Here is a 72,089-nt window from a genome sequence, read left to right on the forward strand (position 1 = left end):
AATGAAACATAGTCCCAAAGTAGGCAAATAGTTACACGCCCAGGAGTGTTACTCGTTATTCTATGGTTCCAGTACAATTCGTTTGTGGAACTAAATGAGTAAAACCTCAAATCCAGCCGAAAAGTTGTGATTTTATATCGAATTCTAGATTTATCAACTATCTAATTGATTAAATTGATACAATAATTTTTATCTTTATTTGATGAAATTGATACAATTTATGTTTTGAACACAAATATTTTACCTTAACATTATTGAAAAATAAGAAATAATTATGACCAAAAACACGTGCTCTTAACACGCCATTATTCCCGAAGTTCTATGCTCAATGGTCGTCTGTTTGCGGCCTTATTGTCAATCACATTTTAAGGCGAATGCTATATCCCTATTTTGATTAATCTTTTTAACGAATTGGTGTACATTATGAATACCAAAAAATATGCTTTAGATAAATTGAAGGTTTTCCTATCGTTTCGCTTGAGTAGAATACAAATAAAAAATAAATTACTCAATAAAAAATATTTTTTACAATTGAAATGTATGAACGCGCAAAGCAAAAAAAAAATCAGTAATGTAGCTAAGATTATCTGTGGCAGTTTCACTTGATTAATTTTAATGCTTTCTTATAAAATTATTTACAAAATAAATAAAAAATATATTTTTGTGCTTGAAATCGAACGTATCTAGACTTCGTTTGTCAAGCGATTTTAATGCCTATTACATACAATATAAGGTAGGTATACCAAAAATATACGCACTTTTGGCTTGTAGCTTCCTCTAAAAGATATGTGTCCGAAAAATACTTACGATTAAAACTTCATCAGAAAACGACACGACATCAAAAATATTTCTGGAAGATAGGTATATTTTGAAAAAAAAAAAAGATTTGTGAAATTTAATTGACATTCTCGTACTTTACAATGCATGGTTGTATGAACGAACCAATGTTATTCAGTCGGATGTATTAAATATTATTTTATAACATTGGCGGTCATTTTGTGTTGCTTATTTTTCACAGTAAAGAACCAACTAATAATTTGTTTCTATTCTAAAGAAAATTATGTTCCTTCGGTATGTGTAATTATATTAAATCATATTATTATGTAAATAGGTAATATTTAAGTGACCGATTCAACCGTAAATACCTTGGTAGTTATAAACAATAATATCATTAACACCCAGCGTTGCGCGAGTTACAAACATTCAACATTACCTAGGATACACGGTTGTACGGTGGACGATGAGTAATGTTGTATAATGTTGTAGGATGATTTTATAGGAACACATTTGTTACACAGGCTGTCCGGGGGTTAAGGTGCGCTAACTTCAGGGGGTTATTCTATATGATTTAAAAAAAAAAACTTTTTGTAATTTCCAATGCTTTAAGGTAGTTTTTAGGTTTAATACTTGTATAACCCAGCAATATTAGCACTCTGGTTGATTCCTGACGTCATTCGTATCTTATCGAAAAGCATTTCCTTAAGAGATTGACATCTAGATGACGTCAACTAATGTGAATTGCCTTGGCACCACTTAACCGTTGAAATTGTCGTGCTTTTCTGTCTTTTTACTACGTAGGTACAAGATACTTGTATGTAGGTAAATGCTTTTAAACTTTAACCAAAGTTGGGCTGCCTGGTGAATCATGTTTGTACGCAGAGTAGATGAAATCGATTAAAGTAGTTTCCATCTTACCTTTTGTAGTTTTGGAAGCGTTATTAGTTTCAAACTCATTTGTTGTAATATTGTTGTATGTCGAACAATAAGTCTTGATCAAATTTGTTTGAATCAGTTGTTAGACAACAATGCTACCTCAAAACTATTGATAATGGAAAACTATTGGAAAATTGCACTTTTAAAATTTAAAATCATTTTTTAATATGAAGAAGAATAGGAAATGATTTGTTATGGTACTACCGTTAAGAACTTCATTGCAATCTCTCTTTCTGTTACGCTTGTTGTTATGAGGAAGCGGGAGATGTTACAGCGGAGTTATCAGCGGTTTGTTTTTATTTACTAGTATGTTTCATGTTGATTGAATTAAAGATGGTTATAAAATGTTTCACAGAATCTATTGTTTATTAAATTTATTGTAACATTATTAACACAACACTAAGTCAGAAGATACATAAGCGGATCGCGTTCGCAAGCAGCTAGCCGAACCAGTTCCCAACAGTGAATGGTGGGCGCTCAGAAGGTAAGTAGAACGCTGCTTTCGTTGGGGATACCATACGGGAAAAATAATATTGTGGGTACAAAATGCGCGCGTGGTGTCTATGGATTATTATATAATTTATTATTAAGATACGACGTTGCAGATACGTATTTAGGAAGTATTTTTAAATGAGTCAAATACTTATGTATTGTAAAATGAGGCGTATGTGATGATTGAAGAAAGGAATGCACGGCGAATCTTTGACATGGAATAGAGTGATAGGCGAAGCCGATTATCCTCGAGGAAGACATGGTACTATCAGAATCAAAACTTATGTATGCTAAAATGAGACGTATGTACAGGGCTGTTTTGAAATGGAAAAGATTAATAAAGACACAGATAATTACTGTAAAAAGGAGCGGACAAACGAAGCAAGGGGCGTAATGAGAATATATGACATCTACGTGAATACTTAAGAAAGGCAGGGACGCCCGAGGAAGACATGGTATGATCAAGTGAATCCAATACTTTTTAATTCTTAATAAAACCAACGAAGGTTAAACGTGAATTACGTTATAATCTACACTTTCATAGATGGCGATAATTTATTTACTTTATGAAAATTTACTTTTTGTAAGTTATACTTAAAATATTGAAAGAATTATTTGCGTGGGCCCGTACATACGCAATGTGAATACGAACACATAGATAAAAAAACACAATTATTTCAAGAAAGGCGTACACATATAATATTGTATCAGTTATTCAAACCAATAATGTATTTGTATGCCTCTTAAAACAACATAGAATTCACAAACTCACAATCTTACTCCAAATCATCCATAACCTGAGCAATACCGGGTACACGTCAGCTAGTCAACGATTTAAAATAACGTTTTTGTTTGGGAAATAATTGAACCAATTTGACTTAAATGGCGAAAAACAGTATGTGATCTCCAAAGAAACTCGAGTGCAAGTCTTTTTCCAGATTTTATATTTTTTCATGAACTTATTCAATCTCAAACATTGAGAAGATTTCTACCGTCGGCCTAAGGGCAAAGTCCACTAAGTCACTAAAACACAATCCTGAGATAATCGCATTTTAATATTTAGCGATTTTGGAAAGGCTATAAGTGGATGAATATCTCTAAAATATATATTTTATAATATTTTATTATTTAGATTGGACCCTAAAGTACCTTATAAATACACAACATTAGTTGAAAGCAATAACAGCAACATTTAATTAAAGATTTACAAAAAAATAAGCCGGACTTGTTTTGTTTTGTGGTTTTTACCGGTTGATAAAAATTGGGGGTGATCCTTTTTGAATAAAAACTGGTTTTCTTGACACAACTTTACATTTATTTCAAACTATTGAAACAAGTATAATATTTATAAAGAACTGTGCGAATAACACTGCTACGATCGCTCTGACTTATGAGCTTGTTTATTATCGAGTTATTGTTGAGAAAGGAACGAAAAAACACGTAATGCGAGCCTTTTTAACCCATTTACGCCCAAGACTAAAGTAATCGTAGAAAAAAGAATAAATGCATTTTATGTAGTAAAAAATAGAGTTTTTTAACAAAAATAAAAATAAAATATTTAAATTTTTTTTATTTACTAGAAAAAAAAGTGCCGTGCTCAAATGGGGACACTGGGCACATTCAGTATGGTATTTCTCAAAGCATGGTTTTTCAATACACAAAGTTTTTTTGCATTTTTTGCACTCCCAACGTGCCTTACTATGGCAAATAGTGCATCGCAACTGTTTTGTCAACTTCTCCAGAAAGTGGCCAAAACCATCAAACTGTAAATTGAGCACTTCAGAGGCTGATGGGTGAAATTGTAGCTGGTCCATCTTCACGTCGTAACTAAGTATGTGTAGACGCCAGGCATTGCTAATGCATAGATCGAACATGTATGTAAATAACACCCACAACTACTTCTTGCCTCGTATTGAAGTTCGTTACGTTGAAATCGACTGATCGGCTTGATCGACACCGTCCATGCCTCTGTTGTAATTCATAAATACTTGAGGAATATTTTCATCGGTTTTCTTCTTTTCGATTGAGCTCGGAAGAAAATTATCGTTGTTTGTTCCCATTGTACAAACGCTGTTATCCAGCCAGCGAAAAAACAATATTTTATTGACCGTGTCGAACCGGTAGTCAAAGTCAGCACTACTTTTCTTTTTCATCTCCTTGACGGGTGTGAGAAGACATTTGCTGGTACTACCCTCACGTACAGTTCCTGTAGCCAGATTCCCATAAATCCCGCAGCAATGCATAGCTAGTGAAAAAATTATCGAAGAACACAACATGGTCTCTAGGATCTGTGTTTAGCTTGTTGAACAGGTTTTTCACAACCCGTGTACTCAACGGCTCATTGGTGGGTATTTGCGACTTGCCGCAATAAATATCAAAATTGTAGCAGTAGCCATCAGCACTAGCGAGCATCCAATTTTTATAACCGAAGCGTACAGGCTTACCTCGAATAAATTGTTTCGATGGATGACGTCCAAAATATTTCACCATGGATTCATCTATTGACAGATTTGTGTGAAACACTCCCCATTGCATAAATTTCTTCATGAAAACCTCAGCAAGGGTTCGCATCTTGAACATTTTATCTGATGTTTCAGCAGCTACAGTATTATCACAAAAATGTAGGTACTTTTTGATATCTAAAAATCTGTTTCTCGTCATTGCCTTAGAAACAACAGGTACATTACAGTCCTCGTCTAAAGACCAAAATAGACGTTCGCGAGGCAAAGTGTGATAACCAGATCGAGATAGAATGCCCAAAAATGTTTTCAACTCACCAACGGTAATATTGATATCATGTTTATTGTTTTGTGATGCATACAAATCAGAATATTGAAGAATCATATCGATTACTTCCTGATCAAAAATCTTCTCAAAAGTTGAAACAGGATTTTTAACTTTGAGATCAGTAATTAGGTTTTTGCATCGTTGTTGTACATTATTCTCTTCAAAAGGCATGTGATCGTAGCTAAGCTCGCATTTACGCCAACGGGGCCCAACATTGCATCGTTGCCTTCTAGCGGAATTTGACGAAGGCTCTTCATCAGAACTTTCCCAATATTCTTCGTTTCTGTTTACAAAAACTTCGATATTTCCAGGAATATCTCTTGGCATGTCATTGGTAACAATATTGTCTTCATCGCCTTCTTCTTCATCAGTGAGGATACTTGTTTCTGGGGAAGAGCAACGATATCAAATTCAACATCTGAGTCCTCTTCTGCCATAATAGCATCAAGGGCCTCCTGGAGTCCTTGATAGTTATCGCTTACTTCAAATTGCCGTTTTGACATATTTATGTGCAGTCAAAACTCTGTAAAAAAAAAGAATATATTACTCTTTATGTGCCCACTGTCCCTATTTGGGGACACCAACAAAAAAAAGTAGTTCACAGTTCAGTTAATTATATATTTTACCTTATCAAATTTTTATTCCAAAGTAAACAAAGTTTTCAGTAAGATTATGTAGAAAAATTAAGAATTTACGAACGTAAACATATAAAAAAAAATACTTACATTTGGTAATCACCGCGACTCTGAGATTCACTTTATTTATGACACTAAAATACTTTTTATAAATGGTGTTATCCAAAATGTTTGATATAAAATGTAAGACACATCAATCAACTCGACAATAATGCACTGTTAGCAAAACTTACCACATTAATAACAAAATGGTGGGTAGATTTGAAGGCGTCCTCGTTTGGGCACGGCAGGCGTAAATGGGTTAAAGACTTCAAAAACCACCACATGTAAATAAACCACTTGTCATCGTGATGTCTAGCAGTAAAAATGAAACCTGCTATACCGCCCAAATTGACAATATTTTCTAAGCAAGGACTCACACCATTTTGGTTAAACGTAGTAACTTCAAATTTCTAGACTACAGATGTCGGTAGCCTGCAAAATTGAACATATTGCCAGGGGGCGGGATTCAAAAATTGCACTAAATTTTTGAATGATAATCTATTTAAAAATAAACTATAAAACAAACAGAATAAACTAAAAAATTCTTAATCTAAATATACCACAAAAATACTAACAAAATAATTCAAAATAGCAGAAATTAACAAAATAAAACCCCCTTTTTTTTATGCCCTACTGGTAAACTTATAAATTTAACTGTATAAATGCTGTTGAATTACTCTATTAATTAACTAAAAATAACTAGAAAATTATTAATCCTATTAAATAACCAAAAAAAAATTCAAAAATGACTAAATTACACACGTCTGCATACTAATTTTTACATATTTAAATAGTTCAATAACACAAATAATATAGTTCACACTGAACACAACACAATTATTGTTCCTTTTTTTTCTTCTTTCTTCTCAGGTCTTCTGCTTGATCCATCCAAGGTGGAGTCGAGAAGATAAGCATCATAGTGTAATGTACATAATCAATCCTTGGTAAGGTCCGGGACGTCAATTACAGGTTTAGTGTCTGAATCCAGGGGCATCAGACATATCTTTGTGATGGGCCTCACAAAGACTCCTTGAGGTGTTTTTAGGGTAACAACTCGTATTACTCCATCCGCTCCAGGGTGTGTATGCAGAATTCGGGCCATTTTCCATAAAGGTGGAGGTAAATGATCTTCCTTTAAAATCACCAGATCGTCTTTTTGCAGTGCCCGTTGAGTGCTGGTCTGCCATTTAGTCCTCTTTTGTAGTTCCATCAGGTAATCTTGCTTCCATCTAGACCAAAAAGATTGGATTAGCGAACTGATCCTCTGATATTGAGTTAGTCTGTTGTCCGGTATCGCCCGGACGTCTCTCTCAGGAATGATACAGGATTCAGTGCCTATAAGGAAATGGTTTGGGGTAAGAGGTTGGTAATCATGGATGTCGTCGGATAAGGAAGTTAATGGACGGGAGTTCAAACAGGCCTCAATCTGACAAATTAAGGTATACAAGAGTTCAAATGTTAATGAAGAATTGCTAGTGATTCTGTACAAATGGAACTTTGCTGATTTTACTGCTGCTTCCCACAAACCTCCCTGATTAGGGGCTCGAGGGGTTATGAACTTCCACTCAATACCTCTGTTCACTAAATAATTTTGAATATTGTCGTTGTTTTCCCTCAAGCTGGTGTACAGCTCTTTGAGCCTGCTGCTAGCTCCTTTAAAATTACTAGCATTGTCGGAAAAGATCTTTTCAGGTTGTCCCCTGCGGGATATAAACCTTTTTAAACTGTTCAAAAAAGCATTGCTAGATAAATCCGAAACTAATTCCAAGTGAACAGCCTTGGTTGAGAAGCAAATAAAGATACATAAATACGATTTTACGAGGGAAGCCTTCCTCAGCGTCCCACTTTTAATTAGAATTGGTCCGGCGTAATCTATTCCGGTGATAGCGAAAGGACGACTCGGCGTAATTCTTTCGGGTGGCAAATTTCCCATGATTTGATGACCGGTTCGAGGACGACATCTAAAACATACAATACATTTATGTAATATCTTTTTAATAGTATTTTTACCAAAGATGGGCCAAAATTTTAATCGTATTTCAGCTAACAAAGCTTGAGGTCCTGCGTGTAGGTTTACATAATGGTAGTGACGTATTATCAATTCAGTTAGCTTATGTTTAGCCGGCAAGATAATTGGGTGTTTTTGTTGGTAAGATAAATGTGTAGCCAAATTCAACCTACCGCCTACATATATTAGACCATCATGTAAGAAGGGATTAAGAGATTTTAAATTACTTTTCTTGTTGACGATGCCATGGTTTTTTAATTCTTTCAATTCCCTTTGAAAGGCGTGTATTTGAGCTGATCTCAATAGACATTTCAAGCCTGATTCCAATTCAGCCACACTTAAATTGTCTGAAATTTTACCCTTAACACTTCTGCAGTTATTGACAAATCGCAATACATACGCAGTAACTCTTTTCAATTTAATAAATGATGAGAATTTTTCAAATATCTCCCATTCTTAAATATCTGTGGATAATAGAATATTTTTGCCTTTGAGTTCCGGAGGGTTTGAACACGAAATATTTGATATAGGCCAAGCGTTGACTCCCTCGGTCAACCAACTTGGTCCATTCCACCATATTGCAGAATTTATCAATTTATCTGTAGTGGTTCCTCTTGAAAGTATATCTGCTGCATTGTCGGCTGATGATACATGTCTCCATAGATCTGGATCACTAAATTCTTGTATTTCAGCTACTCGGTTTGCAACGAAAGTAGCCCATCTCGTAGGTTGACCTTTCAGCCAGCACAACGTTATCATGGAGTCACACCAATAATGTGTGTCGATCTCCACTATATTTAGCGCTTGTTTTACATTTTTAATTAATTTCGCCAGTAGCACAGCACTACAAAGCTCCAACTTGGGCAGGGAAATACACTTCAATGGCGCCACTCTTGATTTGGACGTTATTAAATGTGAATGCCGCTTACCGACATGGTCCACTGACACCATGTAAACGCAGGCTCCGTAAGCTTTCTCAGATGAGTCGCAAAAACCGTGTAGTTGTAGATATGTAGATTGCCTGCAAATAATTTTTCTTGGTATTTTCAACACATTTAGTTGAATTAATTCTTGAAGGTAGGACCTCCAGGGTGCTAATATTTCATTAGGCAATGGATCATCCCACGCTGCTTTAGACTGCCATAACTTCTGCATTATCAATTTGGCTACAACTATAATCGGTCCTAGAAGACCTAATGGATCGAAGGTTGATGCGATGCAAGATAATATCTGTCTTTTACTCTCGGTTCGACTTGATGGTTTCATTATTACATAAGAAAAATAATCAGATTCATTATTCCATATTAATCCTAATATTTTCTCAGTCTTTGGATTGTCAGTAATAATTTTTTCAGAATTGCCTGATTCGGCAATCTTAGCTTGGCCCGACTCGGCTGACAACTCCAAGACATTGGACCTCCATTTCCTCAAGGTCATCCCCGCAGACAAAAAGAGGTTGATTAATTGCTCTTTTAACTCTCTACAGGATTCCATGTCATCTCCTCCGGTTAACAAGTCATCCATATAGAAGTCATTTTCTATGACCTGACTAGCTCTAGGAAAATTTATATTGTTATCCATACCAATTTGCCGTAGACTTCTAGTGGCTAAGAAAGAGGAAGGCCCCAGACCATATGTGACTGTCTTCAGACGGTAATGCTTGAGCACCTCCTGCGGCGACTCGCGCCACACTATCTTCTGCAGGTCACGGTCCGCTTCACACACGTTAATCTGGCGGTACATCTTCTCGATGTCAGCCGTCAGTACTACTTGATGTTTCCTGAAATGCAATAGTTGGGTGTATAAGTCCTTTTGTATAACAGGTCCTGTCATCAAGGCGTCATTGAGAGAAATTCCATTTGAAGTTTTGGCGGAGCCGTCAAAAACGACCCTCACTTTAGTAGTAGTGCTTGATTCTTTTATTACAGCGTGATGAGGTAAAAAATAGGATTCACGATCCCCCTTTGACTGGTCACACACCTCCATATGACCTAATTCCTCATATTCACGCATGAATTGTATATATTGTGTCTTCAATTCGGGATTTGACACAAATTTTCTTTCTAAATTTTTAAATCTTTTTTCAGCAGTGAGCAATGAACTTCCCAGCTGATCAATGCATGCTCGACGCGGTAAACTTACTACGTATCTACCGTCGTCTTGTCTAGTATGAGTACTAGCAAAACTGGCTTCACAAGCCTTTTCTTCATGATTTAGAATCTTAGTGGGATTAATCTCCTCCAATTTCCAAAATTTTTCTATTTGATGACTTATTTTATTTATAGATAAATTACAACAATCTGATACAGGCCTTTGCTTTGGGTACATGTGGATTGGTCCTGATATGATCCATCCCAGTTGCGTACGTTGAAGTGTTGGTCCCGATTCGAGTTTCAATCTATCGTTGGTTAGGATTTCCCAAAAGCTCTCCGCGCGCAACAGGATGTCGATGGGTGCAGCTATATTGAAGTTCGGGTCAGCTAGCTCCAATCCTCGTGGTAACTTGAAGTCTTTTTTCGCCATTGTCACTTGTGGTAAATTTGTTGTAATCTCCTGTAAAATCAGACATGATATTTCACTTTTATAATCAGTATGAAGCGAATTCATCTCCACTGAAATTCTCTTTTTTATGTGAGTGATGTTATTATGGATCCCAGAAACGGGTTTGTTTATCAATTCACATGGTAAATTTAATTTATTAGCAAATTCTGCTCTCATAAAATTTGACTGGGCCCCTGAATCAATCAGAATGCGGGCTTTAAAAATTTTATTGTTACTACCCACAACTCCTATGTTGGCAGTTGACAATAATATTATTTTTTCTGCTTTATCCGATGCAGAAAAATTCGATACTGAAACCTCGTTATCAGCATCCATATTGGAGGCCTCCCGCAGAGGTACCTCATTGTGTAGCAAAGTGTTGTGATTATCTTTGCCACAACGCCTGCAAGAAAAGGTTGCCTTGCAACTCTGTGCCTGGTGACCCACCTTTAAACATTTAAAACAAGCTTGGATTGATTTCGTAGCATCAATCCTCTCATGTAATTTTAATTTCAGAAATTTTTTACAATAATAAATATGGTGACCTTTCTCGTTACAATAAATGCAGTTGTTAGCCTTTACCGCTAAAAATACTGATGAATCTTTTTTGCAATTATTGTTGCCTAGTTGTGTTTTATGTAAGCTAGAAAATTTTTTCTCAGAAGCGTTCATCAGTTCCAATACTTGGGCTCTAGCAGATAAACATTTTAAGAATTCCTTTAACGTAGGTAATTCGTCTTGTAATGTATATTGTTCCCAATTTTTTCGGGTAGCTGCGTCTAATTTATTTGATATTATATAAATAACCAATGGATCCCATTGATCTACCTTGACCCCGATATTTTGTAATGCCTTTAAACTAACGTTTGTTTCATCAATTAGATACCTCAATGCTACAGGCTCTTCTTGTTTCATGTCTTTTAATGAAAATAGAGCTTGGATGTGTTTATGAACGGTAGTTCTTAAATTTGCATAACGTTCATTTAATAATTCCCAAGCGGAAATGTAATTTAATTCAGAAATTTCTAGATTAGCAATTATCTTTAATGCGTTTCCCTTTAAAGTTGATTGCAAATAAAAGAATTTTTGTACGTTGCTTAAAGTACTATTGTTATGGACTAAAGTCTTGAAGGTTTCGACGAAATTAACCCAATTTTTCTGATCGCCATGAAATTCCCGTAATTGGAGGTTGGGTAGTTTAATTTCCACCTTACTTTGATCGACGGATTCGATCGCACCTTTGGCCGTTGCCAAAACTGAGAAATATTGGTTTTCGAAAGCTTCTCGTTGACTATAATTTTCAATTTCGTCTGAATCCGGTAACATTTCAATTTTCTGTTGAACTGCTTCGAATTCATCTAACAATGATTTCACCCGCTCATATCTTAATTTAATTTCATTTACCGACAATGCATTTAAGGAATCCGCGAATCGGGTTAGTTTTCCTTTGATTACGCCGCGTTTGTTTATTAATGACTTCATATTTTCCATTTTTAATTATATTTTGTTAATATCGGTTGACAATTATTTTATTTTAGCAAACACCCGTTTGAAAGAATACCACGACAACCTTGACAATACTATTTGAGAACACTATTCAATAATATTATATTCTTATTTTCAAGTGGGTAGTGATTTTATTTATAATATTGACTCTATTTAAGATTAATCTCGTTTAAATTACATGAGACCTGAATAAACATAAAATGGATGATAGGAAGGAAAGCACTGAATACTTATCTCAGATTTGCGATGTGGTCCACTTTCCTTAATGATTTCCAGTTTCAATCAATTTTGTATCCTTTTGGCTGCTGGTTCTTTGTTTTTTTTTACATACAATCTCCTGATCGTAATCCGGTTGAAGGATCAAATGATAAAAATTGGGGGTGATCCTTTTTGAATAAAAACTGGTTTTCTTGACAAAACTTTACATTTATTTCAAACTATTGAAACAGGTATAATATTTATAAAGAACTGTGCGAATAACACTGCTACGATCGCTCTGACTTATGAGCTTGTTTATTATCGAGTTATTGTTGAGAAAGGAACTAAAAACACGTAATGCGAGCCTTTTTAAAGACTTCAAAAACCACCACATGTAAATAAACCACTTGTCATCGTGATGTCTAGCAGTAAAAATGAAACCTGCTATACCGCCCAAATTGACAATATTTTCTAAGCAAGGACTCACACCATTTTGGTTAAACGTAGTAACTTCAAATTTCTAGACTACAGATGTCGGTAGCCTGCAAAATTGAACACCGGTCAATAATGACTTAGTGTTCTTTGCTTGTTAAGATTATTGTCAAATTGTTGACTGTAATGCCGCAAAATAGCTTTAAGATTATTTTAATTATAATAATATTTAATTATTAAATACCAATTATTATTTCTTATAATAATTTCAAAATAAGACAAAAGTTTTTTTTAGGTAGTTTTTTCATTAAAATAATAATAATTTTAAATTATTGTTGGTACCTACTGAAACACAGATATTCAGAGCTACAAAAGAAATATTTTTGATAATAATAATCACATAAAAGATATTATGACGAATATCAGAAATAAACAATGTGAGTGTTAAGATGAAATAAAAAAGATTATAAAAACATTAATCAACGTAAAAATAAGCAATGTTTGTAAAATTTAGTAGAAATAAATATGAAAACCAAGAATGCAATACAAATTTTAATATTTTTTATTACAAATAAAAATTGTAATAATTATTACCAATCATTATTGGTGTTTACTGAAAGACACATTCATAATATTTTATAATAATAAAAAGGCTTTTAAGGGATGCGTATACGTGTAGACATGTAGGTACGGTACACTCTACTCATCTTCAGGATTGGAATCAGAAAAGATGGGCTCGGGAGCTACATTTTTGATGCTACTTACATGGTGTATTTTCATACCAGTTATGTGAGGCTTGTGGAATAATATTGGTCTTACATAGTAGTTTTAACAGGTCATTCTTTTTTGCGACTGATATTGGAATGGGCTTTGTATTTTAGTCGGACGTAGTCGGAGGAATGACTGTGACCATAAACAAGGTGACAGTTGGTTTAGTGTTGTTTGGCATATTTTTTTTATTGTACAAAAGAATATTTTTTCCAATTACAGTAAAATTTTACAAACGTTAGCATTTAGCAAGGTAGCTATTCAATAATAATTGTTTTAAGTCATTTAGAGAACAGTCACTTACATCCAAATTCATTGCAAGTTTATTTAATATCATAGCATCCCAAGAGAAATGAGCTATCTTGCTTGCTTTCCGCCTATATATTGGCAGTTGGTACCACTCGTGTGGAACGACTCGCAAATTGTGCTGAATATGAAATGTTCTAAAAAATCATTATTCTTAGTTAAGATCGTTCTTAATAATAACCGTTCTTATTAATTACCGTGATTAATTATCATATGATGAATATGTATGTTAACAATATGTATGTGTTCAAAAGTCACATGGTGAAAATGTTTTTTCTTTGAGTTATCTGGTCGCCATGAAAATTATAATAATTGTCTATGACTTCATTCTTGTCTATGCATAACCTATAAATATTTTTGACAAGTGCTAACTAGTGCTTTCTTCTCCGACAGCCGTTTCTTCCTGTTAAACTTACTATCCCATGCCTTTGATGGTTATTGGAAAAGTAAGTACTCATTCTTATATTCATCGCTTTTTATTTAGTAGCTGCCGTTATTCCTGTTTAGTTAGGGAATCATTGGGCGTTTTGTCACACTAGAATGTTTAAACTGTCAATTTGACGTCTACCAATTATTAGATTAGTATCTAGAAGGCATTTATTACAATTACACAACAAAAAACATATTGTTAACAGATATTTTGTTAAAAGCGGAATGGCGGTAAACAATGTGAATATATAAATATAGTTTTTCCACGATAAACAACGTTTCTCTTAACCGTTATCATATCCAGTTTCCATTTTCTCCTGGACCCCATGATCTGGTCTAAAAACGTGGCCTTCAACGAATGGTCAGTGGTCATTTCGTGGGCCACTACCCAAAACCAAGATGGCCGACAGCAACACCCCCGAAAACCAACATTAGTGGAATCTACCAAAACGTCAGAAGTTTAAATAATAAAATTTTAGATTTTATGACCAATGGAATGTGTCAGAAACCACTTCTGGTTGCTCTTTCTGAAACGTGGCTAACTTCGGGCACGAATTCCGCCGAGCTATTCGGAAATCTATACCACGTAAACAGGAAAGATAGAGGCAGTCGCGGAGGAGGGACACTCCTGGCCCTCCGAGCTGACAGCCACTCACACGCTGAAAGACTGGAATACATGGAAACCCAAGGTGAAGACTTGTGGGTGAAAGTATCACACAGAAATGTCTTCATATATATATGTGTAGTATACTTTCCTCCAAATACAAAAATCGGAATAATAAAAATTATTTTACGGGAAAATCATTAGTGAAAGTGCAAACCTACAATCTAAAAATATTATTATCTTCGGTGATTTTATCTTTTCGTCAGGGAAGAACCCGAGTAATGTTTACGAGGATTGCTCAATAATATTTTTGACGTATGCTTAAAGAAAGGATCCACACGTATGCTCGGAGATGATGAACAATATCCAAAATGGTTTACTGGAGAGACCATTCATCACATACGAGAGAAAAATAAAATGCACCATCTTTGGAAAAAAACTAAATCCGAACATGCCTTAACAAACTTCAAAAAAAAATCACGAAAATTAATCAAGCAGTTAATTGGTAAGGCCTACACTGACTTTACACGTGAAGCAGAGAATAGTATTGTAACAGACCCCACTCGATTTTGGTCTTACACGAACGATAAACGCCGCGGCTGTGACAAACTTAATCACATGACCTTTAATGAACATCAATACAATGAATATTCTGAAATCGCAGAAGGTTTCGCAGATTATTTTCAATCAGTAATCAGCGACAATATTCCCAAACTTGACATTTCCTCTATAGCTTCTTCGTCACACAATGCTCTTTACCAGTTCAAATTCACGAAATTAACGATGATTATATTGTTGCCGCTTTTCACAAGCTAAAACCTAAATACTCTGTCGGTCCAGATTTTATACCACCCATCATACTCAAAAGATACTCAAAATATTAAATTCAACCTCTAAAGCACATTTTTAACGTTTGACTTCGTAATAATACCTTCCCTGAAATGTGGAAACTAACAAAAGTCAGGCCTATACACAAAGAAGGCAAAAATCGGCAATCGATAATTGCAGACCTGTAGCTGTCTTATCAGCACCCGCAAAACTTTTAGACACCATAATTTATCCTCACAGATATATAATCAAACAAAACATACACTCACCGAGAATCAGCATGGATTTCGCCCCGCTCTATCACCCTCAACAAACCTTATGAATCTCACAACCTATATAAATAAATCGTTTGAAAATTTTTTACATGTCGATGTGATTTATACAGACTTCGAAAAAGCATTTGATAAATTCGACCATGATATTTTACTAATAAAATTGAGTGAAATCGGATTCTCTCAGGATTTTTTCTCTTTCGTAGCTAGCTACTTACACAATTGTCGTCAGTATGTCAGTTACGGACACCAGTTCTCTCACGAATACAAAACTAACTCCGGGATTCCCCAGGGATCGAATCTAGGACCCCTCCTCTTTCTTTTATTCATTAATGATATAGGCAAGACCATTAACCGCTCAAAATATCTCCTCTTTGCTGACGATATCAAACTTTTCAGAGCTATCAAAAGTTGTATCGATTCCATTCTTCTGCAGAATGATCTTGATTCTCTTGTCAAATGGTCGGAATTAAATAAATTACCATTCAGCATCCAGAAATGCAGTGTAATTACATTTACAAGATCCAAAGATACATTTCTATTCCCATATCACATTAATAAAAATTTATTAAAACGCAAAAACGATATTCGTGACCTTGGGGTGATCTTCGAAGCAAATCTCTCTTTCAAATCCCACATATCTGACATTGTCTCCCTCGCCAACAAAATGCTTGTATTTGTTCTTCGTAATGCGATATCATTTACTAATGGAATTGCAATACGGAGAACATATGAAACACTTGTCCGCAGCATCCTGGAATACAGCTCCATTATTTGGGCCCCTTCTGAACAAAACCATATCTTAGGAATAGAAAAAGTACAAAAAAGGTTTATGCTTTACCTGTATATGAGGGAATATACATAGGTACTATCCATTCCTTTATTCATCCTTGTTCTTAACAGGAATGCTCGATTTCAATACATCAGAAGCCCGCAGAAAAATATTTTTAGGCAAACACTTTTTTAAGTTAATCTCTGGTACAATACACAATCCGCCTATGCTGAAAGAGGTTAACTTTTATGTCCCTAACAATTATACACGAGGGAGATCCCATGCACTCTTATATGCTCCGAAAGCGAGGACTTCTGCCTATCAGAACGCGCCAATAAACAGAGCGACTCAACTGCTTAACGATTCTGCATTAGCCATCGACATTTTCAATGTCACCTACAGACAATTCAGTAACTATCTTTTAACACATGTCACAAAATAGTAAAACTGCCTCTGTAAACTTTTTACTTTGTAATCTTCTCCATGACATATTGGTGTATAACCGTTTTATAGAGAACACGAAAAAATAAATAAATATGCAGATTTCAATCAAGTAGTTTAAATGTGAATGTACGAGGCTATAATTTAGACATTTTTTAATTTTATTTGGTAACAGATATTATATCCGGCTAAATACGCTTATTAAAGGGTTGATTTTATCATTAATATCTTGAATATGCTGTTTTAAAGTTAGGTGTTTATCAATGCACAGCCCAAGATATTTCTCCCGTATCTGGATTTGCAGGTTGTTATATTCAATTTTTAAGGGAACGTAAGGAGGAATGATTTAACGAGTTAAACTAAAAATCATGTGTCCTGTTTTAATTTAACTTGTAAATTTTATCATTTTATTTTATTTTAACAATGTTCTGTTTCAGATATATTTTTTGGCGTTAAACAAATAACCAAACTCTACCAAAGCAGACCATGGATCTACTGAAGCCAGATACTACATCCATCAAGACGGAACCAGGGCTCCAGGAAGAAGATGGAGGTGAAATTGCATTTTCTGATTTAGATTTTGACCACTCAGCTGTAACGAAAGAATGCTCGCAATATGCGGAGAGTACTCAGACAGCCAGTTTGTTGTATTGCACACGTGTAAAATATAGAACTTTAAATTCCGATGTCCGGAATCAATGTCTCTTTTGAAATGTCGTGCAAACAGGACAAACACTTGTGCACAACATCCTCTCTTATACAACATGAGGTGTATTGGGTATTTACCTTAATATGCGTCCTTGCCGGAAAGTACCAAAATACAGCACTCATACAATAACTTGTCGGTTCCTCGATTTTCACTTAATTTTATTTGAGATATGAAGTGAATTAAACGTATTATAAGTTAAAAAAACAAATATTGATTTGAGAAATATTATCCCATTGACTGAAAACAACCAGACTCTCTACTGCAGGTGCTCTAGAGAAATGTTTTTCCTTCTTGAAGAATTGGTCCCTGAAGCGAACATCTGAGGTCATTTTTTATCTAACATTGACCTTGTTGATCAATGATATTTATTTGTAAAAGAATATTTTATTGTTTTTCAATTAAAAAAAAATCTCGTTTATATCAATTTGACGAAGATACAGTGCTGGCCCTATGCGGGAGCAATTGGTGCAGTTCGCTCCGGGCGTCGAATACTTAACCTAACACATCGCCCTTGATATTATTTTTGATAAATACCGCTCTACAAATAACACAAATAATCATTTTAATGATTACAGTGATATCCTGCCTCGGCGTGTACTAATTTAGACTGTTATGGCAGCCAAAATTAAACTCGCGCCTGGCGCCGTTTGGTTCGGGGGTGGCCATGCAAAGATTCATTCTATTAACTGTCCTTTTTTTTATTCCAGGAAACATTAATGTGAAGACAGTCACCATAAACGCGGATCTTGGACCCCGACAAGAAAGTGAAGTGGCGCTTACTTATATGAAAATTGACATAGACCTGCCGGATGTAAAAGAGGAATGCTTAGAACGCTTTGGAAGAATTACCAAGGAAGCAGGTAAAACCAATTTCTCACTGTAAACATGAACGATTCGGACTCTCCTATTTTTTTTAACCTTTCTACGAACTTACTTCGCTTATTAACTCTATGTTTAGGAAACAAGTTTAACTGAGTCTTTTTCACCCATGTTATTTTTCAAATTTGTCGACAGATCTTCAGACGCATTTTGTGGAAAACGGATTCACTCCTCCCCATCACAACTACTCCTCCTCTCCTAAGTCAAATTTTGCAATAAACGTACGCAACCATGTAAGAGAAAAAACTTTTTCATGTTCCTTGTGCAACTATGCGTGTTGTCGAAAGGGTCAGCTGAAGAGGCACATGCTGATTCACAGTAGAGAAAAACCTTTTTCATGTTTGGAGTGCAACTATGCAAGTTATCATCAGGGTAACCTGAAGACACACTTGCTGACTCACAGTGGAGAAAAACAATTTTCATGTTCCGTGTGCAATTATGCATATTATGGAAAACGTCAGCTGAAAAGGCACATGTTGATTCACAGTGGAGAAAAACCTTTTTCATGTTCGGTGTGCAACTATGCGAGTTATCAACAGGGTCACCTGAAGACACACTTGCTGACTCACAGTGGAGAAAAATCATTTTCATGTTCCGTGTGCAACTATGCGTGTTGTGGAAAGGGTCAGCTGAAGAGGCACATGATGATTCACAGTGGAGAAAAGCCTTTTTCATGTTCCATGTGCAACTATGCGTGTTATCGAAAGGATCTGCTGAAGAGGCACATGCTGATTCACAGTGGAGAAAAACCTTTTTCATGTTCGGAGTGCAACTATGCAAGTTATCAACAGGGTAACCTGAAGACACACTTGCTGACTCACAGTGGAGAAAAATTATTTTCATGTTCCGTGTGCAACTATGCATGCTATCGAAAGAGTCAACTATTGAGCCATATGCTGACTCACAGTGGAGAAAAACCTTTTTCATGTTCCGTGTGCAACTATGCATGTAATCATAAGAGTCATTTAAAGAGCCACATGCTGACTCACAGTGGAGAAAAACCTTTTTCATGTTCCATCTGCAAATATACGTGTTGTCGAAAGGGTCAGCTGAAGAGGCACATGCTGATTCACAGTGGAGAAAAACCTTTTCCATGTTCCGTGTGCAACTATGCATGTAATTATAAGGGTCTTTTAAAGAGCCACATGCTGACTCACAGTGGAGAAAAACCTTTTTCATGTTCCATGTGCAAATATACGTGTTGTCGAAAGGGTCAGCTGAAGAGGCACATGCTGATTCACAGTGGAGAAAAACCTTTTCCATGTTCCGTGTGCAACTATGCATGTAATTATAAGGGTCTTTTAAAGAGCCACATGCTGACTCACACTGGAGAAAAATCTTTTTCATGTTCCGTGTGCAACTATGCAAGTTATCAAGAGGGTAACCTGAAGACACACCTGCTGACTCACAGTGGAGAAAAACCTTTTTTATGTTCCGTATGCAATTATGCATGTAATCGAAGGGGTCAACTGATTAGCCACATCCTTACTCACACAGGTTAAAAACCCTTTACATGTTCTGAGTGCTATTATTTATTTTCTCGAAAGGTCACTTTAAATAGCCACATGCTGACTCACAGTGAAAAAAAACATTTTTCTTGTACCGAGTGCTTCCATTCATCTTCTCTAAAGAGAGATTTGAAGAAACATATGCTGATTCACACTGGAAAAAAACCTTTTTCATGTTCTCAGTGACATTTTTCATTTACTCAAAAGAGCAATTTAAAGAGCCACATGCTGACTCACACAGGAAAAAAACCCTTTGCATGTTTAAAGAAGAAAAATTATGTCAATCAATAAAAGATTTCAATTTAACCTGCCCTGAAAAAGGATTTAGCCTATTTCATGTAAACATTAGAAAAATAGAAAAAAACATAGATGAATTAATAATATAATTAAAAGATTTAAATTATTTTTCAGGATGCATAGTGTTAACAGAAACGCATTCAGCCGGGGAATTGAATTATACTATTCCGGGGTATTCATATTATACAACAATAACAAAATTAAACAAAAACTCTGGTGTCGGAATATTCATTTCCAACCAGTACAATGTACTCAATATTTATGAGATTAACAGTGTTAGAAATGTTAAAATTTTGAATATTGAATTTAAGGACATAAATAAACATTATAACATTATTGCTATTTATCGTACGCATATGTCGATAAGATCACAATTTATAGATGAATTAAAAAATATTTTATTCAATTTTAGAAACAAAAATAATGTTATTGTTGGGGATATCAATTAAGATTACGCAAACGACTACTCTAGTATGGATAAAGATAAATACCTCAACATGTTAGCGGAACTCAACTATTTATCGTGCGCAAATTCATATACTAGGAACGTTCCAGGTCAACGACCTTCATGTTTAGATCATATTTTTACAAATATTCCTGATAACCACATCATAAAATCAGCTGTCATTCATACTAATATTACTGATCATTACTCATTTATGTTTATCCATAAATTTAGCAATCCAATATTGCCATCATTTAAACAAAATAATACCTCAAAAAAAGTACTCGAAATGGATACATTAAAAAATAAATTAGAATCGGAAAATTGTATAGAATTATTTCAATTTAATGATGTCAATGTTTGTTGTAAAATATTTGAAGAAAAAATTCCCAAATACATAAATGACTCATCAAATAATATAATACCGAAAATCCAAACTATATTTAAACCTATAAAACCATGGATTACTCACGGTTTAAAACCCATTACCTCCATGATTTTATTTTTATTTTTATAAACTTGAATCATCATTATAACCCGATAGTATAGACTTAAAGACGAGCCCAAAATCAGTTTTAGAATTTTCCCTCATCCCACCCTCTCGCCAGAGCGTCTAGAAAATTGATGCCTAAACGCAACTCTTGGAGGTAACCCCCCTCAGCAAAATTTATGTCAGCTATGGGTAAAATGCAGTCAACTATTTGAATTATATTGACAATATACTATTCAATATTCAATACTCGCTCCGCATCGAAGGAGTACAGTCGCGAAATTTTGTAACAAGTTAATCAAAAAATATAGTTTACATTAATAACTCGCCCACCTGGGCGCTCCATTCCATCCAATATGGAAACTCAAGAAATTATTAAAAACATTAAAGATTTAATAAACAAGATCACTTCAGTGAAGGACTCTAAAATAAAATTAACACTGGAACAGAACATTATATCACTGGAAGAAAAAATTCAACATGAACTAATAAACCTTCAAAAAAAGATTATAGAATTACAAGAAACTAATATTAAAAACAATCATCACTACGCACAGAAACTAGAAGAAATTCATAATAATAACAAAAAGACATATGCAAATGCATTAGGTGACAATAAAAACTTCGTGAATACAGGTGCACACATCCCAGAACAGAAGCACGCCATCATAATTACATCTAAAAATACCTTGAAGGCCGAAGATATAAAAATAAAAATTAAAAAAAACATTCATTTAACTAAAATAAAAGTTGGAGTAAATGGAGTAAAAAAAATCGGAGAGCAAAAATTACTGATTTCATGTCAAAAAAAAGAAGATGCAGAAAAGTTAACCGAAGAAATTAATAAGGTAATTGGAAAAGAAATATTGGCCGAAGAAATTAAAAAAAAGAAACCGTGTTTAATGTTGAAAAGACTGCAATGCCAATTGACTGAAGAGGAAATAATATATGGGATTGTACAACAAAATGAAGGATTAACCCTGGAAGACAAAAACAACATCAAGCTTATCAAAGAATTAAAAAACAAGTACAATGAAGGAAAAGAAAACGACACCACTAACTACATTATTGAAACAACCGGTAAATTAAGAAAAACGCTACTAGAAAAAAACAAAATAAACATCAAATTCCAAAGAGTATACATAGAAGACTGTAACCCGCTTACTCAATGCTACCACTGCCTTAAGTTCGGCCACACAGCGCAAAGATGTCTCGCCAGGACGCAGCCCCCCATTTGCCCTCACTGCACAAAGGAGCACATTCTGTCTAAATGTGAAAATAAAGAACAACCTCCAACATGCAACAATTGCTGTGTTCAAAACAAGAGATTTAATATGAATTATTCTACAGAACACAGAGTTGATAGCATGAAATGTCTCTATCGGCAAAAAATGCTTCAACTAGCTAGAGAGCGCATCGACTATGAATAATACGGTAAATTTCATTTCTTTAAACTCTAATCTAAAACTTTAAAAATGAATGATTTTTTATGTAACGCATTAGATAAAAAAATGTATATTGAAGAAAATTTATGTCAATCTATGAAAGATTTTAACTTAATTTGCACTGAAAAAGGATTTACCCTATTTCATATAAATATTAGAAGTTTAGAACGAAACATGGATGAATTAGTTATAACATTAAAAGAATTAAATTTTTTCCCGGGCCTGATTGTCTTAACAGAGACACACTCTGCAGGCGAAATCAATTACACTATTCCAGGCTACACATACCATGCGACAATAAACAAAATAAACAAAAACTCAGGTATCGGATTATTTATTTCTAACCAGTATAATGTTCTCAATATTAAAGAAATAATTAATGTTAGTAATGTTAACATATTAAATATAGAATTTAAAGACGTAAATAAATATTACAACATTATTGCAATTTATCGCACGCATACATCGATAGTACCTCAATTTATAGATGAATTAAAAAATATTTTGTTAAATTTTAGAAATAAAAATACCATTATTGTTGGAGATATGAATTTAAATATCGCAAACGACTATTCTAGTAAAGATAAAGACACATATCTAAATATGTTAGCAGAACTCAATTATTTATCGTGCATAAATTCTTATACTAGAAATGTTAAAGGTCAACGCCCCTCATGCTTAGATCACATTTTTACAAATATTCCTGATATCAAAAATATAAAATCAGCTGTCATTCATACATCTATCACTGATCATTATTCATGTATTTTTAACTATAAATTAAGCAATCCAACTTTGCCATTATTTAAACAAAATAATTACTCAAAAAAAGTACTTAATATGGATACATTAAAACACCAATTAGAATCAGAAAATTGGAATAAATTATTACAATATAATGATGTCAATATATGTTGTAAAATGTTTGAAGAAAAAATATCTAAATGCATAAATGACTCGACAAATAATAATATAATAACCAAATCCAAAGTGTCGAACTTGAAACCTATAAAACCATGGATTACTCATGGTTTAGTAGTATCTGTACGACATAAGCAAGCTCTTTACAAATTAACTACTCAACAACCAAATAATAAAAAATTACTAAATCATTTTAAAGCATATAAAAACAAACTTTCATATATTATAAAAAACACAAAACAAAAGTATTATAAACAAAAGTTGAATCAGGCTGAAAATGATAGTAAAAGAGTGTGGACAGTTATAAATGAAATAATTGACAAGAAAAAAAACAAGAATAACGACATCGCTACTATATTTCATGACAACATGAAAACATGTTGTCAAGAAAATCCCTCAAAAGCTGCAAACATATTTAACACCTTCTTTGCGAATGTAGGGGAAAATCTTGCCAATCTCATTCATACTGACCCAAATATAACATTTCCAGACTGTAGTATTGATACTGACAATAATATAGCAACATTCCAAGTCACCACAGAGAACGAAATAATATCAATTATAAACGGTATGCAAGGAGGTTCTGCCCCGGGTTTTGATGGAATAACAGTTAATATTTTAAAAAATATTAAAAATCAAATTTCTAAACCGTTAAAACACATAATAAATGTAAGTTTCCAAAGCGGAGTGTTTCCATCAATCTATAAACCAACTACCATTACTCCAATATTTAAATCTGGTAACCCAGAAGAAGTTAGCAATTACCGACCCATATCAGTAATCTCGAACATAGCAAAAATTTTTGAAAAGATAGTAAAAAAAAGGATACACCAATTTGTAAAATGTAATAAATTAATTAATGAAAATCAGTTCGGTTTTATGGAAGGTAGAAGCACTCAGGATGCAATTGCAAAATTAACTAGTCTTGTTCATAATTCATTAGATAAATCATTAAAATGCATTGGAATTTTCATAGATCTAAAAAAAGCTTTTGATAGCATATCACACGACAAACTTATAAGTAAATTAAGAAACATTGGATTAAGTGGTACAGCTATAGAATGGATAAAAAGCTACCTTTTCAAACGCCCTCAAGTCGTAAAAATCAACGATGTACTTAGTCAACAAAAAACAAGTCACTTCGGCATACCTCAAGGTACAGTCCTGGGACCGTTACTGTTTATCATTTATGTAAATGACATATTCAATCAAAGATTAAATGGAAAAATAATATCTTATGCTGATGACACTGTCATAATAATTGAAGGTACTGATTGGAATAATGTTAATAACTTAGCAAATACTGATATTAACATATTGAAAAATTGGTTCGATAAAAACCTCCTCTCATTAAATACTGAAAAAACAAAATGTATCCCATTCTCTATCAACAAATTTAAATCAATACCAGAATTAAAAATTATAATACATCAACTTAAATGTAACAGAACAAATTGCAATCAAGAATGTTCTATACTTAGTCTAACTTCTGAAATTAAATATCTTGGTATATATATAGATCAACATTTTAAATGGAAAAAACAAATTTGTGAACTTGTCAAAAGAATTAGAAAATGTATTTATATATTTATAAGACTTAGAAATATTCTTAGACTAGAAAACCTTAAAAGAGTGTACTATGCAATTGTACAATCTATATTACAATATGGTATTATTGGCTGGGGAGGAACTTATAACAATATATTAAATCCACTTAAAATAGTTCAAAGATTGATAATTAAAGTAATATTGAAAAAACCATCCAAATTTTCTACTGAGATTCTCTTTTCAATATTCAATGTACCCACAATAGACAATATATATAAAAAATATTCAATTCTACAAATTTATAAAGAAATACAGTTAAATAACTTACAATTCAATTCATCAGTAAGATATCAAAAAACTATCAAAATCCCAAAACTTAATACAAAGCACACACAAAATACCTATCTCTATCTACCTAAAACTACTATAAAAGTCCATATCTTACTCTTATTATTATTTCCTTCAAATCTTGAAACTGTATTATTGATAAATCTTGCCTATTTCTTACTTATCCCTTTGGTTTTGCAAATATATTATTTACTTACTTACATGATTCCATATAATTGAGCTAGGATTCACTCACCAAACACAAGAGCCTTGTCTCTTTATGGTGAGGAAAAGCTATTATTATTTACCTTGATAACACTGTAAAATATGTATAATTGTATATTTATTGTAAAAAACATACAAATATTAAATAAAAAAATAAAAAAAATAATAATTCATGAGCACAAAACACATCATAAATGTGTACCAAGTCAGCGACAGAATCTTTTTATATTCATTTGAGCCGCTAATATTGTTCTAAATGATTAAATATTTCAATTTGAAGTTTTAGTCAATAAGTTAATCCAAAAATAATGTGGATATCACAGAAACAGTAAATGCTAGGATATATAAGCACAAAACACATTTCAAATGTGTGCCAAGACAATATAGAACACAGAACAAGAAATACAATAATATTGAAGAACAAAATGCATTTTAAATAAGGCGTTGAATGACATTCATTAGGACGTTGAGTAATTATACATTCTAACTATAAAAATTCTTACACAAGGGTGCATTGTTTTTTCGTGTGGCGACTGAATTACTACCGCTGGGTCCTACAGGAACACTTGAATCTGAAAAAAAAAAATTAAATTTTAGGTCGAGGAAAGGAATTAAAAGATCTGCATAATGGATGAAGACATTTTAGAATATTTTCAAGTAACATAGAACAGATGTTTACCTTCATAATCTTCCTTAATCCTTTTGGAAGAAGGATTTATATCTCGCAAGACGTAATATGGTCTTTGGTGACATAACACGGTCCTGTAATGTAGGGTCCTGGCGGAACATGATTTGCACCTGTATTTTCGTTACAACGGGTCCGATATTGTCGTAAATCCGGATAACAACCAATGCCGGGAAGATTTAAAGTCGGCAGTGCGGAACTTCGAAGTGATCCATTCGGCTTATTGTTTCTGATGGAGAAATGGCAGCCACAAACGAATATAGGTTAAGATACGAATTCGATTCTACAGGCCCATTCGCCGAACCTGCGCTCCTCAAAGCTTCCGTGTTTTGGATATTTATGTCGAGTCGATTGTCTGTCAGTACAGCCCTTCACACAACACGGCTTGATAACTTTACCTTCAGACGTTTTCACATAACAAACAACAACTCAAAACAACAATATGAACTGTCAAGATGGCGTCAATCATCACATGTGGTCACGTGGTTTGCGAGGGAGGTGGAGCAATGGTGGAGCGTAGCCTCTCTTTCTGTGACACGGGTCTTATGCTAGAGAGAGTGAGAGACCAAACCAGGACGGCTTTTCATTGGATAGTCTGGAACTGACGTCATCAAAAAACCAAAAAAGTTTCAGAGTTATACCCCCCTGTGCGGTAGAATACTAACAACTGACACCCACAGTACACATCGAGTAAGAATGATACCGAAAGAAAGAGAAAGGTAAATTAGTACTAACATGTGTAAGGTGGAATGGGTATATTTAAACTTGGATAAAGAAGATCATAAACAAACCCAGCTTAAAATGGCCCTAACGGTCACATTGACCGCGGTGGTCTTTGTAGGTATAAATCATTATATTTCGATAAATAAATAAGGTATAGGTAACGCAACGAAAGAAGGAAGCAATAAAAATGCTTAGAATTGATGTATTGGTCTATCTGTGTGAACGTCAAGCGCCGCCCACTAACGCAATAAGGCTCTCTGTCTTGCTTACGCTCACTTATTGTAACTAGTTAGAAGAGAGGCAAGTTTTAACAATACCGTTACGGGGTATACTTACGGGGTGTCCTATTCATTCAGTTCGTAATTTGATTTAAACATACGTGCACCTACATATCGCAAGTGAAATAATTACCAATTTTTGAATTTGAAATAATAAATAGTTTTCATCATTTTTAATTCGAATTAGTAGATTTACAGAGTGTTTTTAAAGTGTGCAAGTGAATATTTATTACGACATCATGGAGTCCTGTTACAAAACGGGACGTGGCAAATCACTGAATGGACAAAGTCGTGAAATTTTATTCCGCGTGTTTAATTATTTTATGCATAATATAAAAAACGGTGGTCAATTTTTAAGCATGACTGACTTATATGATTTGACGTCTAAGGCAACTGGAGTATCGCAGACTAGTATTCGACGTATCGTAACTGGAGTGGCAAAGGAAGCAGAAACACAACCGTCATCATCGTCAACTCAACGACCAACCTTCAGCACACCAGGGAAGAAACGACGCAGACTATCAACCAAATCAGATGTAGATGATTTCGATAAGGAAGTTACTAGAAGATGTGTGTATGATTTTCATTTAGTTCATAAGTCTTTGCCAACGATGAAAAAGATTCATAGAGTTCTGAAAGGGGACATCGACTACGCAGGGTGTATAACTACGTTAAGGAAAGTTGTTCACAATTTGGGTTTTCGATGGAGAAAAACAGAAATAAACCGAAAGTTGCTTATTGAAAAAAATGATATCCGACTTAAACGTACCACATATCTCACTAAATTAGAAGAATATAGGAATGACGGACGTCCAATTGTGTATTCTGATGAAACATACATTCATAGTACACATACAACACCGCGTGCGTGGACTGACAACTCCAATAAAGGAGCTAAAGTTCCTGTGTCTAAAGGCAAACGTCCAATAATACTTCATGCATGCAGTGAAAATGGTTTTGTACCCAACGCACTGTTAACATTTAAATCTGATCAGAGGACTGGCGACTACCATGGTGCTATGAATTCTGCCAATTACAGAAAATGGATCACGGAAAAGGTTTTGCCAAATCTGGAACCAAAATCTGTGCTTGTTATAGACAATGCGTCATACCACAATGAAGAATGCGAAAGGATCCCGACATCAAGTTCAAGAAAAGGAGTTATGCTGACCTGGTTGGAAAAGCATGGAATACCGTATCCGATTAAAAACACAATACCAATATTGTATGATATTATTACGCTCCACAAGATACGAGTCAAGAAATACATTCTGGACCAATTGCTGGAAAAGCATGGTCACTCAGTATTGCGTCTGCCACCATACCACCCGGAGCTGAACCCAATCGAACTCTGTTGGGGAATAATAAAAGGACCCGTAGCTGTCAGGAATGTTACTTTTACGATGGATTCCGTCCAGACTTTACTTGGAGAAGAAGTTGTCGCAATTAATGCCCAGACATTCAAAGACATTTTTAGAAAGGTCAAGGAACAAGAGGATAAATACGAAAAATTAGAACCCAAGATCGATACTTACACTGATGAAATCACAATACATCTTGGAGAATCAGATGAAGATACCTCCGTTGGATCATCTTTGGGATCTTCAATCAGTGGGGAAATAAGTGGTATAGGTGAACTTTTAGATGATTCTGACTAATGTGCTAAAGGTCCAGTGGGATAGTTTTTATCGTAAATTATTGATATTATCTCACTGTTCTTAAAAATTTTGTTGCTTATATTTTCATTTCATTTATATACTTTTTATCTCCATAATAACTTTATTTATACTATTTGTTTCTCATGTTAAAGTATTTTATCATGTTAATATGTACTGCCTTTATTATTTATGTAAAAGCCCTCTGGGCGCAAAACAAAATAAATAAAGAAACAACTAACAAATTAATGTTCTCCAAAACGAGCTTGAAAAAAAAATCATTTGTCATATACTTGGTTTATAAATGTGTAAAATCTACTACTTAAGAAATTCTAAAAATTATAGTACTTTATTTAAAATTAAATATCTAGTCATATAAACATTGAGAACTCATATGTCATAAATATATTGGTTTATAAATGTGTACATTCTAATTATACAATTATAAATGTTCTCTAAAAAATGGTATGGAAAGAATCTCCTACTTATGATCTCACTGAAGAAACCACTCATTCACTCTGAATGCAATTATTGATGTTTTCCGAAATGACCCTGTAAAAAAAATCACATCTTTGCGATTCTTTCAAAGACATAAAGAAACCATCCCTTCGTTAAAATAGATAAATAAATATTCTAGGAAACGATAAAATTTTGGAAATGTGGGTTAATTATACTTCTAGGAAATATATCAAATTAACATTAAACATGCTTTGTAAAATAAATATTTCTGGTCAGAATAATAATTATTCCCCGAAAAACAATTAGGTATAAATTCCAATTGCCGTAATTTCCGTGAATTAGGGTCATTATCGATGGAAGTTTGTTATGTACAGCATTCTTACATAAATGACTAAGAATTGTTAGCAATACCATTGTCTTTTTTAAGAATACCTACCCATTTGAATTCAATCCTGAAAATTATCACATTAGTTTAGAAAAAAAAATGATAAACTTCAATATTTCAATAACGATGTCGTAAAACAAAATAAGTTTTATGTGACCGACTTCAACACGCTTTGGCTTAGAGTTCTCAATTGTGAAATAATCATCAATTGTTTTTTTTTTCAATCTTAAATCGAAACACGCTGTATGTAAGTTTTGCATCTGTGTGAGTACTGTGATGAAGCCAACTTAACTTGCGAGACCTATACAAACCTGTTTTTTTCACCATAGTCGTTAAATCATGAATCATGATAAGTAAACAAAATCAGATCATTACCATAAATTTTAAGCAAAATATCGTCATATTACATCGAGAAACAGTCAAAATGACCGCTTCGGTCTTTCTAGTGAAGACAAACTTACAAAAAATAAAAATGTTTCCAATTGAATTAATCTTAAGAACAACTCATCTCAATTAGTTTCATTAAGTAACATTTCATTCTTGAAATAAGTTTTAAATCATTTTATTTTTAATTAGGTACTTACTGACGGCCAGCATAGTCCAGTGGTAACGCATTGGACTGCCATTCCGAAGGTCGCAAATAAATTTTATTTGATTAATTTGTGTTATTTCACAATTAATTAATTAAAATAATATATAGTATATTTGCGGCACGTTCCAGAGTGGAAGATACTACCAGTATCGCCCTGGTGTAAGACCACCATTCAGAATTGAAACGTTGCTCCAAGTGGCTTTAGCCGTGTTTAGTGACAAGATCTGAATAGCCAGGTAATTCCCCACCTTCCTCTTTCCCTTCCCCACTTACCTTCAGCCTCACAACATCCCTCAATTGGGGATGCCATAGTCTCACTGACTCCAGGCGGGAGCAGTTGGGACTCTTGTGAGGTATGCACTATAAAAAAATAAAAAAAACTTACTGTAATAAAACAATGTACACTCCTCTTCCAGCCACAAGCTAAAACTTCTATGGAAGAGGGGTCTTGAAATATTTGATCATATATTGTAACAAATAAACAAAAATGTACTTATATAATAAAAAATAAAAAAATAATAAAAAAAATAAATATAAAAAAAACTCTCAGAGGCCAAAAAATAGCACGTAGTAAATTTCTCCTGAGGAAATTGTAATAGAAAAACAAAAATAGATTTTGCAATATCGAATAGATCATTAATTCCCCTGTTGTAGGTAATACATCCACAAGCTACAGACCCTCTATGCCCTGTGGACATAAGATGTATGTCTATATCATTATACCCAAAACTACGGTCAACTGTACTCAGCCTCAGCGGTTTTTATAAAAAAACATCTGCTGTGCAAAAGATAAAAATATATACTATCAGAGGCTACAAAGCATGTAGTGAAATTTCCCACTGTAAAGTATTGGCTAAGTAAATAAAGAAAAAAATAAACATCAAAACGGTAAGCCTTACCCCAAACAGGACAAAAACATCACACAACGACAAACAACGGAAGCTCAGGAGAACACAAAACACAAATTCAACGTGTAAACATACCCATTACGTTTACACAAAGAATGTGTGGCCATAAGAAAATCAAAGAATGACATTAATCCTCCCAAAACATAACATAAATAAATGTCTGACCTCACAAATCCTTTAGAAGAGATGTCAAACAATGTATTTCACCCCACTATTTAAATGTAGATTAACGGTATTGAAATGACCAATGAAATTTATTGATCCTTTCTACAACTCACTTGCTGAAACTTTATAAACTATTGTACATAATGTTTTTCTCTTTACTTTTTATAATAACTATAAACAAAAAAAAACTTTTCTACTAATGTATATTATACTTTAGGTACTTGAAATATAGTAATCGTTTTATATATATTTTTTTTTTTTTTTTTTATATTTACTCCACACAGGAGACCCTGAAGAAAATAATTTCCCTCAGGGCCTATGTCATCTTTGGGGATGCTGTGTGGAGGGTCTTTTTGTGGAGAGGAAGGAGTGAACATGGGTCTTGAAGAGTCCCATGTTGTAGGAGGGAGGAAACACAGAGGCCGGCAGTTCGTTCCACAGCCGAGCTGTTGAACTTAAGAACGAATCGTAGAAGCGACCCGTTCTCATGTGACAAGTGTCAACTGTGTAACTACCCATTACCCACACTCAGGCAGTGCCTTAGTGGGTTTTCATTTCTTGTGTATAACTATTTTGTATTATATATTGTGTTATTATATACTATCTATTAATATGTATAATATGTGTAAAGAAATGAAAAGAAATAAAGTAATAAAAAATAAAAAATAAAAAAAAAATTCCAAAATAAGGTTATAAAAGTGAAAAATTTACTAAATTAAATTCAATTATTAAAAATCGTTTTACTTTAATTAGTGAATATTCTCCTCCGAAACCATTCAAAATGATTATAACGACTTTAAATCCTTCATAGAAGATATTATCAAATCACCTCACACTGCTTCAAAGAATAGCATAAGTGTAAAAATAGAATGATAAAAACCACATAACAAAACATTTGATAGTATAAGCTGCCCAGTCGAGCGGTCTGCCGAAGTTCCAGCAACAAGACAAATCTCTAGAGCATTCCAAACATGATGACTGCATTGATGTAATGTACACATCTGAAATTCACTTTTGATTTTTCATTACATTGTGTAATCAAATAATAACTCACTTTTATCATTGATGGGTTAATCTTTACGAAAAAGCTTTATTTAATTAAGATCAATTAATTCCAATAATAGAAAAATGTATTTTAAACAAAATTTATCAAAATTATTAATAATTATGTAATTTAATATAATTCTTCAAAAGCCCCTGAAAAATGAACAGAAAATGACAAAGTTGTTTGCTGATGTTATATTTAAATTAAACCGATATTGAATTGGTACGTAAATATAATGGGAATTGAACCCAGGATATCTGTCTTAGTGTGACAACTTTATAGGATTTAAATTGACCCTGCACAAACTACAAGAATATGAACACAAAGTACGTTTTAAAGAAGGCGTTGACCAGTCGGTGGCTGAGTTGACATCGCGTTTGGGTCCCACCCAGGCGTAGTGTGTTCAATTCCTCGGCTGGCTAAGTCCTCCATCACAACACAAGCAACATTTTCCGCTTACTGTGGTGGTAGTAGGAGATTTTCAAATATTGTCAGGTTATTCGTAACCCGTGAATGTATGTCTATCTTAAAAAAAAAATATTCATAATGTTGTCGAGTAAGTAATAAAAAAAAGGATTAGACGCAGGGTCGGCCCTACGCGGGCGCAATGCGAGCAGTCCGCTCCGGGCGCCAAATTCCCAAGGCTGATAGTACCTAAACTAACACTCCACCCTTAAAATTATCTTTCATAAAAACCGCGCTGCGTAAACATACAAATATAATTGATTACAGTGAACACATATCTACTACCTAGTGCCTAGGCATCTTCTGGTTTTTACAAGGAGCGCTAAAATTTTACTTGCGCCACGCGCCATTTTGCTCAGGGCCTGTCCTGACTAGACAAACAACAATAGTAACGCCTTTTGACTTTTACATAAAATAAGAAATCCAAATCGCGTAAGAAATAAAAGCTTGAAAAGAAATATAGCTCGTAAAACAACAAAGGATAGGTATTATAAAATAGAAGTTAAGAACATGCATTTAATATTTCTATTTTGATACAATTCGTGGTGGAATTCCATTATAAAGGTATATTGAAACAATTTCAAAGTTTTTCCTTTTGTGAAAAATGAATTTAGAGAGAATGTGATTTAAATTTGATAGATAATCTCTTTTCTAAGCTTTTTCTGACTATAGCGATACGTTTGTTTTTAAGAATTGTAATTGTTTCCTTTGACATATCGCAGCTGCCGCCTGGTCCCCAAAATCTCCAAGCGCGTCTTCTGTTTCCTGGGAGAAAAGGCTGCCGTCGGCCCAGCGTAGCTCTAAATGCCCTTCCTCTAACTTAGAAAAAGACAACATTTGAGGCTAATGATTACACTTTTCTAGTATTGTACACATACAGTAGAGTAGTTATTAAATTTCATACACAAAATATTTTAAGAAAAGAGGACATTTATATTTCGCCACTAGTTATTGTTTGTGAAGTTTTGAACCTTCTTATATGGGAACAAAATGTGTTTTTTTGCAGAATTTGCAGGGACAGAAAACAAAACTTCGCGAGTTTCGTAGGTATACTTTCAAAATATTCGTTCAAATGCGGATTCCACATTTGAAGTGTACTGTAGTTCACTTACGACATTTTATATTATCTTATAAATATTATTTTAAGAATAAAAAAATTAAGTGTCAAACATTATTGCCACAGCACAAGAAGTTATTCAAATTCTCCTGCAAGTGTTTGCAATGATTTCCATAGCTTTGTCGTCAGCAAACCAAGGGCGGATCCAGCTTTGGCGCCAGGGGGGGGGTCACGTAGTCGTGGTCAAGTTTTTTTTTTTTTTTTTAAAGAAAGACAAACATTCCCGGGTTACGAATAACCCAACAATAACTCCTACCACCACCACAGAAAGCCGAAAATGCTTGCTTGTGTTGTGATGGAGGACTTAGGTCCGGTCAGTTACAGTTACAAGAAGTTATAATTTAATTTTGATAGTAATATATACAAGTAAAAAGTAGGTATTGTTGGATATGGTAACACTAGGTATATCATTAAGATTGTCTTTTGCTCCGCAAGCCCGGGCGGCGTAGGCTCGTGTAATGTCAATTGTCAACCAATACAGTACAGATTACAATTATTAATCGTGTTCTTATTTCACCACAATATAACATGGTGTCAGGTGTGTCTTCAACATAGTATTGTGTGTAGGAATCTTGCAACTTTTTGAATTTCCTTTTCCTCGTTGTAGTTATTCGCCATCATATATAAAAGAAATGATTGCTTAAAACGTTTCCACTCGCCAACCATATCCGTAGCATTCTGCATTTGCAGAATTTGACTCGACATTATTATTGTAACACTTTGCTTGTCACGACAAAATAGACAAATAATAACAGCTTGTTGACCGTTATTTCTTTGCTTCCTGGTAAAGAATTTGAATCGTTCCACTGTAATATTCACTGTAGGTATGAAGTGTCTATCCAGTCTATCGAAGAGTAGAATAATGCCTTCCAGCGTGCTCTTCTCAATAGTGAGGCCGAATGAATTAAAAATTTGAACTCCTTTAGGACCAATCGTGTGCAGCAAATGTTATTAATAAATGTAAGTACTGTACTTCCATATTTAAGAGGAATATAAACGCTGGAAATATTTCGATTCTTGTGCTTTATAAATTTTAAAACCGAGCGCCTTGCACCGTCATATTTTGGCCTGATTTGCACGAGGCAAGTAATTTGAAATAAATATTGTTGCCATGACGCGGTGCTTGCAATACGTAAGAAGCGCCCAGCGAGATCTCCGTTCGCCGATGCTTCCATACGCTTGTTAATACCTTGTTACCTGGTGGATGAATACCGTCCATTCTATTTTGCCAGCAGCGGCCGAGCCGGCAGCGTAGTCAATATTATCGACAATCCTCAAACTATGGGGAACGCTAATAAAAGTAAATATTTATAAAATTTGAATTGATTTTATTTATTTACAATCCAAACAAAAATATTCTGAAAGTGAATTATTAATAGGTACATATAAATATTAATAAAAAGAAACTTGATTAAGTTAAATATAATATGTATATATATTAACAAAATGTAACTAATACGTTCTTTTACAAAACTGTACTTTTATCAAATTTACATACACTTTATCAAATTTCCACATCTAAAATTTTTGTAAAATTTATTTACAAATAAATTTTTTGGAAACAAATCAACAAACCAATCTCAATATTAGAAATGATGATGGAACAACTCACAGCTAGGTTTATATATATTCTACAATAGATGCATCAATTTATGGATACATACACTTAAAAAAAAAGGTTAAAATAAATAACTTGCATCTAGCTATTCTGAATTTATCCTAAAAGAGCATAATTAAAACAAATACAATAGATATCGCGGGTTCGAACCCCGGCAAACAAATCTCAGTATTAGACATTTTCAAGGAACAGCTCACAGCTACATATATTTAAAAATTATTCTTATAAAATATTAACTCTGATCTACCAATACTGAATTTAAGCATTATATTCGTCAACCTAAAATTTCTCAAATGAAAATATTCTACATTAGATACATCAATTTATGGATACATAGACTTTAAAAAAAAACGGTGAAAATAAATAACTTGCATCTACCTATGCTGAATTTATTCCAAAAAGAGCATAATTAAAACGAATACAATATATATTATTTTAAAACAAAAAGTAAAATTTCGACGGCCTCCATGGTAGAGGGGAAAGCCTGCCAGCTAGCGATCCGGAGATCGCGGGTTCAAACCCGGCAAACAAATATCAGTATTAGACATTATCAAGGAACTGCTCCCAGCTACATATATTAATAAAAAGAAACTTGATTAAGTGAAATATAATATATATATACATTTTGTTAATATATATATATATATATATATATATAGGTCCCACAACATTTATTGCGTCCGTGCGTAAATCCGTCTTTGGGCGTCCAGCACTTCTAGTTCTTTTTTTTAGATTGTTTTTGTGAATATTGCACTATGTTTTACTCACGATAATCGCTAATATCATATTTTTTTAATATTCATAATAATGCAGGTTTTGATGTTTATTACACTTTCATACATTTCTAGCGTCACGTACATACTCACGTCCGGGTGTATATTTTTTGTATATTGAAGGTTCCTTTTAATATAGGTTTCACGTCCGTTCACTCTAATTTAATTGTTACGTCTTCCGTATATTGCTGACTATTCTAATAAAGGTTTCACGTCCATACTGAATAATTTATTCTGGCGTCCGAGTGTATATTATTTGTTTGTTACATGGCGTTTTGAAGGTCGATTTAATTTTTACGTCTTCCGTATATAATGCCCTTAAGACTCTTGGATTTGTTTTGAGAGTTTCAAAAGGTACATTTAGGCCGTTGTTATGCCCCTTATATTATAAAACCCCTTAGGATTGCATGACTTATTCTGATTATGGGAGATATATTTCACCTTAAAAATAATCAATTTAAATATTGTTTATTTTAATTCTTTTATGTATGGAGACAAATAGACATCTTTAATTTTTGCAATCTTTTGTTTATTTTGAATATCTACTTATGTGAGACTTCTTATCATTTATCAGCTTTCGTTGTAACATTTTTTTTTTCAATCTATTTTGTTTTCTCTATTGTTTTAATTTTGAAGAATTTATAGTAACTGCGATACTCAACTATTAAACTAGAATGTAAAAGTCTATTAGGTGTAATAAATAAATTAACAAATAAATAAACAACACAAAATATTTCTTACTCTTCTAGTGAAGTTTTCACGTTCATAGTGAATTAATTAATTAATTACAGCATCTGTGGTTGAGAGGTAAGACTCGCAATCCGAATCCCGTAATCTGACGGTCAAACCCGGCGTGCCCAAATAAATTTTTATTTGTTTGTGTTATTTCACAATTAATACATTAAACACAATTTAAAGTGTTTTTGCAACACGTTCCAGAGTGAAATATACTCTCAGTATCGCCCTGGTGTGAGACAACCATTCCGAATGGAAACGTTATTTCTAAGCTTTTGCCGTGTTTGGTGACCAGATATAAATATCCAGGTACTTTTCTACATTTCTATTCCCCATCTTCTTTCCCTCACCAATACCTTCACCCTAGTACTCAGATTGGGGATGCCAGTCTCGCTGTTTCAGACGGGAGCGGTTGAGACTCTTATGCGGTATATAAAAAATATATGTATGTATATATGTGTTTTATTTTTTGGCATCCAGAAACACACCAGACCTGACAACAAACTGTCTATTGATAGTGAGAAGTTTGAATGAATATCTTGTTGCATCTTGTAGATGTGGCATCGTTGTAAATAAACTAAATGTTGCCAAATCTAGCGTTTTGCTTCACCAAGGGCTCAAACAATACATAAAAATGTACAAATTCGCAAACGGCCATGGGGACGCAATACTATCGACGTAATGCGTGGACGCAGCACGGCCGTCGTTATGTATACAAAATAATATCTACTCGTGATCGGTCACGAGGATACAATACCATCGACGCAGCACTTCCGTCGTTACGTATTTAATATAATAATATCTGTTTTTATATTTAACTTAATTAGTTTAACCTCAAATTGTAATATTTTAATTAATGAGCTTAACTTATTATTATCATTATGTTAAAAATAAAAATATTTTTATTTATATTTCTTAACATCTTTAGTGTTACAATATTTACAACATAATATTTCAATCACTTTTCTGATAAATCAGATGCTTGTGCTAAGGAAAAGACAACTATATATTTTTACATATATTTATATTGCAAATATTATTACAAAAACTATTAATAACCTTACAAGAAAATACAATAAAAGTAATAAAACAGGTTATTTATAAATAATACCTAGGAATGATAAGCAGAAACATAATATGTGGAGTTTATTAAAAAGAATTGAAAAGTACCTACACGGCACACACGCTCATGTAATCGATTTACATAAAGAAAAACACTGTAAAACCATTTCAAATAAAAATTCTTGTCTTAGAAGAATATGTTCAACATATGTATAATAACATTCTCTCTGATTCTATCTTCAATGTAACCAAAATAAATATAAAAACTCAATTAATAATGTATTAAACGTGAACTGCATAAAATGTAATGACATATATTATGTAGTATTATGTTATAATAATCTTCTGTTTTAATAATCTCCTGTTATAATAATCTCATGTTATAATAATTTCCCTCTTGAATAACTTTACATTTTTTACAAAAAAACGAAACAATACTTCTTTTTAAACCACTTTACATTTATTTAACACAATATTTGGGTTCAATCCAAACCGGTTGACGAAATATAAATTAAAATAAAGTGGTTTAAAACAAAGTATTTGTTTCATTTGTATAATGTCAAGCCACAAAGTGTTTGCTTTCTTCGATAAATTTAATATTTTTTAGATAAATTTAAGTAGTGTTTAAATTTTTAGATGCATTATAGAATAGTATATTGAGGTAATCTGTAATTAGTTTTTCAGTTAGGTAAATTACACATGTATAAATGAACCACATTGTAAACTGTTGATTTCTCTGAAATAAAATAAATAAATAAATAATATCAAACAATAAGAAAAGTTATGAGGTGGTATTAGAGAATTTTAAATTGATTTTTTTTGTAACTGTTATAATTTTTCTTAGATATATCTAGGAGTAATTTATTAAAAAAAATTATACCGTTAAATAGTGATTTTGTGCTGTTGTAGTTCAAACTAGTGGTACGGTTAGTCCTCCAATATAAATAATTATTTTGCTTAAAATTAATTGTGGAATATTATTTTTTCAATGAAATCTTTATGTAATTGAAGTACTTCCAATATACCAATCCTAAGAGAAAGTCCAGTTATATTCAATTTTTCAATGAAGTCCTAAATCCTGTATCTAAATTTCGCCAATAAACAATTAGATAATGTTAATTAAGTGTTAATCTCAAGTGACCTACCAGGTAAGTATTGTACTATATATTTTCTCCATATATAGTTAAGTAATAACATAGATCACTGTAGAAATGTATTATAAGTTTGTACAGCGCCCTTGAGGTGTTTTTGCACAAAAACGGCGATATACAAGTCATCCAAGTATTATCATTATTATTTATTATTACTTAATGTAGGAGTATTTTTGTCTTAAATTTTTTTGAGAGGGGGAACTGGGAATCCTTGGAAAACATGTATTGTTGGATAGTAATATGGCTTGTTTAAGATAATTTTTATTAATACTTTTTGAATTGTCGCAAATGGAAGTAGGCATGATTTATATGCACCCCCCCCCCCACCACAAGCCACGATTCCATATATTGTAGTAGTGTAGAATATGCAAGTGCAAAATAAATATCTTTATGTATTTTTAATGATACAGTATTTCTAAGTCGAAAAAATATAAAGATGAGTTTTCTCATTCTGTCTACTGTGGAGTTTATTTGACTTTTCCATTTGATGTTATTATCGATAATTATTCCAAGATGTTCACACCCTAAGCACCCTGATCAAGTTTCTGAAGGAATCGCTTAGGTACCTGCTCACGCATTTAGTTCGAGTTGAATCCTGCAATCATACATAAAGATAGCAGTCAATAAATATACGCGTTAAGAAAATTAAGATTACGTTTTATTTTTATAGTGAATTCCTCACAAGAGTCCCAACTGCTCCAGTCTGGAGCCAGTGAGACTATAGCATCCCCAATTGGGGTATATTGTGAGGCTGTAGGTAAGTGGGGAAGAGGAAGCGATGGGCAAGAGAAAGGTGGGGAAGACAAAGGTGGGAAAGTACCTGACTATTCAGATATAGTCACTAAACACGGCTAAAGCCACTTGGAGCAAAGTTTCAATTCTGAATGGTGGTCTTACACCCGGGCGATACTGGGAGTAACTTCCACTCTGTTGATAATTCTCAGTCGAAGTATATTACAGTAAATATTACCGAATCGGATAGGGACACATTATCTCAGTTGGTAGAGTCATGGTCTGGAAAACCAAAGGTCCTGGGTTCGAGTCCCAAATTTGACAGTGCCTTTTTCAGATGTTCGATTGAGTTTCGCTAATATTGTCTTCATTAATTAAAAATAATACCTAATCTAGATCGGCCACGGGTTCGCAATACTATCGATGTAATGCGTGGATACAGTACTACCATCGATATGTATTAAAAATAATATCTATTCGTGAACGGACGCAATACTACCATCGTAATGCGTACACGCAGCATGATCGTCGTTACGCATTAAAAACCACGCAGGATGCTTCTTAGTTCTGAGTGTCAAGCGGCATCGTTGTAAATTAACCCAATGTTGCCAAATCTGATGATTTACTCAACCAAACACTCAAATAATATACAACAATGTACTCGCGAATGGGCACGGGGACGCAGTACTATCGAAGTAATGCGTGGACGCAGCACGATCGTAGTTATGCATTAAAAACCACGCAGGACGCTTCTTAGTTTTGAGTGTCAAGCGGCACCGTTGTAAATTTACACAATGTTGCCAAATCTGATGATTTACTCAACCACCACGGGGACGCAGTACTATCGAAGTAATGCGTGGACGCAGCAAAACCGTCGTTATGTATTCATAATAATATTTCAGCGTGATGGGCCATGGGGACGCAATACTATCGACGTAATGTGTGGATGCAGTACGACCGTCGATATGGATATAAAATAATATCTACTCGTAATCGGTCTCGAGGACGCAATACTATCGACGTAATGCGTAGACGCAGCACGATCTTCGTTATGTATCGAAAATTGTATTACTTCGTGGACGCGGCAAGATCGTAGAAATGAATAAAAACATACACTGCTCGATATATACATCGTGTAGCGAACCTGTCGGCAAAATGTCAAACGTTCAATATTCGTTTCCAGACATTCTGAGAGATTTTTTGCTTCCACAAAAATTTTTGCCATACGATTCTACATGGGGTAAGCATCGTTCTGGCCAATTTTGAGCTCAAAACATTGTAGCGTCCGTATATCGGACGCTGTAAGTCGGTGGACGCTGCAATGCTATGGAGTTTTTAGGGGTCGGACGCAACAAATGTAGCGGGATATATATATATATATATATATATATATATATATATATATATATATTAGTATATATTTATATATATATATATATATATATATATATATATTAACAAAATGTAATATAGTATATATATATACATACTTTTAAAAAACTAGGTATATGTATTTTTATCAAATTTACATACACCATACTAAAGGTCCCCATAAGGACGTCAACAACAGACGGCAACCGGCTTCGTATTCAAAATTTCAAATACGTAAATGTTAAAAACAGAAAAATTAGGATTAGAAAGGATTGGACCGATAATAGGCCACATGCATCACATTTAAAAAAAAATCCGGTTTAGGCAAATATTCTAAGACGTTCCGTATTTTTTTTAATCGTATTTTTGAAACACTGGTGATTTTTTTAAAATTTCAACTCGAAAAATCAGACCATTTTTTATAAACCGGAAAGACGGGACATAATTTTATATGTGCAAAAAAACGGTAATTAACTAGCCGAAAGTCATTTAAAAAAGAACGTTTTCCACACGAATGTCACAAAAATGGCATGAAATTGTACGGAGTTCTGTTCATAACATCTGTCAAAACACCGCCATCTTTAGCAAAAAGCATAAATATACCAAACCACCTACTCATGCAAAAAGTCAAATCAAAGGTTAAGTGGTTAAGTTCGCAGAGAACAAATAATAAATCTAGTGAACGTTAAACGTCAAATTCAAAAATTCGCCGGATATCAAAGTGTTGCCGTATAAAAAAATAATCAGTGTGGAATTTTACAAAATTAAGGGAACATAATCGGAGACGGAACATTTTCATGTAAATCATTCAAAATCCATCATTAAAAATAATACTATGCATTTCTAAAAAAAATTACTAACGTTTTCGTAATCTTAGTAAAAAAATCTATGCACACTTTTAGCCTTCATTTTAATTGATTCTGAAGAATTTGTTACAAATATTAAAAATGTGTCCACTTCCGAAGTTATTAATTCATCATCTAGAAAAATAAAATCTGGTACTTACCGCTAAGTCCGCTAACTTTATAGTTATACACGGGTTACAAAGTTTTAAAATCGTTGAACGTAAAATATATTAATTGTAAGGTATTGTTTTATTAATCTAAAATATAAATAACTTGCATCCCTCGTGCGGCATAATTTTATTTTTTTAAATTCAATTATAATTTCGCCGAAATAAATTAAAATGTTAGCCTTGGGCAAAACCACGATGAACGAGGTTGTGTCTCGCCTTAAGAATTGCTTTAGGAAGTATAGGAAGGCTGGTAATTCGCGCGGGCGCGTTAGACCTGTCCAGACCTGTCAAAAAACTTCCGAAAGAATAAGTTCTGTAACTTACTAAAATTACGTTAAGTGACTTTTGGTGTCGTTTACATTGGGAATTTGGCCAAACTCGCCTTCAAGAGCGCTTTACAGGAAAAAAACTTACGAGTCTAACCCCAGCCTTAGAACATTAACAAATAACATTTGAGTTTAAACACACATACACTGGCATAATGAAAAAACTGATTAGATTACTTACCATTTCTTGTAATGAATTGAATTTGCAGCAACAATTTTTAAGAACACTATTACTTATATTGGAACTTATTTTTTTTAACTTAGTAAACAAATAAAAGTAAACACTTTATTAATAAAGTTTAGTCGTTCCGATTGAGGTTAGGTTTTGCTAGACGCTAGACGTTAGTCGAAACAAAGCGCGCGCAAGCGTCACACGTGGTTACACGAAATGTGTCATAATAATATGAAAGGTGGCGGCCGAAGCGCGCGCCGGTGGCGGTGCACGGTGACGCGGTAACATTCGAATTTTCGATGCGTTCGTTCCCGAATGATGCGTTTGCCGTCAAACAAAGTATTATATTAAATTAATTAAATATTGAAAGTACTTAAATAAAATTTATATTGTGACAAAAAATATATAAAAACATTATGTTTAACAATTTTAATTAGTGGTCCACCTAGGTCCTGGATGGGCCCAGGACCTAGGTAGTCATGACCCCCCCTGGGCTGGGGCCCAGGGGGGGGGTCATGACCACCGTGACCCCCCCCCTGGATCCGCCACTGCAGCAAACATCATGGAAAATGCCGGATAAATCTGAATAAGGTACTTACATGATGCAATTCTGGAGAGGTTTAAATAACCTTGTTTGATGTAATCGTCCCCTTGTTTAGCAATTTCAGCATCATAATACGTGGTATTATATATACATGGTCGGAATACGGATAGGTCTAAAGGAAAATAAATTAAATTATGAGCCAATGAAGTACATTCAGGAATTATGAACATTGTAAAAAAGAAGGAGAGGTTAGCACCTGTATTCAACAACGGGAACGGGTCCGTTTTTCAATTGGTGGAGATAGACCGGTATATTTTCACCCACAAACAAACGCACTTTTTGCAAGGCCGGTTTGTCAATATAATCAAATCTGTCAATCCCACGGAGGAAGGAACACATTGGAGGTGGCACTAGGGCAACTAAGCCCCAGCGCATCAAACAAGATGAACTAAACCCAAATGGGCGTGGAATGGGCGCGGCTTACCGGGCTTACTAGGCCAGTATAATTTCACCGCTCGGCTTGAGCAGACGTTTCCATTAATAAGTAAAGTACTTTTGTTACTTTAAAGCGATGAAGTGCAGTGTGAAGTTATGTAAAAACCTTCCAGAAAAATAGTTAAAAACTACAGATGGCATTACTTTTCACCTGTAAGTATTTTTACTGTTGTTTTTTTTTATAATAAATTGCTCGTTTTCCGCACGCTTCTGTCACAGGTAGCCGACTTGACGGAATAGATGATGGCAAAGTTATGCGATACTGGGCTTTGAAGATACTTACTTTAGAGCTTACAATCGCACAGCATTGATTTGTGAGATGGGACGTTCTTATTCCAAAGAGTAGGTAAGATTACCAATTATGGCCATTTTTTGCTGCATGTATATTATTGATATTTTGATTTTAACATGTTTCCAGTAGATTCAGTGGTAAGAGAGCAGTGGAAGAAGCTTGTAGATAAAGATGGTTCAAATCCAACAAAATATTCAACAATGTTCTCTAACCACTTTAAAGATGACGACTTTCATACCACCAAAAATGGAAATAGAAAACTGCGACGGGAACTATCCCTGATTTGTACTTGGAAAATAAGGCGTGTATCATGAAAATTATTATAAAGATAGGTTAAACAAATCTATTACAATAATGAGGGAGTATTTTATCATACTCTAGATAGCTTATCCATAGGATAAAGTATATTGTAGTACTATCACAATTAATATAATTCGTTTTTTGTAGGAACCTCTTTCTTTAGAACCAATGCAAACGCTGAACTCCAGAAACGATTCTGATACACTTTATCTGTGACTTCGTGGAAGTTTAGAAACAATATTTAATAATAATAACATTAATTGTGTTCTCAGCAGTAAAGAAGTAATCTGATTTAATCATTCTTTTCAGATATCCACCACTACTGAATACTCTTCAAAAAAAAGTTTGCTTTTGGAATCGGATGGGGATACATTATCATCAGTGAATATTAAGGCTAAGGAACGTTGTGTTGTTATCCAACGGGTTCTTGCATTTTTTTTCCATCGGTCTGTAATTTTATACATATTTTTGTAATGAAGTTGAAACAGATTTTAAGTATCAAAATTATTTTTGATAAGTTCTTAAAAAAATCATTCCTCCGTGACTTCATGAGGGGTCCCTGGCCACAGACTCCAATGCTTAATTTTATTGTTGTGTATTTTACCAATAAGATATCTAAAAAAAGAAAGTTTATTAATGTGTGATATTATATATATTGTCATTAAAACCTCTTGTAATTAATTTACAAAAATTAAATAATTTCAGAAATAATAGTGTTAAGTGGTTAAAACTGGTGATTTTACCCCATACTGGTTAGATGGATGGGTGTGTCCATTTTAAATCTCACCCATACTTACCGCGCAGACTTTACTTCTTTCCGCAAACTGGCGACAAAATTGTCGTAGAAAAAGTTTCTATGACCACCTCCATTCTCTTCCTTCCTCCGTGAGCATAACTAATAATAATAATAATAATTGGCTAATTTATACAGCGCCGTTTTCGTGAGAAATCACCTCAAGGGCGCTGTACAAATATATTCCTTAAATAGTTAATAATAGAACTACTGACGTAAACTACTGACTTGTCTCTAAGACTTATATCTAGTGACTTAGACTAAGGCCTATAACTACTATCTTAATGACATATATACGAGTATTTACATATTTGGCAACTTACAACTAAAATTAACACTAACAATCTAATCTTTCTAACGCCAGAAGAAGAAGGAAGTTCTATTATATTAGGGTGTTTTTATTGTTAGCTGGATATACCTATATGTTAAATGAATGAAATTAATGAATAAAATCAATCGTCGATCTTAAACGCATTTAGATGATTCATCTGCCAACAATTAAACCGATTGATTTGTTATGTTCCCGCTGATATTGTCCATTGTCAATTGGTAGGCAAGTGAATAGAAAAATTGAATGAACGGAATCGCTAGATAATGTAACAATTACGGTATAAAAAAATGAAAAAAAGAAATATTTGGATAGAATGACGGATTTATGGAAATGAGTGTCTGAAAAAGTGAGTTTTTAGTTTGGATCTAAATTCTATTGGGCTGGTTATACATCTCGATTCCATAGGAAGTTTATTCCAAGCCTTAGGGCCGGATACTCCGAATGCACGATCACCAAACTTAGTGTTTGGATCTCGCTTAGGCTCTTTCAACCTTCCAATTGCAGATGATGTCGCTGATCTAAGAGTTGACTGCCTTAGACCAGTATTTTCTGGAATGCATAGCCCAGTAATATACGGTGGCGCAATTTCGTTGATAGCTTTAAACACCATCCAGCATAGCTTGTACTGGATCCTTTCAGGACACTTTAGCCAGTGAAGATTTCGGATGTGTTCCGAAATGTGCGAAAACTTGGGTAGCAGCGTTGAACACTAATTGTAGTTTATCAGTTTCGCATTTAGGAAGATTTGCATAAATGCCGTTGCAATAGTCAAGACGTGATACTATATATGTGTTCACAAGTAACTTAAGTTGCCTCTATTGAAAGGTTCCTACGAACTGACTTAAGTTGTCTAAGGTAGAAGAACAAAAGATAAAAATCAATACTATTAACATAAAATCCAAATAAAATAATATTGTAAATAAAGAAAAGTTTCAAGTATAAAGTATGTATGTACATTGTACATTCATATATGCATTTAATTTTTCATGTTTGTTGCAAACCCAGTAAGACTGAAAACAGTAAAATAATTTACTCGTCAGGTAAGTAGAAAATAAATATAATATACTGACATGTATTATAAAACAAATGTTTAAAAAAAGAAGAAAAATAATGTCTGTTGTTTCTATAGAAAAAAAAACTAATAAGTAATGGCAAAATACCAACGCCGTAATTAATATCGAATTTAAATAATAGTACTTGAAAAATGGAAAAGTAAATCAAAGTATAATATAGGTTCATATCAAGTATGACCGCACATGCATACAGTCATTAATATGCGTAAAAAAAATAACAAATGAACTAAGGAGTAGGTATGTGAGTTAAACGTTGGAAGGTATAGAGACAAAACTTTATATCAAAACAATTAAGAAAGTTTCATTTATTTTTGAATTCAACATTACAGATAATATTACCCAACACATTTAAAAAATTATTATCGTACCCGAATATATTTTATCGCAAACTTGTAATTCCTTTTGCTTAAAGAAAGGTGTAAAACACATCGAATGGGATTGCATTCACACTGGCACACGTATCCACTATTACCTTTAACACAATATTGTCTACGCGTAAATTTATATATACAATCGTTAGCATTGAACTCATTAATCGTTCGGAAAGTACTTATACGTTCTTTAGTAGGAGGACGATCAGTTTTGTGATAATACTTATTTTTAAAGGTCAAGCTAATATGACCTACTTTCTTGCATATATTACATTGTAACTTTTTATACTTACAATCCTTTAAATGATTATTCTTCCCACAAATAAAACATGATTTATATATACTAATTTTATGGGGTGACTCACTACGCGCTTTACTACGCTTTAAACGGCTTTCCTGCCAAGGTTTAACAGAATTATTAACTACATTTAAATTCGACATAGTACTTTCAATACCTAAAACGTGTTCCCAAGTGGATGCTAAATTAACACATTCCCCAAATGACTTGCTTAAACCCTCCATAAACGGTCTGTGTTTCATTTTATCGTTGAAAACCCTAATGATAAATATATCCTTCAAACACTATTCCAATCTCTCTTCAAACTACACGGCAAACTAATATTTTTCAACTTAGCGGCGAATTCCTTCATGGATTCTACCGCCGATTGTTTGCATTTATAAAAGATTTCTCTGGATCCAAAAATAGTATTTCGGTTATGTTTGATTCCGAATTTTCGAGTGAGGCTCCTGAAAAGACAAAATTCAAACTATCGTCCCTGGTCCGTGGTAATTGTTTCTGGGACGCCGTGTCGAGCTTTCCACTGTACAAAATCAATTTAGGAACATATTTTTTTAAAAGAAAAACAAACTTTCCCGGGTTACGAATAACCGGACTATATTTTAAAATATTAAACTACTATTACAAAAAGATGAAAATGCTGTTGTGTTGTGATGGAAGACTTAGCCGGCCGAAAAATTGAATATTCTACGCCCTAGTAGAACACAAGAGCGATGTCAACTTAGCCAGAAAGGCGAAAGGTAGGGGCTTTAGGAAGGGATTTATATTTAAACGCTTCAAAAAGATATCGATAACTCTTTCCTAATGGGATTCGACATTGCCTTCCTTTGTACAAAATCAATTTTGATTTTCAGGTATTTTGGGCTCCAGCCCAGAGGTAACTCCTAAATTAAATACTTGTTGAACTTACGTGATAAGCTCGTCAGAATTGGATTGGAATATAACTGTATGTCCATGAGTTGCTTAAAACGATTTTGATCCAAATGCATAAAGGAACTTTATGAAGAACAACGTCAGAATCGCTTGTAATATATAAATATTAGTTTTGAAACGATTATATTTATTTTTCGTTTTCCTTATTTGATTCTTTTTATCAAGATCACGGATTAACCATAGTCAACAGGTTAAGGATCTGTTATTCTTATAATATGTACACAACGCAAATGTAATGAAATTATCATGAACCTAAAATGCAAGGTTGAGGGAAATTATATTAATTGTCTCTGACTTCATTCTTGTCTATGCATAACCCTTACATTTTTCGACACGTGCTTTCTTCACCGACAGCCGTTTCATCCTGTTTCCGAACTCACTGTGTAACCCGCGTATCGTAATCATCCCTTGTGATAGTTATTGGTAAGTACTTATGCTTATATTCAACGCTATTCAATTTGCTATCAGCCGTTACTATAGTTTGGTTAGGGATTCTTTTGGCGTTTCATTTATCAACAGCGGAACATTTAAACTGTCAATTTGACGTCTTCCTATTATAAGATAAGTATTTCAAAGGCATTTCTTAAAATAAACGCAACTTATAAATATACGGAAGGTGGCAGACATAGTAAATAAATATAGAGTAATCCGACAGTAAACGACGATTCTCTCAACAGTTGTCATAACTTCAAGTTATCATACAGTCAAAATTTATATAATTAAATCCAAATATGTGTTTTTGCTACGACAAGTGAAATCAAATATTAAAATGAGAAATCCGTTTTAACTATGTTCTTTTTCAGGTATATTTGTTCTGGCCTAAACCAGTTTCCAAACGCAACTACAGCAGTACCATGGATCTTCTAAATCCAGACTATGTTTCCATCAAGACGGAACCAGGGCCCCAGGAAGAAGGCGGAAGTGAAATGCCGTATACGGATATTGATTGCGACCTCTCAGATGTAAAGAAGGAATGCTTGGAATATGCGGAGAGTACCCGGACAGTCAGTAAGTTGCATGGCATACATATGAAATGTTGAATTTTTAATTCGAGTGTTCGGAATCCATGTCCGTTTGGAAATGTCATGTTAACAGGACATATTTACGTTCTGTTCGTATAAGTTTATTTGATATTTATTTTAAAATGTACATTTGCAGAAAACTGCTAAGTTACTTCACTCTTATATCTTATATATCGGTGACGGTCATGATGAATGTTCGTACATCAGTATAAGTGCGTAGTTCAGTACTCCGTACTGAAGATGCTCAAGATTAAATGGTTTTTCGTTCTTAAAGCATGCATCTGACGATCTGAAGCGAACATCTGGAGTCATTACTTTTCTCAAAATTATCCTGTCTCCTCTCCAAATTCACGCTTTTCATTGTTTATAAAGGCATTCTCAATCCTTGAAGACTAATTTAAATCTTTTAAATAAAAAATACATCACTGATTTGTTTTTTCAGGTAGCGTTTATGTGGAGGTTGATACCATCAAGGAGGAACTTACGCCACGAGAAGAAGATGTGGTGGGCTTTCCTTATATGGAAATTGACATAGACCTGCCTGATTTTAAAAACGAATGCTTAAAACGGATTGAAACTATTTCCCAGAAAGCAGGTAAAACCGATCTTCCTAGTAATATTTTAAAAAATCGTGCTATCCTATTTTTCGAGTATCCCATCATATTTTTGAATTGACTGCGCATAATGTACCTAATAAGTTTTAATGAGTCTTCTTTATCCTTTAATTTTTTCAAATTTGTCTACAGAACTGAAGATGCATCACGCGGGAAAGCTGCTTGCATGTCCCCATAGTAACTACTCCTGTTCCGACTGCAACTATTCATCTACAGGAAAACGAGATTTTAAGAAACACATGCTGACTCACGGTGGAAAAAAACCTTTTTCTTGTTCTAAGTGCAATTATTCATTTTCTCAAAAGCGCAATTTAAAGAGCCACATGCTGACTCACACTCGAGAAAAACCTTTTTCATGTTCTGAGTGCAATTATTCATCTTCTCAAAAGTCCAATTTAAAGAGCCACATGCTGACTCACACTGGGGAAAAACCTTTTTTATGTTCTGAGTGCAATTATTCATTTTCAAAAAAATGCACTTTAAAAAGCCACATGCTGATTCACACTGGAGTAAAACCTTTTTCATGTTCCGAGTGTAACTATTTATGTAGTCAAAAAAGCCGTTTGATTACCCACATGCTGACTCACACTCGAGAAAAACCTTTTTCATGTTTTGAGTGCAATTATTCATCTTCACAAAAGTCCAATTTAAAGAGCCACATGCTGACTCACACTGGGGAAAAACCCTTTTCAAGTTCTGAGTGCAATTATTCATTTTCAAAAAAGTGCACTTTAAAGAGCCACATGCTGACTCACACTGGAGAAAAACCTTTTTCTTGTCCTGAGTGCTATTATTCATGTTCTATAAAGGGCACTTTTAAGTGGCACATGCTGACTCACACTGGAGAAAAACCTTTTTCATGTTCTGAGTGCAATTATTCATTTTCTCAAAAGTGCAATTTAAAGAGGCACATGCTGACTCACACCGGAGAAAAACCTTTTTCATGTTCTGAGTGCAATTATTCATTTTCTCGTAAGTGCAATTTAAAGATCCACAAGCTGACTCACACTCGAGAAAAACCTTTTTCATGTTCTGAGTGCAATTATTCATCTTCTCAAAAGTGCACTTTAAAGAGCCACATGCTGACTCACACTGGAGAAAAACCTTTTTCATGTTCTAAGTGCAATTATTCATCTTCTCAAAAGTGCACTTTAAAGAGCCACATGCTGACTCACACTGGAGAAAAACCTTTTTCATGTTCTAAGTGCAATTATTCTTTTTCTCGAAAGGACACATTAAAGAGCCACATGCTGACTCATACTGGAGAAAAACCTTTTTCATGTTCTAAGTGCAATTATTCTTTTTCTCGAAAGAACACATTAAAGAGCCACATGCTGACTCACACTGGAGAAAAACCTTTTTCATGTTCTGAGTGCAACTATTCATTTTCTCATAAGTGCAATTTAAAGAGCCACATGCTGACTCACACTCGAGAAAAACCTTTTTCATGCTCTAAGTGCAATTATTATTTTTCTCGAAAGGACACATTAAAGAGCCACATGCTGACTCATACTGGAGAAAAACCTTTTTCATGTTCTAAGTGCAATTATTCTTTTTCTCGAAAGAACACATTGAAGAGCCACATGCTTACTCATACTGGAGAAAAACCTTTTTCTTGTCCTGAGTGCTATTATTCATGTTCTAAAAAGGGCACTTTAAAGAGCCACATGCTGACTCACACTGGAGAAAAACCTTTTTCATGTTCTGAGTGCAACTATTCATTTTCTCATAAGTGCAATTTAAAGAGCCACATGCTGACTCACGCTCGAGAAAAACCTTTTTCATGCTCTGAGTGCAATTATTCATCTTCTCAAAAGTGCACTTTAAAGAGCCACATGCTGACTCATACTGGAGAAAAACCTTTTTCTTGTTCTGAGTGCTATTATTCATGTTCTAAAATTGCACTTTAAAGAGGCACATGCTGACTCACACTGGAGAAAAACCTTTTTCATGTTCTGAGTGCAATTATTCATTTTCTCTAAAGGGAACTTTAAAGAGCCACATGCTGACTCACAGTAAGGAAAAACATTTTTCCTGTACCGAGTGCTACCATTCATCTTCTTGAAAGAGAGATTTGAAGAAACACATGCTGATTCACAGAGGAGAATAATTTTTTCATGTTCACACCAATTTTTCTTCTCTGAGATGGGTCTGGGATATGCCGGTAAGTGTAAGGACACTGTAGAAAAACGTTTTTTTTGTTTGGAGTGTAACTATTCATGATCTTAAAAGGGAGAGAGAAATACATGCGAATTCATAGTTAATAAATTTTATTTTGCAAAGAGTTTCCTGTTTTCAAAATTAGTATGATTTATGTTTAATTTGAATTGTGGATCCTTCTCCTATACTTCAATTCATTCTGATTCGCATGGTAAAAAATTCGATTTGATTTCTTTTAAAACTAAATTTACAAATTATATTTTAAAATATTTTTCCACCATACTTCCATTATGAATATTTAAAAAAAATTATAGACGTGTGTACAGTAAATAATCAATTTAAAATATTATAATAATTTTTGTTGTCGGATGTTTAAAGATTATTGCAATCCAATTCCTCCCACATAAATATTCAATTTGTATTAAATGAAAAAAAAAATTGGACGCAGAAGTATGTCGGAAAGTTTATAAAAATTAACATTAATTACGTGAATACAATCAACTTTACTAGACACAAGAACATCAAAATAATAAACTTATTTTCTTTAATTAGTTCTAGACGTATCGTCTCTTTTTTACAAAAAAACGTTTATTGATTTCGAAGTATTGTTATTTTATTTTGTGAAGTTTCTTTTAAAATTTTGAAAAAGTATTTAATTTGTAATTAGAATAAAACTATACCGTTAGTTTTTTTAACGTAATATTGTAATTAAAACATATATTTCATGTAATTTTATTGTTCATTTTTTTTTTTTTTTTTTTTTTTTTTATTGAAATTTTTTTTGATACATATATATACAGGTACATACATAATAACAAAAATAAAAGAGAGTAACAAAAAAATCCCACAAAGGCGAGGCCTGTGCGTGGGCATTATTATTTGTATGTGGATATTTAAAACAGTGGTTTAGATAAAAATAAAATATTGTACATGGTGATTGATTTTACCGTAATTTCAGTTACATTTTACTTAAATTCCAAAAATATTTAAGTGCTCAATGAATATTAATTGGTACAACAAGTATTAATTGATACAACAAAAACATAGCAGACTGTATTATATATCTACTCTTAAAGCTAATTATAAAATATTAAATTATCTATCTTTAGTACTTTTCAGAATTTTAATTTTTCTTTAAATAAATTTAATATCAATTATTAAAAATTTAGGCGTATTAGATCTATCAAAAAATTTATTTATAAAGATGCAAAAGTCGGTCATTTTGAATACATGTAGGATAACGAAAGATATTTTTTTAAATATTTATGTTGAAGGATCAGTAGGATTTATAGGCCCTGTTAGTAGTTCTACCGAGCTGAACCCTCTGAAATGAAAATATCTGGAGTTGGTGAATTATTTTCCCATTTGATCTCTGGTGAGTTGACGTGTTGTTCTTGTATTGCTTTGTATTTATTTTGCTTATATAATGCATTTGCATAGTGTTGATTGACTAGCTGATCATTTGTGGAAAAGTGAGTGGAAGGGTTTAGTTTTTCCTATGGGGAAGATATAACCCGGACATTCAAATCGGAAAAAAAATCCTGAGACGCGTAATATGACAAAAATTCCCCAATTTGTCTTATTATTTACGCTCTTACAAATTGATACAATACATATTTTTAACAAAAAATATTTTTATTAAAAATTAGAAATAATTATTAACAAAAACTTATTTTTAAAAGTATTTTATTCTGATCATTTTGCTTATATTCTTATTTGTCCTTGCTGTGAGAGACACATGCTCTTAACACGCCATTATTCCGAAATTCTGTGCTCAATGGTCGTCTGTTTGCGGCCCTATTGTAAATCAAATTTTACGGCGAATGCTATATCCCTATTTTGATTAAACTTTTTAACGAATTGGTGTACATTATGGAGACCAAAAAATATGCTTTAGATAAATTTATGGTTTTCCTATCGTTTCGCTTGAGTAGAATACAAATAAAAAATAAATTACTCAATAAAAAATATTTTTTACAATAGAAATGTATGAACGCGTAAAGCAAAAATAATACAGTATTTAAGCTAAGATTATCTGTGACAGTTTCACTTGATTAACTTTTTTGCTTTCTATAAAATTATTTAAAAAATAAATAAAAACCAGTTTTGTGCTTGAAATCGTACGTTTCTAGACTCCGTAGTATGTCAATCCATTTTTATGCCTATTACCTACAATATAAGATATACCAAAAATATACACACTTTTGGCTTGTAGCCTCCTCTAAAAGATATTTCTTTGCTAAAATGGGGCAGAAAAATACTTACGATTAAAAACTTCATCAGAAAACGACCCGACATCAAAAATATTTCTGTAAAATGTATTTTGAAAGAAAAAAACAAAGATTAGTGAAATTTAATTTACATTGTCGTACTTAACAATGTATGCTTGTCTGATCGAACCAATGTTATTCAGTCGGATGTATTAAATATTATTTTATAACATTGGCGGTCATTTTGTGTTGCTTATTTTCCACGGTAAAGAACCTACTAGGAATTTATTTTTATTGTGAAGCAAATTATGTTCCATCGGTATGTGTAATTATATTAAATCATATTATTATGTAAATAGGTATTATTTAAGTGACCGATTCAACCGTAAATACCGAGGTAGTTATAAACAATAATATCATTAACACCCAGCGTTGCGCGAGTTACAAACATTCAACATTACCTAGTATACACGGTTGTACGGTGGACGATGAGTAATGTTGTATGATGTTGTAGGTTGATTTTATAGGAACACATTTGTTGCACAGGCTGTCCGGGGGTTAAGGTGCGCTAACTTCAGGGGGTTAAGGTGCGCTAATGTCAGGGGGTTATTCTATATGATTTTAAAAATAAAAAAGAAAAACTTTTTTAAATTTCCTATGCTTTAAGGTAGTTTTTAGGTTTAATACTTGTATAACCCAGCAATATAAGCACTCTGGTTGATTCCTGACGTCATTCGTATCTTATCAAAACGCATTTCCTTAAGAGATTGACATCTAGATGACGTCAACTAATGTGAATTGCCTTGACTTAACCGTTGAAATTTTGGTGCTTTTCTGTCTTTTTACTACGTAGGTACAAGATACTTGTATGTAGGTAAAAGCTTTTAAACTTTAACAAAAGTTGGGCTGCCTGGTGAATCGTGTTTGTACGCAGAGTAGATGAAATCGATTAAAGTAGATTCCATCTTACCTTTTAATGTAGTTTTGGAAGCGTTATTAGTTTCAAACTCATTTGTTGTAATATTTTTGTATGTCGAACAATAAGTCTTGATCAAATTTGTTTGAATCAGTTGTTAGACAACAATGCTACCTCAAAACTATTGATAATGGAAACTATTGGAAAATTGAACTTTTAAAATTTAAAATCATTTTTTAATATGAAGAAGAATTGGAAGTGATTTGTTATGGTACTACCGTTAAGAACTTCATTGCAATCTCTCTTTCTGTTACGCTTGTTGTTATGAGGAAGCGGGAGATGTTACAGCGGAGTTATCAGCGGTTTGTTTTTATTGACTAGTATGTGTCATGTTGATTGAAATAAAGATGCTTATGTTTCAAAGAATCTTTTGTTTATTGAATTTATTGTAACATTATTAACACAACACTAAGTCAGAAGATACATAAGCGAATCGCGTTCGCAAGCAGCTAGCCGAACCAGTTCCCGGCAGTGAATGGTGAATGCTGGGCGGCGGGCGCTCAAAACTTCGCTCAGAAGGTAAGTAGAACGCTGCTTCGGGAAAAATAATATTGTTGCTACAAAATGCGCGCGGGGTGACTACCTATAACCTTTATTATTAAGATACGACATGGCAGATACGTATTTAGGAGGTATTTTTTAAATGAGTCAAATGCGTATGTATTGTAAAATGAGGCGTATGTGATGATTGAAGAAAGGAATGCAAGGCGAATCTATGGCATGGAATAGAGTGATAAGCGAAGCCGATTATCCTCGAGGAAGACATGTTAAGTATTATCAGAATCAAAACTTATGTATACTAAAATGAGACGTATGTACAGGGCTGTTTTGAAATGGAAAAGATTAATAAAGAGACAGATAATTATTGTAAAAAGGAGCAGACAAACGAAACAAGGAGCGTAATGAGAATATACGACGTCTACGTGAATACGAAAGGCTGGGACGCCCGAGGAAGACATGGTATGATCAAGTGAATCCAATACTTTTCAATTCTAAACAAAAATATTATTTTCACCAAAACAAGGTTAAACGTAAATTACATATTATAATACAGTTATTATCTACAATTTTATGGATGGCGATAATTTATTTATTTTATGAAAATTTAATTTTTGTAATTTATACTTAAAATATTGAAAAGAATTATTTGTGTGCGCCCGTACATACGCAATATGAATACGAACCTATAGATATAAAACACAATTATTTCAAGAAAGGCGTACACATATAATATTGTTTCAGTTATTCAAACCAATAATGTGTTTGTATGCCTCTACACAAAACTACACCCAGCTTACTAGAATTCACAATCTTACTCCAAATCATTCATAACCCGAGATATGCTGCGTACACGTCAGATAGTCAACGATATAAAATAACGTTTTTGTTTGGGAAATAATTGAACCAATTTGACTTAAAAGGCGGAAAACAGTATGTGATCTCCAAAGACACTCGAGTGCAAGTCTTTTTCCAGATTTTATATTTTTTTATGAAGTTATTCAATCTCGAACATTGAGAGGATGTCTATCGTCGGCTTACTGGCAAAGTCCACTAAGTCACTAAAACACAATCCTGAAATAATCGCAATTTAATATTTAGCGATTTTGGAAAGACTATAAGTGGATGAATATCTCTAAAATATATATTTTTTAATATCTTATTATTTAGATTGAACCCTTAAGTACCTTATCAATACACAATATTAGTTGAAAGCAATAACAGCAACCTTTAATTAAAGATTTACAAAAAAATAAGCCGGACTTGACTGGTTTTTACCGGTCAATAATGACTTAGTGTGCTTTGCTTGTTAAGATTATTGTCAAATTGTTGATTGTTATGCTGCAAAATAGCTTTAAGATTGTTTTAATTATAATATTGAATTATTAAATACCAATAATTATTTCTTATAATAATTTCTAAATAAGACAAAAGTTTTTTTTAGGTAGTTTTTTTATTAAAATAATAATAATTTAAAATTATTGTTGGTTCCTACTGAAACAGATATTCAAAGCTACAAAAGAAATATTTATGATAATAATAATCACATAAAAGATATTATGACAAATATCAGAAATAAACAATGTGTGTGTTTAGATGAAATAAAAAAGATTATAAAAACATTAATCAACGTAAAAATAAGCAATGTTTGTAAAATTTAGTAGAAATAAATATGAAAACCAACAATGCAATACAAATTTTAATATTTTTTATTACAAATAAAAATTGTAATAATTATTACCAATCATTATTGGTGTTTACTGAAAGACACAGTCATAATATTTTATAATAATAAAAAGGCTTTTAAGGGATGCGTATACGTGTAGACATGTAGGTACGGTACACTCTACTCATCTTCAGGATGGGAATCAGAAAAGATGGGCTCGGGAGCTACATTTTTGATGCTACTTACATCGTGTATTTTCATACCAGTTATGTGAGGCTTGTGGAATAATATTGGTCTTACATAGTTTTAACAGGTCATTCTTTTTTTGCGACTGATATTGGAATGGGCTTTGTATTTTAGTCGGACGTAGTCGGAGGAATGACTGTGACCATAAACAAGGTGACAGTTGGTTTAGTGTTGTTTGGCATATTTTTTTTATTGTACAAAAGAATATTTTTCCAATTACAGTACAATTTTACATACGTCAGCATTTAGCTAGGTGACTATTCAATAATTGTTTAAAGTCATTTAGAGAACAGTCACTTACATCCAAATTCTTTGCAAGTTTGTTTAATATCATAGCATCCCAAGAGGAATGGGCTATCGATAAAATTGTTCTTATTTTGAAATACATAATAGCTATACTTGCTTTCCGCCTATGTATTGGCAGTTGGTACCACTCGCGTGGAATGACTCGCAAATTGTGCTGAATATAAATTGTTCTTAAAAATCATTATTCTTATTTAAGATCGTTCTTAATAATAACCGTTCTTATTAATTACCGTGATTAATTATCAAATGATGAATATGTATGTTAACAATATGTATGTATTCAAAAGTCACATGATGAAATTTTTTTTTCTTTGAGTTATCTGGTCGCCATGAAAATTATAATAATTGTCTATGACTTCATTCTTGTCTATGCATAACCTATAAATATTTTTGACAAGTGCTTTCTTCTCCGAGAGCCGTTTCTTCCTGTTAAACATACTATCCCACGCCTGTGATGGTTATTGGTAAAGGGTAAAGTAAGTACTCATTCTTATATTCATCGCTATTTATTTGGTAGCTGCCGTTATTTCAGTTTAGTTAGGGAATCATTGGGCGTTTTGTCACAGTAGAATGTTTAAACTGTCAATTTGACGTCTACCGATTATTAGATTAGTATTTAGAAGGCATTTATTACAATTACCTAACAAAAAACATATTGTTAACAGATATTATGTTAAAAGCGGAATGGCGGTAAACATTGTAAATGTATAAATATAGTTTTTCAACGATAAACAACGTTTCTCTTAACCGTTGTCATATATTCAAGGTTTTCAAATATGTGTTTTGGCTACGACTTCGTTATTTTGACAGGAAATTCCAAGCGAAACCACATTTTATTTTTTATGTTTTTTTTATTCTAGATAAAATAAAATTACATTTTCACTTATTTAACTAGAAAAAACTAATACATTACCTACATATTAATATATTACATTACGATTTTATTCACGATCATTTTTTTGTTGACTGAGCATAAAACTGAACAACTTTTTTTTAAATTTACCTGCACTTTTTTCATTTTTAATTTTGTCCGGGAGGCAATTATATATGTTGCTGCTCTCGAAACCAATGGATTGCTTGCCGTAATGAGTATGTATGGAGTATAAATGTATTTTATCGTGTTGCCGTGTAAAGTGTGTGTGTACTTGGTACGTTTTAATGATTTCTGTTTTTGGATGTATGAGTTTATTATTTATTTTGCATATAAGGAGACATGTATAATATTCATAAAAAGTTTCTTAATGTTAATAGTTTTGTTTCCATGCATAATTTTTCCGTTGATGTTCTCGGTTTGAAGTGAAATAGCTTTTTGATTACTTTGTTTTGTTTTACGTGTAGTTCATTTCTATATGTTTCATTTGTGGCCATCCCAAAAAATCTGCACTTACATGCATTCATGTTTCACCGGGCAAACACGGTTGATCAAATAACCTCATTTCTAAAAAAGAAGAAGCCCGATCTAGAATTTACGGTAGAGAAACTCGTTACGAGACATGAGAGGTATGCCTCTTTCAAAAAAGGAATTCCGTTAAATAGTTTCCATTTTTTTCTGGACCCCATGATCTGGCCTGAAAACGTGGCCTTCAACGAATGGTCATTTCGGAGGCCACGACCCAAAATCAAGATGGCCGACACCAACACGCACGAAAACCAACATTAGTGTAATCTACCAAAACATCAGAAGTTTAAATAATAAAATTTTAGATTTTATGACCAATGTAATGTGTCATAAACCACTTCTGGTTGCTCTTACTGAAACGTGGCTAACTTCGGGCACGTATTCCGCCGAGCTATTCGGAAATCTATACCACGTATACAGCAGGAAGGATAGAGGCAGTCGCGGAGGAGGGACACTCCTGGCCCTCCGAGCTGACAGCCACTCACACGTTGAAAGACTGGAATACATGGAAACCCAAGGTGAAGACTTGTGGCTGAAAGTATCACACAGAAATGTTATGATATATATATATGTGTAGTATACTTTCCTCTTAATACGAAATCGGGACAATATAAATTATTTTACGAGAAAATCATTAGTGAAAGTGCAAAACTACAATCTAAAAATATTATTATCTTCGGTGATTTTAACTTTTCGTCAGGGAGAACACGAGTAATGTTTACGATTATTTTTGTTCTTTTTATGATTTGACACTGCTGTTTTCCGTCGCCATGATTCTCCACTTGTCAAAGAAGACCTTAATGACCCTTCACTATCATTCACACTCGAGTACATAACAAAAACCCAAGAAAAATCAGACATATTGCCCCCGGACATAAACATGGGTTGGATTTTCAACGAAAACTCAGATCATACACTTAGAAATGCCTTAGAACAACATAACTGGAATCATTATGACTGCTTCGATGTAAACCTGCTGAAATGTTTTGTAAGCAGCTCAATAATATTTTTGACTTATGCTTAAATAAAAGATTCACACGTATGCTCGGAGATGATGAACAATATCCAAAATGCTTACTGGAGAGACCATTCATCACATACAAGAGAAAAATAAAATGCACCATCTTTGGAAAAAAAACTACATCTGAACATGCCTTAACAAAAATTAAAAAAAAATCACGAAAATTAATCAAGCAGTTAATTGGTAAGGCCTACACTGACTTTACACTTGAAGCAGAGAATAGTTATATAACAGACCCCACTCGATTTTGGTCTTACACGAACGATAAACGCCGCGGCTGTGACAAACTTAATCACATGACCTTTAATGAAAAACAATACAATGAATCTTCTGAAATCGTAGAAGGTTTCGCAGATTATTTTCAATCAGTATTCAGCGACAATATTCCCATACTTGACATTTCCTCTATAGCTTCTTCGTCACACAATGCTTTACCTGTTCAAATTCACGAAATTAACGATGATTATATTGTTGCCGTTTTTTACAAGCTAAAACTTAAATACTCTGTCGGTCCAGATTTTATACCACCCATCATACTCAAAAGATACTCAAAACATTTAATTCAACCTCTCAAGCACATTTTTAACCTTTGCCTTCGTAATAATACCTTCCCTGAAATGTGGAAGTTAACAAAAGTCACGCCTATACACAAAGAAGGCGAAAAATCGGCAATCGATAATTACAGACCTGTAGCTGTCTTATCAGCACCCGCAAAACTTTTAGAAACCATAATTTACTCACAGATATATAATCAAACAAAACATACACTCACCGAGAATCAGCATGGATTTCGCCCCGCTCTATCACCCTCAACAAACCTTATGAATCTCACCACCAATATAAATAAATCGTTTGAAAAATTTTTACATGTCGATGTGATTTATACAGACTTCCAAAAAGCATTTGATAAATTCGACCATGATTTTTTACTAATAAAATTGAGTGAAATCGGATTCTCTCAGGATTTTCTCACTTTCATAGCTAGCTACTTACACAATTGTCGTCAGTATGTCAGTTACGGACACCAGTTCTCTCACGAATACAAAACTAACTCCGGGATTCCCCAGGGATCGAATCTAGGACCTCTCCTCTTTCTTTTATTCATTAATGATATAGGCAAGACCATTAACCGCTCAAAATATCTCCTCTTTGCTGACGATATCAAACTTTTCAGAGCTATCAAAAGTTGTATCGATTCCATTCTTCTGCAGAATGGTCTTGATTCTCTTGTCAAATGGTCGGAATTAAATAAATTACCATTCAGCATTTAGAAATGCAGTGTAATTACATTTACAAGATCCAAAGATACATTTCTATCCCCATAATATCACATTATTAAAAATTTATTAAAACGCAAAAACGAAATTCGTGACCTTGGGGTGATCTTCGAAGCAAATCTCTCTTTCAAATCCCACATATCTGACATTGTCTCCCTCGCCAACAAAATGCTTGGATTTGTTTTTCGTAATGCGAGATCATTTACTAATGGAATTGCAATACGGAGAACATATGAAGCACTTGTCCGCAGCATCCTGGAATACAGCTCCATTATTTGGGCCCCTTCTGAACAAAACCATATCTTAGAAATAGAAAAAGTACAAAAAAGGTTTATGCGTTATCTGTATATGAGGTAATATACATAGGTACTATCCATTCCTTTATTCATCCTTGTTCTTAACAGGAATTCTCGATTTCAATTCATCAGAAGCCCGCAGAAAAATATTTTTAGGCAAACACTTTTTTAAGTTAATCTCTGGTACAATACACAATCCGCCTATTCTGAAAAAGGTTAACTTTTATGTCCCTAACAATTATACTCGAGGGAGATCCCATGCACTCTTATATGCTCCGAAAGTGAGGACTTCTGCCTATCAGAACGCGCCAATAAACAGAGCGACTCAACTGCTTAACGAATCTGCATTAGCCATCGACATTTTCAATGTCACCTACAGACAATTCAGTAACTATCTTTTAACACATGTCACAAAATAGTAAAACTGCCTCTGTAAACTTCTTACTGTGTAATCTTCTCCATTATATATTGGTGTATAACCGTTTTATGGAGAACACGAAAAAATAAATAAATATGCAGATTCCAATCAAGTAGTTTAAAAGTGAATGTACGAGGGTATAATATATACATTTTTTAATTTTATTTTGTGACAGATATGATATCCGGTTAAATACGCTAATTTGAGGGTTGATTTTAGTATCAATATCTGAATATAATATGCTGTTTAAAAGTTAGGTGTATATCAATGCACAGCCCAAGATATTTCTTCCGTATCTGGATTTGCAGGTTGTTATATTCAATTTTTAAGGGTACGTAAGGAGGAATGATTAACGAGTTAAACTAAAAATCATGTATCCTGTTTTAATTTAACTTGTAAATTTTATCATTTTATTTTATTTTAACAATGTTCTGTTTCAGATATATTTTTTGGGGTTAAATCAATAACCAAACTCTACCAAAGCAGACCATGGATCTACTGAAGCCAGATACTACATCCATCAAGACGGAACCAGGGCTCCAGGAAGAAGATGGAGGTGAAATTGCATTTTCTGATTTAGATTTCGACCTCCCAGCTGTAACGAAAGAATGCTCGCAATATGCGGAGAGTACTCAGACAGCCAGTTTGTTGTATTGCACACTTGTAAAATATAGAAATTTAAATTCCGATGTCCGGAATCAATGTCTTTTTTGAAATGTCGTGCAAACAGGACAAACACTTGTGCACAACATCCTCTCTCATACAACATGAGGTGTATTGGGTATTTACCTTAGTATGCGTCCTTGCCTGAAAATACCAAAATACAGCACTCATTAAACTTTGTTATATTATTCATAACAAGTGTTCGGTTCCCAGATTTTCACTTTATTTTATTTGAGATATGATGTGAATAACACGTATTATACGTTATAAAAACATAAATATTTATTGGAAAAATAATATCCCATTGACTAAAAACAACCAAACTCTCTACTACAGGTGCTCTAGAGAAATGTTTTTCCTTCTTGAAGAATCGGTCCCTGTAGCGGACATCTGAGTTCATTTTTTCATCTTACATTGACCTTGTTGATCAATGATGTTTATTCCTAAAAGAACAATTTATTGTTTTAAAATTTAAACAATTCTCGTAAATATCAATTTGACGAAGATACAGGGCTGGCCCTATGCGGGCGCAATTGGTGCAGTTCGCTCCGGGCGTCGAATACTTAACCTATAAATTCCGCTCTACAAATAACACAAATCATCATTTTAATGATTTCAGTGATATCCTGCCTCGGCGTGTACTAATTAAGACTGTTCTGGCAGCCAAAATTAAACTCGCGCCTGGCGCCGTTTGGTTCGGGGCTGGCCATGCAAAGATTAATTCTATTAACTGTCCTTTTTTATTCCAGGAAACATTAATGTGAAGACAGTTACCATAAACGAGGATCTTGGACCCCGACAAGATGAAGCGGCGCTTACTTATATGAAAATTGACATAGACCTGCCGGATGTAAAAGAGGAATGCTTAGAACGCTTTGGAAGAATTACCAAGGAAGCAGGTAAAACCAATTTTTCACTGTAAACATGATCGATTCGGATTCTCCTATTTTTTTTACCTTTCTACTAACTTACTTCGCTTATTTACTTTAAGTTTAGGAAATAAGTTTAACTGAGTCTTTTTCACCCATGTTATTTTTCAAATTTTTCGACAGATCTTCAGACGCATTTTGTTGAAAAAGGGTTCACTCCTCCTCATCAAAACTACTCCTCCAAACCATTTTCATGTTCCGAGTGCAATTATGCATATTATGGAAAAGGTCAGCTGAAGAGGCACATGCTGATTCATAGTGGAGAAAAACCTTTTTCATGTTCGGAGTGCAACTATGCGAGTTATCAACAGGGTCATCTGAAGACACACTTGCTGACTCACAGTGGAGAAAAACCATTTTCATGTTCCGTGTGCAAATATGCGTGTTGTTGAAAGGGTCAGCTGAAGAGGCACATGATGATTCACAGTGGAGAAAAACCTTTTTCATGTTCCATGTGCAACTACGCGTGTTATCGAAAGGATCTGCTGAAGAGGCACATGCTGATTCACAGTGGAGAAAAACCTTTTTCATGTTCGGAGTGTAACTATGCGAGTTATCAACAGGGTGACCTGAAGACACACTTGCTGACTCACAGTGGAGAAAAACCATTTTCATGTTCCGTGTGCAAATATGCGTGTTGTCGAAAGGGTCAGCTGAAGAGTCACATGCTGATTCACAGTGGAAAAAAACCTTTTTCATGTTCCGTGTGCAACTATGCATGTAATCATAAGAGTCATTTAAAGAGCCACATGCTGACTCACAGTGGAAAAAAACCTTTTTCATGTTCTGTGTGCAACTATGCGTGTTGTCGAAAGGGTCAGCTGAAGAGGAACATGCTGATTTAAGGGTCATTTAAAGAGCCACATGCTGGCTCACTTTGACAAAAAACCTTTTTCATGTTCCGTGTGCAATTATGCGTGTTGTCGAAAGGGTCAGCTGAAGAGTCACATGCTGATTCACAGTGGAGAAAAACCCTTTTCATGTTCCATGTGCACCTATGTATGTTATCGAAAGATCGACCTAACGAGCCACATGCTGACTCACAGTGGAGAAAAACCTTTTTCATGTCACCTGTGCACTTATGCGTGCTATCGAAAGGGTGAGCTGAAGAGGCACTTGCTGACTCACAGTTGAGAAAAACCATTTTCATGTTCCGTGTGCATTTCTGCTTATTATGGAAATGGTCAGCTTATGAGGCACATGCTTACTCACACTGGAGAAAAATCTTTTTCATGTTCCGTGTGCAACTATGCATGTTATCGAAATGGTCAACTGATGAGCCATATGCTGAGCTATATACTCACACTGGAGAAAAACCTTTTTCATGTTCCGTGTGCAACTAATCGCATGCATGTTATCGAAGGGGTCAACTGATTAGCCACATGCTGATTCACACTGGAGAAAAACCTTTTTCATGTTCCGAGTGTAACTATTTATGCAGTAAAAAAAGCCATTCGACTACCCACATGCTGATTCACACTGGAGAAAAACCTTTTTCATGTTCTAAGTGCATTTATTAATTTTCTCAAAAGAGCAATTTAAAGAGCCACATGCTGACTCATACAGGAAAAAAACCCTTTACATGTTTATAGAAGAAAAATTTTGTCAATCCATAAAAGATTTCAATTTAACCTGCCCTTAAAAAGGATTTAGCTTATTTCATGTAAATATTAGAACCATAGAAAAAAACATAGATGAATTAATAATATCATTAAAAGATTTTATTTATTTTCCGGGATGCATAGTATTAACAGAAACGCATTCAGCCCGGGGAATTGAATTATACTATTCAGGGGTATTCATATTATACAACAATAACAAAATTAAACAAAAACTCTGGTGTCGGAATATTAATATCCAACTAGTACAATGTACTCAATATTAAAGAGATTAACAGTGTTAGAAATGTTAACATTTTGAATATTGAATTTAAGGACATAAATAAATATTATAACATTATTGCTATTTATCGTACGCATTATGTCGAAAATATCACAATTTATAGATGATTAAAAAATATTTTATTCAATTTTAGAAACAAAAATAATGTTATTGTTGGGGATATCAATTTAGATATCGCAAACGACTACTCTTGTATGGATAAAGATAAATACCTCAACATCTTAGCGGAACTTAACTTTTTATCGTGCGTAAATTCATATACTAGGAACGTTCCACCTCAACGACCTTCATGTTAAGATCATATTTTCACAAATATTCCTGATATCCACAATATAAAATCAGCTGTCTTTCATACTTATATTAATGATCATTACTCATGTATGTTTATCCATCAATTTAGCAATCCTATATTGCCATCATTTAAAAAAAATACCTCAAAAAAATTACTCGATATGGATACATTAAAAAATAAATTAGAATCGGAAAATTGGATAGAATTATTTCAATGAAGAAAAAATTTCCAAATACATAAATGACTCATCAAATAATATAATACCCAAATCCAAACTATCTAAATTAAAACCTATAAAGACATAGATTACTCACGGTTTAATAGTATCTGTACGACATAAGCAAGCTCTATACAAATTAACTACTCAACAACCAAATAATCAAAATTTACTCAATCATTTTAAAGCATATAAAAACAAACTTTATTATATTATAAAACATACAAAAGAAAGTTATTATACACATAAGTTTGATCAGGCTGAAAATGATAGTAAAAGAGTATGGACGGTGATAAATGGAATAATTGACAAAAAAAAATTCAGGAATAATGAAAGTTGTGCTATTAATCATGATAACTCGAAAACATGTTGTAAAGAAAACCCATCAAAAGCTGCAAATATATTTAACACCTATTTTGCAAACGTAGGGAAAAATCTAGCCAATCTTTTACATATTGACCCAAATATATCATCTCCAGACTGTAATATTGATGCTGAAAAAAAATGGCAACATCTGAAATTACCACAGAGGACGAAATAGTTTCTATTATAACTTGTATGAAAGGAGGTTCTGCTCCGGGCTTTGATGCAATTACAGTTCATATTTTAAAAAAACATTAAAAAACTAATAAAATAAAATACTTTTTTGTTTTAAAACCACGATATTTATTAATTTAAGAACCGACCGGTTTCGCTTTACTTAAGCATCATCAGGGTACAAATTAATACTAAACAAGAAGTACATAATGTGTGTATATATATAACAAAATATAGAGGGAGACAACATGATACAAATATAAGCAACACAAAGACGGTCATAAAATACATTAACATAAGTGCACAAGTAATGGAAAAACCGCTAGATAATTATGTAGACTATGTAGATGACCGGTCAGTGGTTGAGTGGGCATAGCGCTTGGGTCTCACCCGAGCGTCGCGTGTTCGATTCCTCGGCTGGCTAAGTCCTCCATCACAACACAAGCAACATTTTCGGCTTTCTGTGGTGGTAGTAGGAGATTCAAACATTGTTGGGTTATTCGTAACCTGGGAATGTTTGTCTTTCTTTTTAAATAAAAAAAAAAAAAAAAAAAAATGGGTTATATCAATAAATCGGGAGAAACAAAGCATCAACTGGCATGGTGGTAAGGAGGTAAGGAGAACTGGGATTTTTTTTTATTTTTTATTTTTTTTATGGGTTTATTGGAAACAGACCTAATATTGGACTACTTGATATGTCTAATTGATTATTAAGTATCTGACTTTTGGTTTTTACAGCTTTTTTAATTTCTAGCGCCTCTAAGTTGTTTAGTCTGTTACCATGCCCGTTTTTATGTAAGATGTTAGCACCGGTGCTATGACAGAATGTATGATCTTTATCGATCAAATGATTTGCGAATTCGGAAAACCCGTTATTATTGAGGCAACGAAGATGCTCCTTTATCCTAATATTAACATTACGTGATGTCTTACCGATATAGAAAGCCGAACAATTATTGCAATTTAATTTATAAATCCCCGAATGACTTAATTTATCGTCCTTATCTTTAGAATTAATTAGAAATTTACCTATATTGTTATTAGTATAAAAGGCCGGTTTGACTTCAGAAGGAAGGTTTTTTACACTTAAGGTAGAAAAGTGATTAATAAATAAAATTCGCCGCCATTGAAAATTAATATTATTATCATTGATTTGAGGACAAGGACTAGCAAAGAGGAAGCGATTAATGGCTATTTGTTTTAGCTTTTTATTTAAGATTAAATCTATAAAATTTGATTCATAGCCATTATTTACTGCTATGTTTTTAATTAGTTTTAGTTCACTATCAAAATTACTATCGGACATTGGAATTGTGACTAAACGATGGACCATTGAATGGAATGCGGAGTGCTTATGTGAAATAGGGTGATTGGAGGTGCTGTGTATGACAACGTCAGTATAGGAGGGTTTACGAAAAATGTTAAAATTAATTCTGTTATTAACGATCGATAAGGTAAGGTCCAAAAAATTTAAGGTTGAATTTATGCCTATTTCTAATGTGAATTTAATCTTATTATGAAAAGAGTTTATAAGTTTGAGGAAGGAATTCATCCTCTTTCAACCACGCCAATTTAGCTTTATACATGGAAGATTGAGGAATTAATGATTGATTTTTGGCGCTTTTGAACTGCGCATTTAAATAGTTAGGAAACACTTTCATTTTTATGCACTGTTTGAAAAAGTATATATTAATACACATCACTTTATACTATCTAAAATGTGAATACAAACGACGTAATAATATCAAACTTAATTTAAAACTATTACATACTGAACTAGTGTATGAGTTGCACCCAGTCGAATGGGACTTATTTGACGACAAAGTGAGATACCTAGTGTCAGTTAAATCTTTTAATAAACTTAATACAGTAAATAAAAAACTCAAGAACTTGTGCCGTATAAATAATCCAGATATTAATATTAGTAACCCGGAGTCGGTCCATACATTTTTTGACCGTGTACAGAACCTGTCTTCTGTACATTTTCTTCCTGAGGAGATATCCCTATTGGCAAAGGGATTAAAATATAACCTTAAATACTCGAATAATAATTTTAATGCGGCAATAGAAGAGGTAGCAGTGGATATAGACACAGCTCTATGTGGTAAACTGAAAAAATTCTGTTACAAAAGTGCTGAAACTTTACAAAAAATAATACCTAAATTTAAACCTAACCCAAATCCTGAGTTGACTATAGTGAAGAATATTCGTGCCAAACTAACAGATGAAGATTTGATCCTCACGAAAGCGGACAAGGGGAATACAGTGATCATACTCCCTCGAAATGAATATAATTCTAAAGTGGCGGACTTCATTGACAGTGACAATTTCACAATACTTGCGAAAGACCCAACCAATAAGTTCCAAGAAAATGTGAAACAAACACTTCAAGCATGTAAAACTAAAATATTCAAAGATGAATCATATCACAAAGTTAAATTTTTAACTAAAAATCCCAAAACTCCTAAATTATATGGGTTCCTTAAAATACACAAGAATAATTGCCCCGTCAGGCCAGTGGTTTCATGTTGTAACGCCCCAAATTTTAAAATATCATCCGTTATTACTAATGTGTTTCAAAATACCAATGTTTTTTCACCTAAACATACTCTTAAAAACTCTTTTTCATTAGTAGAAGAATTGAAAGATATGATTCTCCCTAGTAATTCTACACTAATTTCTTTTGACGTTGTAAATTTGTTCCCCAATGTTCCCATAGAAGAGAGTAAATGTTTAATTTCTGATTTATTAAATAGTTCCGATCTCTCTATAGATTTGATAAAAGATTTAACTTCCTTGTTTAATATATGCCTGAATCAAAATTATTTTCAATTTAATAATGTTATATATCAGCAACGTGACGGCCTAGCTATGGGGAGCCCTACCAGTCCTCTGATTGCTGATATATTCATGGATAACTTAGAAAATAAAATTTTATCTAGTACCTCACATCTTATTAAAAATGTCTTGTACTGGAAAAGATACGTTGATGATGTTTTGTGTATATGGACAGGGACTAAGCGTCAACTGAATTCCTTCCTCAAACTTATAAACTCTTTTCATAATAAGATTAAATTCACATTAGAAATAGGCATAAATTCAACCTTAAATTTTTTGGACCTTACCTTATCGATCGTTAATAACAGAATTAATTTTAACATTTTTCGTAAACCCTCCTATACTGACGTTGTCATACACAGCACCTCCAATCACCCTATTTCACATAAGCACTCCGCATTCCATTCAATGGTCCATCGTTTAGTCACAATTCCAATGTCCGATAGTAATTTTGATAGTGAACTAAAACTAATTAAAAACATAGCAGTAAATAATGGCTATGAATCAAATTTTATAGATTTAATCTTAAATAAAAAGCTAAAACAAATAGCCATTAATCGCTTCCTCTTTGCTAGTCCTTGTCCTCAAATCAATGATAATAATATTAATTTTCAATGGCGGCGAATTTTATTTATTAATCACTTTTCTACCTTAAGTGTAAAAAACCTTCCTTCTGAAGTCAAACCGGCCTTTTATACTAATAACAATATAGGTAAATTTCTAATTAATTCTAAAGATAAGGACGATAAATTAAGTCATTCGGGGATTTATAAATTAAATTGCAATAATTGTTCGGCTTTCTATATCGGTAAGACATCACGTAATGTTAATATTAGGATAAAGGAGCATCTTCGTTGCCTCAATAATAACGGGTTTTCCGAATTCGCAAATCATTTGATCGATAAAGATCATACATTCTGTCATAGCACCGGTGCTAACATCTTACATAAAAACGGGCATGGTAACAGACTAAACAACTTAGAGGCGCTAGAAATTAAAAAAGCTGTAAAAACCAAAAGTCAGATACTTAATAATCAATTAGACATATCAAGTAGTCCAATATTAGGTCTGTTTCCAATAAACCCATAAAAAAAATAAAAAATAAAAAAAAATCCCAGTTCTCCTTACCTCCTTACCACCATGCCAGTTGATGCTTTGTTTCTCCCGATTTATTGATATAACCCATTAGTCTACATAATTATCTAGCGGTTTTTCCATTACTTGTGCACTTATGTTAATGTATTTTATGACCGTCTTTGTGTTGCTTATATTTGTATCATGTTGTCTCCCTCTATATTTTGTTATATATATACACACATTATGTACTTCTTGTTTAGTATTAATTTGTACCCTGATGATGCTTAAGTAAAGCGAAACCGGTCGGTTCTTAAATTAATAAATATCGTGGTTTTAAAACAAAAAAGTATTTTATTTTATTAAATATGTCAAACCACAAAGTGATTGCTTTCTACAATAATATTAAAAAACTAATTTCCAAACCATTAATGCATATAATAAATACAAGTTTTCAAAGCGGAGTATCCCCATCAGTTTACAAATAAACTACCATTACTCCAATATTTAAATCAGGTAATCCAGAAGAAGTAAACAATTATTACCAACCCATATCAGTCATCTCTAATATAGCAAAATTTTTGAAAAAATAGTTAAAAAATATTAAAAAGAATGAGCCAATTTATAAAATGCAATGGTATAATTAATGAAAACCAGTTCGGTTTTATGGAAGGGAGAAGCACACAGGATGCAATTGCAAAATTAAGTAGCCTGGTATATAATTCTTTAGATAAATCATTAAAATGCCTTGGAATTTTCATAGATCTCAAAAAAGCGTTTGATAGCATATCACATGACAAACTTATAAGTAAATTAAGAAACATTGGATTAAATGGTTCAGCTCTAGAATGGGTAAAAAGTTACCTTTCCAAACGACCTCAAGTCGTCAAAATTAACTCTTAAACCCTACCACTCTGGGAATGTAATTATTCCTACCACGGGGTACTGAAGTACCCCGGGCAGAAAAAAATTAATAAAATAAAAGTATTCGATATTTTTTTAAATATTATTTGTATTATGGCAAAGTAATAAGAAAATACAATAAAATTTATTAATAAAAACTAATAGACATTTTTGTCGTCACATGAAGGACAGATT

General features: G+C 33.4%; 2 protein-coding genes and 1 long non-coding RNA gene across 4 annotated transcripts; 2 read left to right on the forward strand and 1 right to left on the reverse strand.

Moving 5' to 3' along the window:
- Positions 1-6,044: 6,044 nt before the first annotated feature.
- On the reverse strand, positions 6,045-10,585 carry LOC149416161 (uncharacterized). 2 transcript variants are annotated; one of them, XM_089642064.1, is made up of 2 exons: positions 9,261-10,585; positions 6,045-6,898 (listed from the first exon to the last, which is right to left on the reverse strand). In XM_089642064.1, the coding sequence occupies exons 1-2, from the start codon at positions 10,552-10,554 to the stop codon at positions 6,879-6,881; spliced, it is 1,314 nt and encodes a 437-aa protein (XP_089498190.1). In that variant the 5' UTR covers positions 10,555-10,585; the 3' UTR covers positions 6,045-6,878. The 2 variants fall into 2 exon arrangements, 1 of the variants encoding a protein (XP_089498190.1); XR_016303654.1 differs by lacking the exon at positions 6,045-6,898 and adding an exon at positions 7,185-7,630 and having other exon boundaries at positions 7,905-10,585.
- Positions 10,586-28,251: 17,666 nt separating this feature from the next.
- On the forward strand, positions 28,252-28,912 carry LOC149416162 (uncharacterized). The gene has a single exon (XM_089641892.1). The coding sequence runs from the start codon at positions 28,274-28,276 to the stop codon at positions 28,910-28,912; it is 639 nt and encodes a 212-aa protein (XP_089498018.1). The 5' UTR covers positions 28,252-28,273.
- Positions 28,913-63,056: 34,144 nt separating this feature from the next.
- On the forward strand, positions 63,057-64,348 carry LOC149416163 (uncharacterized). The gene is made up of 3 exons (XR_016303554.1): positions 63,057-63,095; positions 63,952-64,101; positions 64,255-64,348. It is a non-coding gene; the product is annotated as an uncharacterized LOC149416163 (long non-coding RNA).
- The last annotated feature ends 7,741 nt before the right edge of the window (positions 64,349-72,089 follow it).

This window comes from Hesperophylax consimilis, chromosome 17, assembly GCF_061612785.1.
Source record: "Hesperophylax consimilis isolate HC1 chromosome 17, BYU_Hcon_1.0, whole genome shotgun sequence".
Lineage (NCBI taxonomy): Eukaryota > Metazoa > Arthropoda > Insecta > Trichoptera > Limnephilidae > Hesperophylax > Hesperophylax consimilis.

Excerpts from the sequence above, each read along its gene's own strand:
- LOC149416162 (XM_089641892.1), top strand. The coding sequence starts at position 28,274 with ATGAATTCTGCCAATTACAGAAAATGGATCACGGAAAAGGTTTTGCCA.
- LOC149416161 (XM_089642064.1), bottom strand. The coding sequence starts at position 10,554 with ATGGATGCTGATAACGAGGTTTCAGTATCGAATTTTTCTGCATCGGAT. Across the intron at positions 6,899-9,260 it reads TAGAAGTCTACGGCAAATTG|ATGGAAGCAAGATTACCTGA; the intron begins GTATGGATAACA and ends TTTTTGGTCTAG.